Source organism: Lycium barbarum, chromosome 11 (assembly GCF_019175385.1).
Source record: "Lycium barbarum isolate Lr01 chromosome 11, ASM1917538v2, whole genome shotgun sequence".
In the NCBI taxonomy this organism is placed as follows: domain Eukaryota; kingdom Viridiplantae; phylum Streptophyta; class Magnoliopsida; order Solanales; family Solanaceae; genus Lycium; species Lycium barbarum.
In genome coordinates, this window is record NC_083347.1 from 98,239,247 (window position 1) to 98,311,335 (window position 72,089).

The following is a 72,089-nucleotide window of genomic DNA, read 5'->3' on the forward strand; positions in this document are numbered from 1 at the left end:
CTTCGCATGTAAATTAATTTGAAGTGAGGCTGAAACTCTAGCATGACTGCCTGATATTGGTATTCATTTAAGTTTGATGTAGAAACTGTTTTGAGTTGTTTTGTGCTGAATCATGTGTCTTAATCCTTTAATAGATATTCCTTGCTTGTTTTTCTTATACCAATTTGAAGAGATGCTTAGATAAAAGCTTAACCCCAAAGTGATCCTAAATTGTTAAGAGGGTGCTAGTGAACTCACGTTGGAATATATGGTAGTCTGTAATGCATTGGTACTGGGCATAGTTGTTTAGTTTACATATGTGTTTGTTTGAGCATGTCTTGTAGGCCCTTCTGACCACTTATGCCCATTTGCACATCTTTCCTTTTTGCCCCCCCCTTAAGTGTAGAAAGCATATCTCCAGTTCCAGTGATAACATTAAGTTATGCGAAATCAGATGACTGCTAGGATTGAGCCTCGATTCAGAATTTCTATGTTTGTTGCTCTCTAACAAGATTGAGAAAGTTTTGTTTACCTTGCTCAAATATAAGAGTTCTACATAATGTTTGGCACTAGCATAAGCTCATCCCTCATGCCTGTCCCCAGCATGCCATCCTCAAATCACCAACATGTACTCAATATGCATGAACTTCGATTGCTAGTATGTGCCTTCACGTAATTGTATATGCTTGCATATTCTTTTTTTTTCCTTTTAAAATGACTTGCTGTTTGAATGCTTGTTCGAATATCTAAGGGTGATGTAAACCCTTTTTTCTGTGAATTGTGAACGGGTTTCAGTTCTCTTTTTTTTCCTTTTGTTGAGAACCTGCTTGGGGGTTGTTTGGTCGTCTCTTTATGCATTCAAACACATGCAGAAATCTCAAACCTGTTTTCCATAGTTTGATATCTTCTTTTCTGGGTGTACTTAAGTGTACATTTTTAGCTTTTGGTTGTTTTGCTCAAGATAAAACAAAAATCTGGAAAACAGTCCTCATCCCACTCATATGTCAAAAAATGGAATAACTTCTCATCTTATGAATAACATGTTTGAAATTGCTACTTATGAACTTGAGAGTGAGATCCGACAAGGAATCTCGTGCATATCGGCATAGCTAGTTGAAATATTTCAGAACATGAGTTGATTCTGTGTTTCGCATTGGCTGTTGTATGGTGATTGTTTGGGAATATCCTCAATATACTTATAAGCATTTCAATTTTATTAAGGCAAGGGGCATACACTTGATATACATGTGATATGTGCATCCAGGTGTACATATCTTAGGAATATCATGTATACGACTAAGATTGGCAGAATACATAAGGCCCATATTTTCCTCAGTTTAGAAAACTGAAGCCAGCGAAATTGCTATTGAGTTAGATATTAAATTTTCAAGTATCATTCACTATCATGCCGTCATATCAGTAAAATATGTATTTGTGCAAGAAATAATATGTTGCAAATATTGGTTTGTTTTTTGAGAACTTACAATATATATATATATATATATATATATATATATATATATATGTTTAGCCTCCGTTGATTACATGCTAATCCTTTTCTTTTCATTTTTGCATGATCACCACATACGAGTCCGAGTGACTCGTTCTTCGTCCATATTCGGTGTTGGGCTAAAAGCCCAACAGAATCTTCTACGTGTTCAAGGCCCAACAGTAGCAGATCAGTCATCCCTCAAAATGGGCTGAGCCCATGTCCGACTGCAGCAGCCCCTTTCTTACAAAAAATGGGCTGAATCCATCTGAATTATTTCCCCCTTTATTTATTTATGCATTTAATTTGTATTATGCAACTAACTCTTTGTTTGTTTTGTTTTCTTAGTTTAGATAAATCCTAATAAATTAGGAGGTTAGTTTTAGTGATGGGTAGTTAGTTTAAGGAATACTAACAATTAATTTCATAAGTTAATACTATTCTTTTCATGCTTCATTTTATTTGGGATAATTAATTTGCAAAATGGCATGACTATATATTTTAAGTAAAGGGAATCATGTTTTCATTATAGATGTTTCAAAAACGTCACTAATATGCAAGTATAAATTCAATTATATTTTATAGATAACTCTTCAAGTTTGAATCAATCATGCATATTTTTAACTAAGCATAATTAATAAGCAAATTCACTTCCCTTTGAATTCTATTTATAAGCTTAGATTTTCTACATTGCTACATTCACAGAAAGTTCAAAATTGCTAAATCTCTTTCTTGAAAGCTATTATTTACAGGCAAAAAATTGTTATATTTCCTACAAGTTTTATCTTAAAATGCATTTATTATATTTCATATAAAGTCTTAGCAACATTTTAAGCCTTGTTTAAATGGCATCTAAAATCCTCTTTTATGCAAATCATCTTTTTATAAGTTTTATTGTTAAATTGCATTTGATTTAAAGCCTTAGTTATATTTATTAGTTTTATTTAAAATGACATCCAAAGTCCCTTTTTTTTATATGAATTTTCATCTTAATTAATTAACCTAAGTTTGGCCGGACAACCGTAGTTAACGGATTCTAAAGGATGCCTAACCCCTTCCCTTTAGGATAATATAGAACCCTTACCCAGAATCATACTGATTAAGCAGACTATTAACGGAGGTTTAGCTAGATTTACCTTAGTTAATATCTAGGTGTCCTAATTCACCGTTAAATTAATTAGGTGGCGACTCCTTAAAACAAACAAAGAGGAATCACCAATATGTTGTACTCCGCTTCAACCCGATTAAAAGGGGGTATAATATAGACCACCTGTTAGCATGAAAAACTACAAGCAGCAATCTTCCTTAGGAATTGAAATAGTTAACTGATTTCATACAAACACATGAAGGCAACATCATGCATGAAAACCATGACAAGTAAGTTTCATTCGAATCAGAGGAGTGACAAAAATCCTGGTAAGAAGACAACAACCTCAACAATTTGGAACTTCTTTCTTTTAAATATAGAATCCAGACAAAAGGGACAGAACTGAGTTTAAATACTTGTATCCCTTTAAAGAAACATATTCCGAGATATTCAGATACTAAACCCAATAGTGAATTAACAATACAGACTACTGATACTGGCTAGACTGAAATCATCCAAAACAAGCTTTTAATAAACCTGAATGACCTAGACAGGTTCATATTGGTTTAAGTTGGACTCAATTAAACAAACATAGACAATTGGGAAACAACAAATGATTATACATGCTTCTGATCCTTAGCCAAGTTAACTAGGAATAAAAACCTAGAATGAACCCATAAATAACTTCTAGCCTGATTTCCACATATAAACCAGATGCAACAGATTCACAATTCATACAGATTTTAAATGAATATCTCCTAAGGATGTTTACTCATATGATTCACACAATGTTCATAAGTGAACTCAAGCAGATTAAACTCAGCAGGATTAGTAAGTGAATAGCAATGAATACAATGAACAGAACACTTTCAAACAGGACAGATTCATACAGATTCAGATTCCAGGAAACACAAGTGTTTTACAGTCATGATTGAGAAAAGAGGGAAAAAAAAGTTGACACACACACACACTGATTCAGAAAGAATAAAACTGGACAATTCCAATTTCAGTTTCAAGAAAAACAAACCTTCGCACACAACTTAGACCAAACATCACTATTGTAATAATACATTTAATCATCTTCCTAGGGAAATGAATCTCTAAACATAGGCCTGGACTGCAAACAGACTCATTTTCATATTATCACATTTATAAGCATAGACGCAATCAGACATAATATACTTTAATCCTACCTGTGAATCATCAAGTGTACTGCAAACAAGATTTAGACCATATTTTCCAGTCACACCTTATAATCATGGAAGAAGACTACTTAGCATGTTATTTACAATAACTAACTAATTTGAATTAACTAACACAAGGACAGATTAATAAATGGGTCGTTCATACCCTTAAGCTAACTACACGATTGTTTAACTGATTCATAACAGATTGACTAGGTCATATTGGATTAGCTTTAACTCAATTAAACTAGCATGAACCACTATAAACAACAAATGACCATACTTACTTAACACATAAACCTTTATCAAACTGCTAAGAATTGTAATCAAACTAACTAGAGAAAAGTTGTTATCTGTTTAAATAAACTAAACTAAGTTACCATACCTGAACATGCTTAACCACATAAATAGACTGACACTGAAACATGCAAACAGACTTATCTATCCAACTAAATTAATTTAACTAAATTAACATGCTTTAATCACATAATAACAAACTAAAATAACACAGAGCAGCTAAGAAAAAAAAATGAAGAATTACCTTCTTCGGGTGCAGCGAAGTGAGGCGAAGGTCTCGATATCCACTCGAACACTATCGAATCCGAGCTTGCGATGCTCGGATTCACAGTGATACCAAAACCAATGAAAATAGAATAAAATTGATGTAGTATTCTGATTTGATAAATAAACAAGATCAAAGTGCTAATAGAACTCGGAATTTAGGTGATTAAAAGACTCATATTTTAGAGCTTTTTTGGGGTTTCAAAACTCGTTTCAGAACTTTGATTTTCAGAACATTTTTTGCGACTCGAAATCCCTATTTTTGTAGGGGATTTATGGCGATTCAAGAACTCATTTTTTGAAAGGGGATTTCAGGTTCACCTCTGGTTTTGCAAGGCAATTTTTGGGGGGGTTTTCCCCACCTCCAATTTCGGATTCAACGCCGACCATTTATAGGGTTTTGGCACATTTGAGTTCGAGAAAAAAAAAAGGAGAGAGGAGCGGGGGAGACAAAACGAGCTGGGGGTGATGGTGAGGGTAGCGTGGGTGTGACAGGGGTAACGTGGGTGTTAGAGGAGTGGGTGTGTCAGGGTATGGGTGTGTCAGGTGGTGGCGACAGACGAAGGTGGTGAGGTCAGACGCGTGGGGGTAAAGGTGCGGTGGAGATGACAGAGGGGTGCGTGTGCGTCAGAGATGTCGGGTGAGTGGAGGTGTCGGACGGTGGTGGAGTGGGGATCACGTGGTGAAGTGGGGGTATGGGGTAGTGATGGAGGATAGATGGTTGCTGGTGATGGAGGTGGGTGGCGACGAGAGAGGGAGGCGAAGGAAGGTGGTGATGGACGAGGATGGTGGAGACGGTGGTGGATAAAGGAAGGGAGGCGGAGAAGAGGCGATGATGAAAATGAGAGGAAACCTAAGGGTTTCCCCCTTTTGGACGAAATGGGTCGGACCCAGTCCATAAATGGACTGGGTCAATTTTTTTAGATCGGGTATTAAGAGAATAGGCTCATAAATTAAAACACGAATTATTCTAAAAATTGAGATAAGAGATATGGACTAGTCCAAAAAATATTAGGGGTTAATCGGACTTTGATTTGGGGTCCGATAAGTCAAAATACGGACCGAGTGCAAAGAATAGTTTGGCTTCTAAATTTAAATAAAAGACCTGTCTAAATAACTTGTGTTAAATATTTCTCAATACAAAATATGCAATCTTCAATGCTCGGATAAAAGTGGCGTTGTGCTAGCCGTGCAATAATATTCCGACAATTCGCACTGAAATAAATACTATTGTTTAATTATGCAAAGATAAATGCGATGTGTGTGCGTAAGCTGGTAAAATGCTAAAAATGATAAAAATTGTGAATTGTAATAATAATAATAATAATAATAATAATAATAATAATTAGTAACTGTAATATAATAATGAAACCCCGGCTTTGATAAAAGGCTAATAATCATAGTAAAATATAATATATATATTTTAATTTTTCACAAAATGTTAGGAGCATAAATAGGTATTTTGGAAGAGAGGCGGGACAAAATTGGGTGTCAACAGGGATAACTGGGCAGATAGCTAAAGGATCAGGTACATCTCGAAGCGTGATATATGAGGTAAGTTTCGACATCTTTGTGCTTTTACGTGAAAGTGGAAGCCCTGTATATATATATATATATATAGAGAGAGAGAGAGAGAGAGAGAAAGTAAATAGGAAGGGATAACTGGGCAGATAGCTAAAGGATCAGGTACATCTCGAAGCGTGATATATGAGGTAAGTTTCGACATCTTTGTGCTTTTACGTGAAAGTGGAAGCCCTGTATATATATATATATATAATATAAATATTGGCCCTGTGAGGCATTGTTGGTATTTACTGCATGCAGGTTTTGGGATAGTAAGAAATATAGAGCGAACTCTACCGAAATTTTCCTAGAATCTAAAGGAAATAAGATATAAGCTTGCAATATGTCCTAACAAGAAAAGAGGATGTACAAAAAAAAAAGTAATGGCAGGACGAGATTTAATTAGGAGTATCGTTAATAACTACGAGGTGAGTTAACACTATTGAATTGATAGTAATGGCAGTTATAAGAGCGACATTGATACGGTAAAGAGAAATGCTAGAGTAAATTTAGGATATTGGTAGCACTAAAGCATGACATAGAAGAGAAAGGGTAACTCCAATAGAGTGTGATACTGAAGTATTGATTGGAGGGATAAGCACGAGAAAGATACGATATGATTATTAGCAAAATAAAGCAGCAATGTCACGGAGACAGAGGTACGAATATGAAGGGTTATAATGAATGTGAATACATTGGTGAGATGACTTATGTGGTAAGTGAAATAGGGATAATCAGAAAGAGTACCAGGTTGAGTATGCTTACTTCGTAAGGTTTATTTTATTTTATTTTATGAGCAGGCTTGCAAACAAGGTAAAGAAGTATCACTCTATAGCGTTCATTACGATTAAGATATGAGGAGAGCGTAGCAAGAACTGTGATATAAAGTGTAGCGAGGAAACGACTAAAGAAGTGATATGTTCTATATGAATAAGGAGTGAATGCAAGTGTGAAACCAACGAGCGAGCCATGGGGCAGTAGATGAGAAAGCTTATAAGACCTTGTTTGGGGAAAGTCCAGCATAGGGGTTCTTCAATGACAAGAAATGATAGCAAGAAATAACAAAAAGGGAAGTCAACTTGAAAAAGAAATTAGAGAAAAGTGATATGGCAAAGTAGTAGTAGTTTGTGATTGGTATAATCAAGAGTATAAGTAATATCTTTAGCGGGATGTAAAAGACCAAGACTACAGAAAGATGAATAACGAAATAGGACGCTTGTTAGAAAAAGGATCAACGCAATAAAGATGAGAGGGGACGATCAGAATGAACAGAATAAGTTTTGATGCAAAGAATGGATTGTACAAAGGTGGTATATTCTAAAGGACAAGCGGTACTAAGTTAAGAATAGGGTTCCTCGTGCGAAGAATAAAGGGTTGATTATAAAACGGGAGGAAATAAGATAAATTGAGAAGGAAGGAATGTAAAAGAATAAGAATGGAATCAGAAAGAGAAGGAAAAATGCGCCGCGAAGTACGCGCGCTTAAGAAGTAGTCGTGTTATGACTAAAGGAAGATGCATCTCCTACGAACATCCTATACCAATTTAGAACGAGTAAAGTATATGAAGTAATGAGTTGAAAAGAAAAGATGATCATGAGTTATGAAGTTTACCGTACGAAGATAAAACAATAGAATAAAGCTATCACCAACGACAAACGCAATATGATTATGGTTGGTTTTGAAACCAATGTTGAGTGCAAAACAAGAGTAAAAGAGTATGAGGCCTAAGGAGTATTAGTTGCACATAAGACTTAGGTCCTAGAAAACAAAGATGACGTTACAAGTGAACTTTGAGCACCGAAGAAGAGAGCAAGTGACATTATATGGATGGTATGGATAACCAGACCTACTACTATTGTGAGCATCCCTATGGGGCAAAAGATTGTTGATTGGAGCGGATTTAGACATTGACTTATAACTACCAGATGAGCTAAGTAAAATACATTCTTGTTCGGATGGCTATATCGGTTGTGTTACTTGATTATAAACTGCAAGGTGAGTATGTTAAGACTTCACACATGAATTATCGTAGCTATACATTACGAGAAACGGCATGAATAAGATGTAGTATAGTGAGAGATCTATGAATTAAAGATTTGAAGGTGAGGCAACAGATTTGAGAATGATACAAGTAAAACCCTTAAAAGGGAGGAAGCGAGTAAAGAGAATACGAGTGTAGAGATCGAAATGATGGACTCTAAAATGTGACAGATATAGACTCTAAAACAAAGAATGAGAGTTACGTAGAAATGAGTCTAATAACGAGTAAATAAACGAACATGAATTGAGCAAGCATATGAGACTGTACAGGGAATCATTCATGAAGATTTTGAACCACGTGACATGGAGAGCAAATAACTCAAGGGGTATTGCAAAGGATGGCGATGTGATACTAGAATGGAGGCAATGGCACTAACGGTAGAGTCGTTGTTAATGATATTGCTATTTATAAGTGACAATGAAGAAAGTGTCACGACCCGTCTAGGGGGGGGGGGCGCGACGAGCACCCGATGCTATCCCACCCGGGCACCCCTTATCATACACTTACACTTACATCTGGGTGAGCCACATAATGAAACACATATTTCTATTTATCCGTCATGCTAATCCCATTGGACGACAACATCTTTTATAACATCATTGGCATCTATGCCATACCAATGTACATAAGCCGACAAGGCTACAAAATGATATACAAAATATAGGCCGACAAGGCCAAACACATCTAACCATATATACATGTCTACGAGCCTCTAAGGAGAGTATAACATATCATATAGGCGGGACAGGACCCCGCTATGCCCATAGTTATGTACACAAAAGAATAAGTACCCAAAAGCTGTACCTCCGAATGAAATGGAGCTCCACTATGTAGTCCCTGAAAATGTAGCTACGGACCAAGTCTGTCTCCCTGTGCACCTACGGGCATGACACAGCGTCCACAAACAAAAGGACGTCAGTACGAAGAATGTACTGAGTATGTAAAACATGATCAATATCAATGTAGAAGCATAATAAGCAACATGAAAAATAGCACAGGATGGGAGATAGTAATATCATCGTCATAGGCACTTACTTGCCTTTCATAGGGACTTTCCATTTCTAATGCGTATTTGTGTACATACATCCATATCCGTATCCATAATCGTGTTCGTTCCATATTTGTACTCGCATTCGTATACATATCCTTATTCACATTCATATCGTATTCGTATTCATACTCGTATCTATATCTTATACATAATCATATCATATACATAGCATTTACATAGCATACCCGGCTATGCAGGATCGGTGTTTCATAGATACTTGGCCAACCAAGGCTCAAGGTTACACATACCTGGCCCTACCAAGGCTTCAGGGTTACATCTACCTGGCCCTACCAAGGCGTCAGGGTTATCCGTACCATCTGCAGAGGTGTGCGTGCATTACATGATCATATACATACTTACTTACATATCCTACCCGGCCTCATAAGCTCGGGGTTCATAATAGCCATACATAGATACATATACATAATAGCCCATAGGCATCTCTACTACTAACATCATTATCAACATCGTCATTACAATCGTCATCGATATCATTATCACTATTATCGTCATTCATCACATCTACCTTTATAGGCTTACTCGTCATACGAGGAGTTTAGTACAATCGTAGCGTATTAAGAATCATGAGCTTACTAGCTTGGAAGATTAAATCCTTTGAAGGATATCATAGTCTTATAGAAGATTTAGATGATTGGCCAAAGAACCATGCCTTATGAAAGAAAGGTTAGCCTTACATACTTTTCCGTTCAACTATTTTACCACTTGCGCGTTCTCCTCCCGCGCTCACGTTTTTACCTTCATTAAAGTCATACTATCATTAGAAATCGATAGCTAGCATTCATGACTAAAACTAGAGAAAATCGGACAGCATCTCCTTTATTTATACGACATTCCTCCATAGCGTATATCAACTCCCAAACGTCAATAATACATTCACAATACTATAACGATAGTCATTAAGCATCCACATTATCCATATCTCTCAATTCACTTTCATTCACCCATATTCATGGTCATAATACACGACTACATTCATTCACATACATTTCCTATCCCATGTTCTCAACATCATTCATAACACATTTACATCATAACACATCAAGAATCATGACTCAATTCAAGCTATTACTCACAATGGCACTATTCCACATTCATGACCCATTTTTTCTACACCCTTCTACAATCCAAGTATTTCAACTTCTCAAATACCTTAAACAACATAGAAATATCACAAATCTTACCTTAGATGTTGTAGGAACAAGCCTTGGTTGATAATACTCCACTTGAGCAAAAACCCTAGTTCATCTCCGATGAGATTTCTTGACTTGAATGATCTTTAATGGGTTTCCTTACACTTGATTCGCTTGGTTTATGTTGTTGATCACTAATAATCCTTGAACTCTTGTGGAATAAATGTAGAGAGATGTTTTAGAGAGAAGGGTTGTGATGTAGAAGTGAAATGAAATAAACCTTGGTCCCTTTATTTAATGAACCATTTCAGTCCCGACCGTATATACGGACCAACATACGGTCCGTATAATTTGTACGGGCCGTATGTTTGGCCGTATATTTCGTCCAGAAAGTTGGGCCAATTTGGGCTGATTATACGGTCCCAAACATACGGACCGTATAATTTATACGGCCAGTATGTTTGGCCGTATAATCCCCAGTGGTTCTGAAGTTCGTTTCGTCGACTCGTTTGATCTCCAATCCTCATGGAACCTTCTTAACACTTGTTCAACACCTCAATACCAATCTAAGGGACGTCATCGCTCTTCTCCAAGACATCATTAAGGCCTCCCTAACTCATTACTCGTATTTCCTTTCCGAAACCTATCGTATGCCTTGCCTTCTCTTGGCTAACTTTCTTGTCTAACATCGGATGTCTTTGAAACCTCACTTAGGGTCATCAAATGTCATTGCGTACTTATGGAAATATCGTATGCTAATCAAGGGAAAAAAATAAAGGAAGGAAGAAAGCATGACGAGACGAGTTACTACAGATAGACAAAAAAGTTTAGGTATACATGATCGCCGACCCTAGCCATGGTCGGGCACGCGAAACACCGAACCTTCGTGGTCGGGCATGCTATGTAAATGATATGCATATGAATATGACTATGGGTACGACGGGTAAATGAGTACGATTACCAATACAGATACGGATATAAATACATGTATATGTATAAGTGTGTATGTACACGAATCACGCAAGAACGATTATGTAACTTGCAAGTATTTATACGTCGCTGATGAAACCAAGTGGGTACTTAAAAGGAGGAGTAAGAGGTAACCAAGAATAGTGTGGTCATGATACTCCGGGTCAGCTGACGGAAAAATTCATGGCGAAATTTTCGTCGAACCCTGGATAGTTTAACATTCGAGGACGAATGTTCCCAATGGGGGAAGAATGTTACGCCTCGGAAAATTTTTCGTTCATGCACAGTGAATAGACTGACGAAGGGCGTGACGTATGTGATGTTTTGATGAGTAAGAAATAACATTCGATGATTCTAAATGAGATTTCAACGACATTCGAAGTAAGAGAAGAAAGTTGCCAAGAGGAGGCAAGACATACGAGATGTATCGGAAAGGATTTACGAATAACGAATTAACGATGACTTAATGATGCTTTGGAGAAGAGTTATAACGTCCCCTAGATTGTTAATGAAGTGATAACCAAGTGTCAAGAAGGTTCCATAAGGATTGGAGATCAAACGAGTCGACGAAAATTATTTTCGGAAAACTGTGGATTGTACGGTCCATTATACGGACCGTACAAAAGATACAGACCGTATATCTGGCCGTATAACCTGTCCAGAGAAGAGACTCCACTGAAACCATTATACGGTCACACATACGGACCGTATAAATTGTACGGACCGTATGTGTGTCCGTATAAATGTGTCGGGACAGATTGTGTATTAAATAAGGGTTCAAGTTTCATTTCATTTCATTTTCCCTTCACACCCCTTCTCTCTAAAACATCTCTCTACACTTCTCCAACAAGAATTCAAGGGGTATTTGTGATCAATTACATCAAACCAAGGAAATCAAGTGTAAGAAATCCATTAAAGTTCATCCAAGGCAAGGAATCCAAGTGAAGGTGAAACTAGAGTTTTGCTCAAGTGAAGTGTTTGCACTCAAGGTTCATTCCTACACCATCCAAGGTAAGTTTTATGGTATTTACATGTTGTTTAAAGGTGTTTGAAAGTTGAAAACACTTGGATTGTAGAAGGATATAGGAAATGGGTCATAAATATGAGAATAATGAGATTTTGAGTAGTAGTGTGGAATGAGTTATGAATTTTGATATGTTATGATTATAAGTATGTTATAAATGATATTGAGGACACGGGATAGGTATTATATGCAAGAAAACGTACTAGTTTACTATGACCATGATTATGGATGAATTAAGGTGGAATTGTGAAACGAGGGTAATGTAGATGAATGAAGATTGTTGGTTACGATATTGTGAACGTTATTATAAATGTTTGGGAGTTGATATACAATATTGGAAGAGTTGTATAAACAAAGGAAATGCTGCCCAATTTTCTCTAGCTTTAGTAAGCACGTTCATGTAATCGATTAGCTAATGTGAATGTGAATTCTCTTGAAGGTAGAAACGTGAGCCTTGAAGGAGAACAACCAAGCGATGGAAATTGTTAAACGAAAGAGGTATGTAAGGCTAGTCCTTTCTTTCTAAGGCATGAATCTTATGGTATGAATCCTCCTATCTCTCCATGATTTTCCTACATATTGGGATTTATGAATCTACGAGTATAAAGAACTTCATATGAGAAAAAGAAAAGAGATACGTTACGAACATGACAATACCGATGATGAATCTAAGTCTAGAAGTCATAAAGCTCATGATATGATATTCCTACGAAGCTAATGATCCTTATATGATTCCTATGATAGTATTTTCCTTACCCCTCCATGACTTTCCTACCTCCCGGAAAACTAAGAGCCTATGTTCATGAATAGCCATGTGGGATAAGATAAGAGGTATGTTACGAATGCGATAATGATGATGATGAGTCTAAGTCTAAAGAATCTAAGGCCTATAATATTATGGTTCTACAAGGCTAATGATCCATATTACGATCCATTGATGTTGTTCATTGACTACACTCACCTCATATGCTAATTCCTTCAAGTGAGGCATAATGCTTATGAATGCTCCATAATGGAATCGGGGGCTCTCGACCTTATGTCACCCCGACATTGTTATAGATTGTCTATAAGCTCAAATACATGTCCTATGACCAATGTTCCGAAGAGTTACGAGCCTATGTTCATAAGGGGTTCCATATGAGATTATGGTAGGAGATGTGTCATAGATATGATGATGGTAATGATGAGCCTTAGTTAGAGATTATAAAGTCTATCATGCGATATTATTACGAAGTTCATGCTACGAATACGATCCGATTCTCATAGATTGTCTTTAAATCCAAATGTATGCTCTATGAAAGGTTATGATCAGTTTATGAGATATATGTGATGATGATGATGACGATGTTGATAGTGATGATGATAATGATGACGATGATACTAGTGATGACGCTAAAGATATTTATGGGCTTTTATGTATATATATGTGCCTATGTATGACTATTATGAAACCTCGAGCTATATGGCCGGGTAGAATGTATATGAATATGTATATATTTATGTAACGCACGCGCGCACCTCTGCAGTTGGGTACGAATAACCTTGAAGCCTTGGTAGGGCCAGGTAGAGATAACCCTGAAGCCTTGGTAGGGCCAGGTATATGTAACCCTGAAGCCTTGGTTGGCCAGGTATGTATATGGTATAAATATGTATATGATATATGAATATGTATACGATATGGATATGTACATGATGTAGATAGGTACATGATATATGTAGGAAAAGCCCGGGAAATATGTATGTGATATTGTCGAGCCACTATGTGGCCGAATGCGGATAGCGTTAATGTGTACGAACAGATACGGTATTATGATACATGTATGATACGATGATGTACACGCTATGATGATACATGTACCGTGATAATATATGATATAGGCATGAAAGGTATTCTCCATTAAAAGTTACGCAGGTTATGTCTTCATCTCGTGTCTATGATTCTCTATTATGTTCATTTCATTCATGCTTTACATACTCAGTACAATATTCGTAATGACGTCCGTTTTCTTTGGACGTTGTGTTCATGCCCACAGGTAAGCAGGAGGAGACCCAGATTTGTAGAAGTCGATAAGCAGAGTTTTGAAAGCACTCCATTATTCCGGAGGTGCCTTTGAGTTACTATTTTATGTACATTTATGTTTTGGGCACGACGGGGTCATGCCCCGTCCATATGTCTAGTACTCTAGTAGAGGCTCGTAGATACGTATGTGTGGGTAGTATGGTCTCACGACTTTGATAAGCGTATATATGTACATATGTATTGTGTGTATTATAAAGATAGTCGAAGGGCTTATGTATATAAAGATAATTATGTTTCCAAATGAAAAAGAAAAATGATTTTTCTATGATTTGATGAATGAACGCTTAATGAGTATGACAAGTAGCAGAATGAGCGGTGCTCGGTGGTTAGCCCCGGGTACCCGTCATAACCCCTAATTGGGTCGTGGCATAATGGACTATCGGAGACGTCCCATGAAGTTTTGAAGGTACAAGCCATGGGGGGTACATAACAATGAAGTAAAGGATGAATTACGATCTCGTAAGTCATAAGCGGGAAGGACAACCTCAGAGCCAAAGGACATGACCACTATCAAGTATGATTAATGATAAATATCATGTATGGAGAGTTTCAGAAGATTCTGGGACCAAGCAAATCGAAGAAAAAAAGTTTGACGAAAATTTGGAAAAAGTTGACAGAATTTTGGCTCAAATTTGGAGGGGTATATCTCTGGGTATATCAGGAGTTTTAAGGTTTTTCAAAAGCCTAAAATGAAATTCGTCGAGTTTAATTTCCAACGCAACAAATCGTTCGTCAATACGACATCGGAATAGGGAGTTATGGGCATTTCAAAACGGACAGTCAGAGAAACCCGAACCTGGGCGGAAAATCCGAAAAGTTCACTTAAAAGCCCATTTATGTTTTGACCTGGCCCAATCCGAGTTTGGAACCTATAAAAGGGCCTCTACATTTCATTTTAGTCATTTTTCTTCAACTTCACAACCATCTAGAAACCTTCAAACATGTAATAACCCAATTTTTTTTAAATAAGGGTTTAATTGGTAATTTTAGCTAAAAAGGAATTTAAAAGAAAAAGAAAAAGAAATTATAATTAAAAAGAAAATTTGAAAAGAAGGAATTTAGTGGGCCAAGCCCAAAAAGGAAAAGGAAAAGGAAAAAAAAAAGGTTAAAGACTTCAAAAGTCCGATGGTCATCAGATGTGAAGGTTTAATTGTGGACAGCTGAAAGGAAATAAAAGAGACCAAGCAACAGAGGGAGAAAAACCAGTGGAAAAAAAAAGGAGAAAAAGAAAGGAAAAGAGGGGATAAAAATAAGAACTTTCATCCCAAATCATCAAGGTAATTATTCTAATCTTTTATTTAAGTTTGTTACATAATTATGGGTGAATCTTTAGGGTGAAATCATGGGGATATTTTGAGGAATTGAGAAAGTTTAGCTCTAGGGTTCTTCAACCAAAATCATTGATATGAAAGGGAAAATAGCGTCGGATTTTAGACTTCTATATATCGTTGGAATCCTCTCGTTAAGGCCTTTCCGAAAACATAAGTCTTGTCGGGTTTTGAACACATTGACAAGAGGACGTTTTCGGCCTTTAAAATTTGACTTTAACCGTTTAAGCCTCTAAAAATATAGAAGTGGCTTACCCTAAGGGTTTTGACCATTCTAAATCCGTTTTTGTGTAGTTTGAGGCAATCCGGAGACTCGAGAACGCAGTTTTGATTTATTGGGAAGTGTGCCTGAATTGTGAATTTAAGGTAAGTGAGACTTTAAGCTTTGGGTACTTGCTTTTCAAAACCCGTTTTTAAAATATGTTTTGTCTGCCTGGTCCATGTGTTGGGGCGAACGTGTGCTTGGCAAAATCGGTGGTCCTTAAGGCCAACCGCATATACTTTATTTTCAAATAATCCAAAACTCTCTTTATAAATTATTTGGTGATGTGATATAGCCGTGAGCCATGATATTGGGGCATTGTGTATGCTTCCCTTAGCATTGTGTATGGTTCTTGATTATATTGAGGCATTGTGCATGCTTCCATTAGCATTGTGTATGCTTCTTGATTATATTGGGGCATTGTGCATGCTTCCCTTAGCATTGTGTATGCTTCCAGACATATTTGGCACATTGTGTATGTTGCCGTGGATTCATAGTGTTGACTAATTCTTTAACTGCCACTTATGACGGTTCGTAGTGTAAATTGTGTTGAGATATATAATATATTTGATAAACAATGGTTTGGACCTTGGTTGCTATTATATAATGATATATTCATGTGCATAATATTTTTATGCTTGTTGTGTGTTTGTATTTTCTAACACTTGTTCCAGGGGTATTTGAAGTGGCGGGTCGAGGATCTTACTGGGTTATATTTATGTATAACCCACTCCTTACCTGCATGTCCATGCAGATACTGTCGTTGAGAACGAGGCTGGTAATTGAAGACTTCGTTAGTGGATTCTGTTGCTGAGGTGAGCCACCGCATTGTTCGTGGAGGCAGCCATTTCAGCTTTATCTAGTTTATTTTTAGTTATTTCTTTTATTTTGGGTTTACATGCCCGACACTCAAACTCATGTAACTCTGTTAGATGCTCCATGGTCTTAGCGTGGGATGTGGGCTAGAGATTCTTTTTATCTTAGCGTTGGTTGGTTTTCATAAATCGATTATGGATTTGGTTGGCTACTATTTCGCATTTTTATCATTAATAACGTTGTTGGACCTGCACTTATTTTATTTTAGTGCTATTATAAATGATTAAGATATGATATATAGTTCGCCTGGCGGGTGGTGTTTGCTGGGTGCCAATCACGTCTAGCGGGTATTTTGGGACGGGACAAAACATCTCCACACCTCTCTAGAATCTCCCATACTTCTCTCTCCATTATAAGAGTGTTCTTAAAGGTTCTCCACCATTCCAAAACATTCTATACCATCACAAAAGAGGATCAAACTCCAAAACCCCAAGCTAATTCATGGAGAAGGATTGTTCTTATCTCTACTTAATATTGTGATGAATTTGGTCTTGGAAGAAGTGGAGTAAGGTGAAGTTCTTCTAGTGTAAGTTATGTTCTCCATTCTATTTCGCATGATTAAGTTGATTTGAAGGTTTAGCAAGTCCTATAAAAGAAGAGAATCATAGTAGAGAAGTTGCAAAGTATTAAAGTGAAGATGATGACTATGGAATGAATTTGAAAGGAGATTTTGGATTAATTTGAGATTAAATTGAATATAATTCTTTGATCATGGTATTGTGGATATTGTTATGATTGGTTGAGAAATTGGGAAAAACATTGTGTGGGATGTTTTATGGAGTATATTGGTGTTGATGATGATGTTGTTGATATTAGTATTGCTATTGTTGTTGTTTTGTTGGTATTGTGATTTCGGGCTAGGGATATAAATAGAGGAGATGTTGTCCGAATTTGGGCATATTTTAAAAGGAATTAATTTGAAGGCTTAAGATAGGCATATGACGATAAGCCTAACAGTGGTATGGATTCTCTTGAATGTAGATTTACGAGCTTGGAAGGATAAACGTTAAGTAGTAGGAGACTAAAAAGGTATGTTAAGGCTGTTCTTTCTTTTCTTTGGCATGATTTCTACTATTGAGCCACCTTTGACTATTCGCACCAAGATGTGCTATTCATGAAGATCATACTCAGGTTACCATAACCCTATTGTAATAATTTTCTCCAGTTAAGGACGGGTATAAGAATAGTTAGGTTATATAAGATGATAGAATGACAAAAGGAATAACTAGTGTACATGTTGTTTACAGGCTATAACGTTGCCTTTAAGTTATCATTATATGTTTGTGTATGCCTAGCCTATGAGCCATGGAGTTGTTACCTGCCTATGAGTCATGGAGTTGATTATACTTGACCTACGGGTCATGGAGTTGCTTATACCTGACCTACAGGTCATAGAGTTGATTATACCTGGCCTATGAGTCATCGAGTTATCTATGCCTGACCTTCGAGTCACGGAGTTATATCTATAGAATTATGTTATCTTGCCTTAGGTGAGAGGCAACCCAGGTAGAGTACCTCCAGATGCTTTCTTGAGATATCAAAAGTACAGTTTGTTATTTCATTTCAGTTGTTATCTTGTCTTACATACTCGGTACATTATTGTCACGTCTCAAAATACCCGCTAGACGTGATTGGCACCCAACAAACATCACCCGCCAGGCGAACCATATATCATACTCTTAATCATTTATAAAAGCACTAAAAGACAATAAGTGCAGGTCCAACAACGTTATTAATGATAAAAAAAAACGTGAAATAGTCGCCAACCAAATCCATAATCGATTTATGAAAATCAATCAACGCTTAAGATAAAAGAATCTCTAGCCCACATCCCACGCTAAAACCATGGAGCATCTAACAGAGTTACATGAGTTTGACTGTTGGGCATGTAAACCCAAAATAAAAGAAATAACTAGAAATAAATTAGATAAAGCTGAAATGGCTGCCTCCACGAACAATGCGGTGGCTCACCTCAGCAACAGAATCCACTCACGAAATCTTCGATTACCAGCCTCGTTCTCAACGACAGTATCTGCATGGACATGCAGGTAAGGAGTGAGTTATACATAAATATAACCCAGTAAGATCCTCGACCCGCCACTTCAAATACCCCTGGAATAAGTGTTAGAAAATACAAACACACAACAAGCACAAAAATATTATGCACATGAATATATCATTATATAGTAGCAACCAAGGTCCAAACCACTGTTTATCAAATATATTATATGTCTCAACACAATTTACACTACGAACCGTCATAACAACATTTAAAGAATTAGTCAACACTATGAATCCATGGCAACATACACAATGTGCCAAATATGTCAGGAAGCATACACAATGCTAAGGGAAGCATACACAATGCCCAAATATCATCAAGAAGCATACACAATGCTAAGGGAAGCATACACAATGCCCCAATATAATCAAGAAGCATACACAATGCTAAGGGAAGCATACACAACGCCCCAATAAAATCAAGAAGCATACACAATGCTAAGGAAAGCATACACAATGCCCCAATATAATCAAGAAGCATACACAATGCTAAGGGAAACATACACAATGCCCCAATATCATGGCTCACAGCTATATCACATCACCAAATAATTTATAAAGAGAGTTTTGGATTATTTGAAAATAAAGTATATGCGGTTGGCCTAAAGGACCACCGATTCTGCCAAGCACACGCTCGCCCCAACATATGGACCAGGCAGACAAAACATATTTTTTAAAACGGGTTTTGAAAAGCAAGTACTCAAAGCTTAAAGTCTCACTTACCTCAAATTCACAATTCAAGCACACTTCCCAATAAATCAAAACTGCGTTCTCGAGTCTCCGTATTGCCTCAAACTACACAAAAACGGATTTAGAATGGTCAAAACCCTTAGGGTAAACCACTTCTATATTTTTAGAGGCTTAAACGGTTAAAGTCAAATTTTAAAGGACGAAAACGCCCTTTGGTCAATATGTTCAAAACCCGACAAGACTTGTGTTTTCGGAAAGGTCTTAACGATAGGATTCCAACGATATATAGAAGTCTAAAATCTGACACTATTTGCCCTTTCAAATCAATGATTTGGTTGAAGAACCCTAGAGCTAAACTTTCTCAATTCCTCAAAATATCCCCATGTTTTCACCATAAAGATTCACCCATAATTATGTAATAAACTTAAATAAAAGATTAGAGTCATTACCTTGATGATTTGGGAGGAAAAGCTTTATTTTTTTCTCCTCTCCCTTCTTCTCTTTTTCTCCCTTTCTTCTACTGCATTTTGTTTTTCCTTGTTTCTGCTTCTATCGTTTCTGGTTTTCTATTCTAGTCTAATGCTCATCAGACTCTTATTCCTTTTTCTCTTTATTTTCTTTTTCTCTTTTTTGTGGGCTTGGCCCACATCTCTTTTTTCCTTTTTTTTTCCCCTAAAGGACCCTTTAATCCTCCTTTTCTTTTATTTTGTACCACTTAATTCTTCTATATATATATTTTTTATTTCCTTCTTTTATTTAAATTACCAACTAAGACTAAAAAAAAATATGGGTTATTACAATAATTTCGTACTAACGTCCCTTTTGCTTGGAGGTGCTGCGTTCATGCCCGCAGGTTCAGGTAATCGGACAGACGATCCAGCTCGGTAGGCCTTCCACTCAGCCGCAGTCAGTGCACTCCACTTGGTCCGGAGCTGCAGTCCCTTTGTGGTATGCTATTTTGACATGTATTTATGGGTATGACGGAGCCATGTCCTGTCCTTTCTACAGCTCGTGTTCCCTAGAGGTCTGTAGACAGTTGTACGTAGTTGGGATGTTATGTAGCCTTGTTGGCTCTCAGTTTTGTTGTTCAACCTACGTAGTAGCCTCGTCGGCTTGCTCAGTTGTGTATATACATTTTGGGTGTGTGTGTGCCCAGTTCAGACGAGATAGTCAACATTTATATAGATTACTCTATATAATAAGAGGCAATCCAAATATTTTGTCGTCCTTGGTTGGATTCCAACCAGGCTTTTCAACCAAAAGGCTCCCTCCTATTAATTTGCCCCTAAATTTGTCCTTTATTGCTTGAGCTACTATAGGGTATGATGCAAAAACAAGGCACTTTCAAGCCTTTTCTAGGCATCTTTTGATCAGTGATGTGATATGTACTTCATATGCCTCATTTTTACTTTTACTATATTTCTTTAATGCTGCTCTTTTTGTTTCAATTTATGTGCACAATTAAGATTTCGAGAGTCAAATAAGTTTAATTTTGATTGTGAATTAAGCATGAAATCTTTAAATCTTTTGAAATAATATTTACATACTAGGAAATTACGTAAAAAGTACTATAAGTCACAATACTTGATAATTTAAAATATTTAAAAGATATATGAAAATATCCGTCAAAGAAAGACTTATTTGAATCTCGAAATTCAAAAAGTGCCACATAAATTGAGAAAGAGTGAGTACTTAGGCAGCCACATCCACTTTGGTAAATTTAGAACGTTTCAAGGTCCTTTTTAAAACGTTTAAGAAATTTTATACTGTGATAATATCAACTATTTTCATCGTCCACTTTTACTTGTCCACTATACTAAAAATTAATGTCGAGTTTAATAAATCAAGACATTGATAATTTACCCTTATTATTAACTATAGTCATTTCCAATGCATTTCCCAATATAATAAATTCAATGTCTCTGGGAAATGCATTTGTGTCATGTATTTGCTTGAAGGTAAAAAAAGAAAAAAAAAAAACCTAAAGTAACGACAAAATAGTCTTTGTTCAATTTTCGAATACTTTTGCACAATTTAAATGTTTAAAAGTATTTGGTTTTTAAAAGTTTGCACAAACATCGAATTAATTTTTCAATAATTTATTGTCACAAAGAGCTGTAAAAAAATAAAAAATAATTATAAATATAATTTTTAATCTTAATTTTGGGCCCGGGTTCTATATTACTCTATGTTTTTACTACTTAATATAAGTGAGGATCCAAGTTTTTTGTAGTCCTCACAAAAAATTTGATCCTCTAATATTGTGACATGTAGCTTTCCTTTTGACTTTTCTTACCCAATTCTCATTTTCCACTCATTTTTTTAATCCATTTCTATTGGTTCCTAAAATTATGGTATATTGCTATTTATAGTACTTTTTGTGAATCTTTTTTTTTCCGTGGTACTTTTAGCTTTCATATTTAGTCCAAATAAATATTTTGTTATATAATTAAGAAGATATTAAGTCTTATATACCAAATTTATCATTTTTTAGATAAGTGAATTTTTACACAATCAAAAAATCATATTAAATGGACACTCTTTAATTAAGGTGATTTAAGTGAGGATCCATGAGTTTTATAGTCCTCACAACCTCAAAACTTTCATTTTTACCCCTATTTTGGCCTTTATTTACATAGCTACCTATATGTAACTTGGTAAATTTTAAAAAGTTTGATAACAATTATACTCCAAAAACACATTTCACTAGCATAAAGCCCTGACACGTAGAATTATGAGTGAAAAATTAATAAATATCAAAAGAAATCTATTTCTATCTAAAATAACAATCGCGTGCTCACAAATTTATAAAAATAATTTTCAATTTATCACGTTAGTTTATAGGATATCAAATTACTTGTGCCCTTTTTTGTATTTGCTAATTTTCCTACCAAACTTATTTTCTCATAAATATTTTTCTTAAGAAAACTATCTAATTATATGACGAATAAACTTTAATAATTATGAAAATTTATAAACAAAATATGATTAACATGCAATTACATTAAATTAATTATGTACTAAAAAGGTGACACAATTTATTCTTATTTAATAAGAATTACGCATTATATTTATATTGTGAGTTTGGGCCCGAGCTTAACACGGGCCTCCAATAACTAGTGTATATATATATATATATATATATATCCATCCAGATTACGGCCTCGCTGGCTTGTTGGTATTGTCTGTGTGCAGGTAGACCTTAGCAAAGTTTCAGATTTAGAGTGGTTCACTTGGGCCTAGTTCGGCACCGAGTGCCGGTCACGCCGCTCCAGATTTGGGGCGTGACATTTATGTACCATGATAGTATCACGGAAGACTGAGGAGTGTCTCATTGAAGAACTGAAGCAGCTCTCCATGATAGCATCACAACATATGTATATAACATGATGGTATCATAAAAGTTTTTTTGAGAAAAGTGTTTCTTTTGAATAAATGAACATAATACCATCTCAGTATATTTATATACCATGTTAATATTATAATTTTGGGGGCATTTTTGGTAAATAGTTTTAGGGTCATCAAAGTAAGAGGAACGAGGAACGAGTAAGTATTTTGTTTTCAGGGACAATGCGTTCTTTTTCAAGAATTTATGTCCCGCCAAGCATAAGTTAAAGATTGACAAATTCTAAAGACCAGCCCATTTGAAGGCCAAACCGTACAATTTCTTCGTACTTTTACAATAGGTACTTCCCCATATGGGCCCAAAGCTGATGGGCCCAGAAAATATCAAAAGCCGAATTCGACAAAGTAATCAGGAATTCATGATGCGAACCAACACACTCACATTTCTCTGGTTCTTCCTCTTTGATTGCTTTTTGTCTCGATTCGAATATTTTCTTATTCAACTATATCATTAATCCACAGGTATATTCTAATTAATTCTGTATACGAATAGAGAATATACATATTGTACTAAGTGATGGCGTGGAGGTTGAGTTCGGGTGATATAGCCGGATTCAAAGTACTGTTTAGTATGTTGATTATGTATGGATTGATATCAGTACTTGTATACTCAATCATTCACATGAAATTCATCACACCTCTTGCTATTGACGCTCCTCCTCATCGCTTCTCTGAAGCCAGAGCTATTGAGCATATTCGCGTCTTATCTAAAGATATTGGTGGTCGTCAGGAAGGACGTCAAGGTTTGAGATTAGCTGCACAGTATATTAAGAAACAGTTGGACATGATTAAGGAAAGAGCTCAACCTGGTATTAGGTTGGATAACTTCTTTTAACTTTGGATTAATACATAGACACTTGCCACCAATTCTGTTTGGACACTCCAACTAAGGATTGAGCCAGGGGCGAATTTATATATTAATTTTTGGGCAGTTCATGGTCTCTCCGTAAAATTAGGTATTTTATGTATATATTTTTTAAAATTGGTATAATTTATCCGCTGGCCACCCGTGTTACGAAAACGCTAACTGGTGCACTTGGTTGAATCTTGAGTTATTAACCTAGAGGAACGTGTTCAACCTGGTATTAGGTTGGATAACTTGCTTTAACTTTAGCTTAATACATCCATTTAGACAAACACCTGAACACATGATAAAGTGTCACTATTAAACACTTAGGGGTTGTTTGATAGCTGGTTTGGGAGGTGAGTTATGTAGGTATTAAATTTTGCATAAGTAAATATCATATAAAATTAATACGGTGTTTGGTTTGCAATTTAGAAATCCGCATTACTAATACACGTATAAATTAGGAGAATTTATTTATTATTTTAGGCATGGCATAAGGTGGAATAACTAATACATGAATAACTTTTATATGAATAATTAAACACAGCATAACAAATCCTTACATAAAAGATACATAGATTCCCTCAGAATTACTAATCCTTGTATTACTAATATCTGCATAACTCTATCTAGCTACCAAACGACCCCTTACAGTTCAAATTTTGAAAAAACTTTTGTGTGTATTCTCAAATCTCAAGTGTCTATTAGGTAGCTAAGTTTATCACATAAAATTTATCATAATCTTTAAGTATACACATCAGTCTCAATTGGAATAGGCCTGAGGTTTTATGGGTTATTGAGGCAAATTAGGAACACCATATTATGTGTTCAGGGGCTCAATTAGAATAATCCTTAGTTTTAGTGTCTAAATGAAATTTGCTGGCAAGTTTAAGGGGCTGTCTATGTGTTAAGTCTTTTAACTTGGTAAACTCATCTTTTCTTCACTTAATTCCTCAACTGACAATTACACATTCATTATTCTTGCAGAATAGAGATAGAGGAGACTATTGTTAATGGCTCCTTCAACATGTTCTTTTTACACCATAGCATCTCTCTCACTTATAGGAATCATACAAATATTATTATGAGGTATAGTTGCTCATTATCCACCAACACTTTTTGTTCTTTTTCTTAAACCATAAAGATAAGTGAGTGTTATTACCTGAATTCATCAATTAAAGGAATTTGCTCATTCACACCATCTTTTGTTTTTGAAAAAAGTTCCTTACACTGTCCTTGATAATGAAAAACCTGAACAAGTTAAAGATATCTTTTGGACAAATATATTTGATTGGCAACCTCACATAGGGGTTTTAACTTTTTCATTCAAATATGCAACAACTTGAAACTGAAAGTAGGACAAATTAATTTCAGAATGTCATCAGTGGATTCAGGAGAAAATGATTCTGCAGTTTTGGTGAATGGCCATTTTGATACTCCACCTGGTTCTCCAGGAGCTGGTGATTGTGGTTCATGTGTTGGTATGTATATCTTATTTTCCGGATGAATGATGATGTCTTAGTTGGTTATATCTATCTTGACTGCACTATGCCTTACTCAAACAGCATCAATACTCGAGCTAGCAAGACTTTTTGTTCATTCCGGCTGGATTCCACCTAGACCAGTTATATTTCTATTTAATGGAGCTGAAGAACTGTTTATGCTGGTAAGAAGATCCTTATTTGGGACCCATGACAATTTCTTTTGATATTTCCTTTTTTAAATGGTTACAATTTGGATTTTCTCATGTATGACGCATGATTTTGGGCTTTGATATTTTCTCTCATCTTTTATTAAGAATAATGGACTTAAAGAATCATGAGCTATGCTTGTTGTATTGAAGTTCTAGGAAGTAGGTGCCACTTTTCCATGACTTCCTAGTGCACGTTTCTTAGAAAATTATGCGATTCGGCAGTATTTCAGCTTTCCTTAAATTTTTATTCTCCTATCTCTGTCCTTTGTGCTTCTTAGTCTAATAGTGAAAGATGTGATGACTATACATTGTCAGAAACACATATTTATTTTATCAAATAGTTTTCTGAAATATCTGGAATGAAATTTGGTACTATTCATTTCAAACTTTAAAAGCTTTCATAGTGCGGGATATTTATTATATTTGTTGGACAGGGTGCTAAAAGATTGGTTGCATGATGTTGATGATAGATACTTCTGTCAATTCTGAGTCATATTAGATTTGAGGCATTATCTTTCTCGGGTGATTGATAAAGGGGGCTCTTTAAGATCTTCTACTACCCCATCTTTACCTCCAGGATAGGTTTTCATACCGCTTACTATAGGCCCTCTGGTTATCTTTAAGTGTATTGATCAACAGTTTTAAAAATCAGAGAACAATGATAAGGTTCTGCCTCCTTCAATTTCTTAGTTCTTCCTTCTGTTCCTTGCTAACTGTGATCTTGTTTGCATATCTTTTCTGATCAATAGTATCCGCTTACAATCTCGGGTTGTAGTTCAATGGAGACACTCACATTCATTCGAGCATCCATATATATACATTGTCTTTAATGACTAATGTCTCATGGCTTTGAACTTGGATATCTAAAGCTGTGTGAATCTCTTCCACGAGCTCAAGGAATTGTAGTTATCTCAATTGTCATTGTCGGTGTTCAGAATGCTTTATGTAGATCAGTAGTTGATTAAAAAAACAAGCAATTTAAGCACAAGAGTTTGCTGATGATTTTTCCAGGGTTCGCACGGTTTCATAACTACACATAGATGGAATCAGACGATTGGAGCATTTATAGATGTTGAAGCTTCTGGGACCGGAGGCCTTGGTAAGTACATGCATTCATACTATTGTGCCATGTTTATGCTTGCTGGTGCGATGTTGTAATTGTGACAATGATTTGAACATGACCTTTTTCATTATACGAGCTGCCAGCTATTGCAAGCTTGTAAAGAGGGATACATGTAAAGCATAGGGATGAACGTAAAGCATAATTTTTGCTGTTGGCAAATGCTAAAGTAATTGATATTTCTTACATCGGTTAAACTTAAGGTTGTAATTTTCTTATATGGTCTTGGACAATCATCGCCACTTGAATTAGCTTTTGGGTTAAGTTAAGGGCCACGATTCATTTTTTCAACATGATAGCCAAACCCATCTCTGATGTTAGGCTATCCAATGCTGGACCACCCATGTTATGTTACTCTAAGCTCTAGGTATTAAGCCCTGCAGGTGCTAGAACTCACATCGGTCAAGTGTATAGGTTATAATCTCTTTATATAATCTTGAGCAATCCTTGCCACTTCTGCTGCCTTTTGGAGTTGAGTTGGTCCAAGTTCCATTTTCTCAAAAAAACTGTATTTAATTATCTATAAATCAAGAATATCATCCTACGAACAATAAATTGAAAGTGAATTTGACCTTTATGGGGCATCTATCCATCACTATCTCTACTAGGGTGTCATGCTCAATTTATACTTTCCATTTTAGTCTGTTTAAAAGGGGATGTCACTTTACACTTAATAAATTATCAAAGAGAAAAACTCTCTCTTGAAAGCTGTCCCAATGTCCAAACTTCCTATGTTTTCCTTTCAGGCACCTTTCTAGCTCCAATGGAAAGGAAAACTTTCTTCATCGCCGGTGATAAGTCCTTTGAACTAAAAGACGTCATTGAGTCTCACAGCAGTTGGTTCGTTGTCATCGAGTGAGATTGTCGTTTCAACCCTAGCTCATGAGGTTCAATCAAGAATGAACAAAATTCCATATTCAAACGATGATTCTAGCTCAATATATACCCCAAACAATTGCCTCAAACTCGTATTAAAAAATGGGGTAGAAACATTACCTTTTTAGTTTTGAGCCCTAGGTTGAATCTGGTGGAGATACTTGGAGGTTAGATGGATTCCTACGGATTTGAATCCGTCAATTTGCTAGAACTTACGCAAAATAACTGTTAAATTCAAAATCGCATCAAGAACACTTACCTAGGGTGTACTGATCAGAGAGAGGCTGTTCCTTCTCTCTAGAATCCCAAGAAGACCCAAAAGTTTTCTGGTGTTTCTGTCTCCCCGCAATGCCTATATTTGTAGACAGATTTCTCTTGCTTCATTTCTTGCTTCACGGGACAGGCTGCGAGCTACAGAGCCCTTGCTCGCTGGGGATTTCGCTGGATCCAAGATTTTATTGCTTACAGGCCACAATACTTCGCGAACGGGGCTGCGAGCGAACTGGACAGCTCTGCTACCCTTAGGTAAGACAGTGATAACTTTCTCGACAAAGCTCGGATCGACGAACGGTTTAATCCATTGGAAACTGGACTCGAAGGGCTACAATTTTAATTTGAACACCTTGGCCAAATTCTTAATAGGTTTTGAGATATACCCTGTCAAAGTCGGGTCATATGTTAGTTCTTTCCTACTAACATTTTCAACTTTGCTTTTTAGCTTCCTTTGGCCACTTTACCACCTCAACTACTTCCAATAACTCCCATTGATATGTTAACATATTCTTATGATGATACCGCTCTCGTGTAGGGCCTGGTTCACCACTGGTTCACCTTGAATATGCCGGTAAAATTTAATTGGCCAAAAGGCCTTTCATAGACGTTAAGTCACTTCCATAAAATTTTGTTATCCTTGTCCCGTGTTCCTACCACTCATATGCCCTCGTGTGGGTCCCACACCTTGGCTTTATCGGCCACTGGGTCTTTTCTCCCCTATGAGAGGGATCAGACAAGGGGAATCTTTCTCTCTCCTTTTCTCTTGTCTGAAAAGAAACATAAGATGTTTTGATGGATTTTCAACTCAAATATGCTTTCTTGAGGCTAGTTGTCTAGTTAACCAATATAGCTGGGCTAATCTTTCCCCTCTAAATTATTTAGATGTCTTTTTGGAAATTTGTCAGCTTAGCGCTTTATAAGTTGTTTTGTATCTCTTGAGCTGACAGGTCTTTAGCTTTCTGGAATTTGTCAGCTCTTTAGCTTTATAATCTTTTTTTATCTGTTAAGCTGAAAAGTTCTCTTTTGTAATCTTTGCATCCTCTGGATGCTTTTAATGATATCTCATTTACTTCATCAAAAAATTGTTCAAGTTATGGTATTCTTTTTTTTTTTTTTTTTTTTTTTTTTTTGACAAGGTAACAAACAGTGTATATTAATCATCAGCACAAAGTGCTGGCATCCAAAAATTTACAGCATTGAATCTACATCCAAAAGAGTAAAAACAAAGACTATCTCTAATTCCTATTTCATCTTATAAGGATCCTAGGATGTCTACAATAGAAACAGGGTCATCTATATACTCAGAAGTCAGAACTGAACCAATAACAAAAACTTAGAATGCAATTCATTTTGATCCTTTGCAACGAGTTCAAGTTATGATATTCTACTAATTGGTGCACCATCCTTAAGACTACACATTCTGAATGACATGTTAAATTGACCAAATTATCTACTCCATGAGGAGAGTTGAGCATTCAATTCTTAAATCTTTCCATCTCTATGCCATTGATATTGTTAAAATTTTCACCTGCTGTGCATTGTTGGATTTACAGATTTAGTTTGCCAATCTGGACCTGGGTCCTGGCCTTCACATGTTTATGCTCAATCAGCACTATATCCTATGGCAAATAGTGCGGCTCAGGTTCACAGAATATTGTCTACTACTTAAATCAGTTTCTTGATATCTATCTATCTATCTATCAGTTTCTTTCAGCGATGGGTGATTGATATGGCGTTAAAATTTTCTATTTTCCTATGTGTTTGTAGGATCTTTTTGGTATAATTCCTGGTGATACAGACTACAGAATGTTTGCCCAAGATTTTGGCGATATTCCTGGCCTGGATATTATCTTTCTCCTCGGGGGTTATTTTTATCATACCGCATCTGATACTGTTGAAAGACTATTGTATGCATCACAATTGCTGTTTTGGTATAGTTCACCAAATTGAAATTTTAAGACCGTTGTGTCTTTTTGGGAACTTGCTCTGATACATTAGAATTTTTTCCGACTAGACCTGGAAGCATCCAAGCACGTGGAGACAATTTATTAAGAATAATCAAAGCCTTCGCCAACTCGTCTTACCTGCAAAATGCACATGAAAGGAGATTAAAATCTGCTGTCAATAGATCTGACAATGAACGTGCAGTGTTCTTTGATTACTTGTCGTGGTTCTTGGTAAGCCAACACTTCTCAAGATGAAGAGCGATTCTATTTATTTTCTTATATATGAAGTGGAATTAAATTGCAAATTAACTATGAGTACCTATTGTCGTCCTCATTGTAGATATACTATTCGCGAGAGCAAGCTATGTTACTTCATAGTTTACCTCTTGTCATCTTTTTTCTCATGCCACTTCTGTTACGCTTTCCAACTTGGGGACTGACCTCTTCTTTTGCAACCTTTTATGATTTTCTTAAAGGTAGGTAATGTGCATACTTCAATTCTCTCTCGTTGGAATATTGCTCTTAAAAGCCTCGTTTCTCTGTCCTGCTAGTTTAAAATGGTTATTGGCTGTTATGCAGGAGTGTTATATCATACTTCTGCAATTTTGCTAGCAATTGTTTTTCCAGCTGCCTTTGCTGTCATAAGACTGCTGTTTTCTGGTCAGTCAATGAACTGGTATGCGTTTGCTTATTCTTGAGATTGCATTCTCCGAGTTTATTGGAGAATTATTATTTTTCAATTTTGTTTGAGTGTCTGGTAAAAGTTTCGGTCATGAGTTCAAGCAGCGGAACAGCCTCTGGCAAAAATGCCAGCTAAGGCTGCATACAATAGACTTAATGTGGTCTGCTTCTTCGAGGGCCACTTACATATCGGGAGCTTAGTGCACCAAGCTTTCCTTCTAACATTTGACTGTCTGGTCTTCTACTCCATGACAGCAATATTCCAATACTTTTAAACTTAGTATCCTGATATAGTTAATGAAAATTTGGGTGCTACCTTAAAAGAAAAATTTTGTGGAAGCTGTGACTATTAGTTCGCTTATGCCCATTTCACTACTTTAAATCTTTGTATTAAAATATGAACGTCTTAGTTAAGTAACATAATGAGACCAGGCAAAGAAATGTTGCATAAGTGGAATGCCTCAAGTTGCTTTTAATTGTTTGGCCTTCAAATTTTCACCTGTCAAATTACTAGCATATTTTTGCTTTATAATGGACTTTGGTGTGCCACATCCTCATCAAGCTGCTTGCACTTTGACACCAATAAACAGAAATTTTCACTTGACTTTGAGAAACTTTTTGCTAAATTGTTTTCATGAATAGGTTTTCTACACCATATTTGGCATTCATGATGTTCGTACCCTGTTCACTTGCTGGGATGTTGATTCCAAGAATGCTCTGGAAAAGCTTCCCTCTGAGTCAAGATGATTCTGTCCTGAAGTTGTCAAAAGAGGTACAACTTTATATCTTTTTAATATTGTTTTGGTAAAGATGTCTACTTTTCATATGTATGTTTTCTTGTTCCATATGTTTTCTTGTTCCATCTCTTCCTTTCTTATATCTTACAAATATGTACGAGGTCAAAGATCTATCTTTTTCTTTATTCACGCATTACACTGCAGACTGATTTCGATATATTTTATTTGTAATTCCATTGTACTTTCTGACAGCCATTAGAGAGAATTTTAGATTTCAAATTAGTAATAGGAAGGAAGGAAGAAGAAATAAAGCTGATATCATCTGCTTGTTTTAGGACTTCTTAGGTACATTGTCCGGTGATTTTTTATTGGGGTTTAAACAACTGATTGTTTTTTATCATTTGGTTATTCAATCTACTTTGTGTCACGACCCAAAATTCTGGGACTTGTCACCGGCACTCGACAACCTCCTTGTCGAGCGAACCAACCTTACTCAATTCATTCATTTAGTGATTAATGAAACAAACAAAAACGGGGAATAAATCCAATTGAAATGGTAAAATAGATAATGCAAGGCTAATTCAAATGTAACACTGAGCTAGAAATAGGTCTAACGCTGAGTCAAGAGCATCTAAGATTTTGGGAGTACATAACAATGTCCGAAACGGAAATAAACTGATAAAGAAGTATTAGCTACCATAAAACTAGAGTGGTTGGCTCACCACTGATAACTGCAACTCGTAAACTCAACCACGAGGTTTGCTAGAGCTTAGATCAGTATCTGCAATAAATGCAGGATGGAAGAGGGGTGAGTACGGTTACTCAGTAAGTATCATTAACCGTCCCCAATAAGGTTGCGGCGAGAGTCGTGATACGAAAATAAACCTTTTAAATAAAACCCTTACATATATCATCATCAAGAATAATAATATGCACATACCTGCAACAACTTTGCAACCGCATAAAATCGATGCACAGAAAAAAACATATGAGAATATGCACAAAGTCAAGCATATAACAGTAAGAAAGTATATGTCGATATGCACAAATAAGCTCACAACTTTCAATAATCAACCGACGTGCCCATTATCATGCACACTGCCATAGGGTCTACTAAGGCAAATGACCTGTGAGGGAGGGCCCAATCCACTTGCAAACCAAGACGTGAATCCACACGCTCGCAATTGAATCCCACATATTCAATGTAAACCAAATACGTAAATCAACATACATAAGAACGTTGTAAGGCAAGTCTATAGGCCACTGCTTCGATCTTCATCAAGATATCAAGGGAGCAGCCTTCAAAAGAACATGGTATGTAGGTCTCACGAGGTTTTTTTTTTCTAAGACTTAAGATTCCGAAGGAACCTTCAAGACTGGGAGATGGAAGAGTTTCATAATTTGATTGAGTTTTGGTATGGGCTAGTCACTCCAAACGACTTGCCGGATGTATGGAGATGGTAGGAGAGTGGAGATGGGATTTTCAGGTTTAGCTCTTATTATAAGAAGCTACCTGTGAGAGAGGAATGTACTCTCCCCCATGACTCTATATGGATTCCTAAAGCACCGAGGAAGGTGTGTTTCTTTGTCTGGTAGGCGGCTAGGGGCGTGATCTTAACGACAGAGAATCTGAGAAAGAGAAGGATCAACTATGTTAGTTGGTGCTTTATGTGCAAGAGTATAGGTGAAAATGTTGATCATCTTCTTTTGCATTGTAAGGTGGCTAATCGGTTATGGAGGGTGCCCTCAATTGGTTTTAGATGCAATGGGTGATGCCGGGTAAGGTCTGCGTACACTCTACCCTCCCCAGATCCCACATTGTGGGAATTTACTGGGTATGTTGTTGTTGTTGCTGTTGGGTGATGCCGGGTACAATGAAGGAGGCTTTGCAAAGTTGGACTCATAGGACTGGAAAGAGAAGCCTAAGAGCATGGAGTGTTGTCCCCTTAGCAATCATGTGGGGTCATTTGGAAAGAAAGAAATAGGAGGGCATTCGATGGGGTGGAACAAGATTTTGTAAAATTGCATAGGAGTGTTTTGTCTCTAGTTACTTTTTGGTGTACTCAGGAGGTCCCTATTTGTATAAAGGATTGGATCTCTTTTGTTGAGAACCATATTTTGATGTAGGTTCTCTTCTTTTGGTATATGGCTTGTATACGGAGTTTCCCCAATTGTCAATAAAATTATTTACCTTATCAAAAAAAAAAAAAAAAAAAAGAACTCTAGTCACGTCTCCTTTTTTCCGGGTAGAAATTTTGCCTGATCTAAGTTGTCTGAAGCTGTTCTTCTATTACTTTGACCTCATCAAAGCACTTCTGAACCAAATATTGACCCAATAGCCTTATTTCACCCTGTTCAAACTGTCCAACTGGAGAATGATACTGTTGCCCATACAATGCCTTACACAGGGCTATCAGAATGCTAGACTGGTAGCTTTTATTGTACGCTAATTCAGCTAAAGGTAACTGGTCATTCATTTGACCTCCAAAGTCGATGACACATTCTGTCAACATATCCTCTGAGGATCTGAATAGCTCGCTTGGACTGATCATCAGTCTGTGGGCGAAACATTGTGCTAAGCTCAACTTCAGTACCCAAAGCCTTTTCCACTGATTGCCAAAACTGAGCTGTAACCGATGTCCCTCCATCAGTTATGATAGAAATGGAGACCCTGACTATCTCTCGAATGTAATTCTGCGCAAGTTTTTCTCCTTAGTAGATAGTCTAACCAGTAGAAAGTGCGCAAACTTAGTTCATCCTGTAGCTTAGTTCTAAAAAGGGAAAGAACTGTTGAAAAAGACTGTTGTATCTGTCACTGATGACCTCCGCGATCACTGCAATTGCGCGAAACTCCCTACCCAACCCCATCGCAAAAGCGGCTCATCATATGCAAAGGCGGACATAACCACAAACCTACATTCTTTGCAAAAGCGGACCAAATGACCCAAATCGGAAAGGTGATCACCCTCAGCTAGTCAACTTGCGTTGCAATCGCAGTTCCCCTGGCGGCAAAAGGCGTCGCACCCACCAACAGTTCTTCCAAGGTTTTCATGATCTAAAATACATCCTGACCCCGAAACTCAACCCAAGTCATACCAACAAGTCATAAAATATAATATGAAATCATAAACATGCTCGAAACATAAATTAGAATGCAAATACTCAAAACGAGGGGTTGGATGGTTACATTTTGTGACGAGTATTAGGAATAGGAATGAAAATGAGGGAGGGGAGAAATGGGCAGTCTAGGTTAGGTAACACCCTTGTCAGTTAATGCTAGATGAGGACTTTTTTGCCTGTGCCGGGGGGTGGGGTGTGGGGGTGGGTTGGGGAAATTTAAGTGTCAAGTGCTGCTTTCATCTCCAAATTCTGTTCCATAATAATTATTAACTATGCATTGGGTGGTTCAGTTATCCTCTTCCTGAATTATATAGAAATTTTATCGTCAAAATGCCATGTATGTGGACTGTGGAGTTTAAAAGATTTATTATTTTATTGCAAAGATCGTTCAATGTTACAAGTTCTTTCTTCTTTTTCTTTTTGACATTTTACAGGAACTAGTTTTTGAAGCTAGATTTTGGGGAGCATTTGGGTTCTATTCCATTTTAACATTGGTGAGTAATTTTTTCTCTATAAGTTAATCTGCATTTCATTTTCTTCTTTTGCGGTAGATTGACTTTGTCACTTCAGTTTTGTGGAACTTGGTGAAGTATGTGTGTTTTCTATTTGATTAAAAATTGAAATGGCTAAATGGCTTCCTCCAAGCAGGCTTACCTTGTTGCTGGGCTGAGCGGAGGTTTCTTGACATTTGTAATGTCAGCATTCATGCTTCTTGCTTGGATTTCCTTTCGCCTGTCTATGAAGTCCTTTGTTGTCAGATCATTTAGGTATATCTGTTTCACTGCTTACTACTTTTTGTTTGCACAACTCCAGAAAAATGTATGTCTTCTTGTTAAGTTTATGCCTCTGAAGTTCAAGCCTCATTAGTTAACATACTTTGTTGATCAAAAGTTTTTTTTTTGTCAGGTCAACTGCATGTTATGTGATCCCTCTCATTCCTTGCCTATTGTACGCGGTGTATTTTGGCGGATTGCTTGTTGCTTTTGTGATTGAAAAAATGGGCATGACAGGCTCACTCCCCCCTCCTTTTGGTTAGTATGTCTGACTTTCTTTCTAGAGTAGATATTGTTTGAGCATACATGTCAAACATTTGATCCCTCTCATTCCTTGCCTTAATGTACGTGTTGTATTTTGGTGGATTTCTTGTCGCCTTTGTGATTGAAAAAATGGGTGTGGCAGGCTCACTTCCCCCTTCTTTTGGTCAGTGTTTCTGACCTTGTTTCTAGAGTAGATATTGTTTGAGCATGATTAATTGATAAATCTGTACTCTTTTCTAGAGTTGGCGTTGCCAATGAGGGTTATGTAATACTTCACTATGTGCTAGCCTTGTGTTCCACGTAGATATATCGGCACATAGGTTGAACTAGATAATAGTGGCCTTGAGTAACATTGTGCAACCAATTAGACAACGAAATGAAAGGTTGACTTACTGAAACCATGTCAAAATCTTTCAGTCAAATTGGCATTTTAGATCATGCTGCAATAATTGTAGTTGAATTCCTTAAGATAAATAGTGCAGATTGCTTATTACTTCATGCTGAAATGCCTCATTTATGCACTGAATCTCGATTAGTCTAGCTTTTCTTCATGTCCTGCTATCATGCTTTAGAAATTTATCATTCTCTTAGCGGTGGCCAAATTTGAGCAACAACATACCAATGTAATCCCACAAGTGGGGTATGGGGAAGGTAGAGTGTACGCAGACCTTACCCCTATCTCGTGGAGGTAGAGAGGCTGTTTTCGAAAGACCGCTCTAGTAACGCGTATCAAAGCATTTTTTTAAAGATAAAATACAGAAGTAAAGCAGACATAGCAAATAATAGAGAAATCATTACATAGCATTCAGAAAAGGGACAGTAACCACAACAAAATAATGTGATAACCGAAGCAAAAATATAACAGGTAGTAATGGAAATCGAAGGCAAGAGACTAAAGACTAGTACTAATGCTACTGGTAAGCAAGGAGACAACACTCAACTACCTATTAACCTTTTACCGTAATCCTCGACGTCCATATCCTCCTATGTAAGTTCATATCTTCGATAGGCTGAAGATGCACCATGTCATGTCCAATCACCTCTCCCCAATGCTTCGTCGGCCGACCTCTACCTCTCCTTAAACCCACCATTGTCAACCTCTCACACCTCTTCACTGGGGCATCTGCGCATCTCCTTTTCACATGCCCGAACCATCTCAGCCTCGCTTCCCTCATCTTGTTCACCACGGAGGCCATTCTCACCTTATCCCGGTTAGTCTCCTAATCTTATCTCTCCTAGTATGCCTACACATCCACCTCAGCATCCTCATTTCCGTAATTCTCATCTTCTGAACATGAGAGTTTTTAACTGGCTAACACTCCACCCCATACAACAAAGTCGGCCAGTGGGCAAATTAGAGCATGTGATAAAATTCTTTTAATTTTGAAATATGAGTTTTAGTTATTTTTGACTTCTTGAGACTTGTCGATCGCCATATTCCAGAATTATCTTCCTCTGGTACCAGAACATTCTTAATGCCTGCTCCTCTCGAACATAATGCTCAGAAGGCACGGAAGTCACATCTGACAAAATGGAATACCTCCCATTTGTTTTCCTTGAGGCTAAGGCTAATTAGTCAAAACATATATGCAACTTTTTTTTTTGATAACCGTGGTTTACGGGCTAGGTTTCGTGCACGTCGACAAAAAAAACATGTATGCAAAATAGAGGTTTAAATACCGAAAAATAAGTCAACAACAAAATGATTTTTCAAGGATCTATGACTGGCTCCCGACAATCCATTAAGCATATTATCACACTTTCCGAGTATATATAATAACAATAAAAAAGTTCTTAATAACATATCCCAAAAGATAGTCGATTCAAAGTACACAGCTAATCCTTAAGTTTAAGTCTAAACGTGACAATAATGTCAAAGGAGTATCTAAGAGTCAATTGGGACGTATCCGGAAAATGCTGAGTAGAAGCAAACAAACTAAAAACATCTACCCACCACAGGATTGGAGTGGTTGGCTCAGTATTGGATGGCAAATGCTGATCTACTCACAAACTCAGTTTGCGAGTACTAGCTAGGAACTGTATCTGCAAGGACGCAGGTGGGAAATGAGCGGTAATTGGTGAGTACGGGGAATACTCAGTAAGTCTCATCAGCTTACTGCCAAAAGGGTCGTGGAAAGACTTACCAACATAATCAATATAAATTGCCAAGTAATCCGCAAAACAATTTTTTATCAATATGAAATGAAAAATCATAATATAACCAATCATGACAAATATATCTGACATTGTTATAGCAGTTAACATCGTTCAGAACAAGCATATACCAATATGCAACAAATGGATGTTAATAAAGGACGTATCAAGATCTTTACAATGCACTATCACATTCATTCTTTAACTGAGGTATACACTTCCTATGGGGCCCACCATAGGTCGTGACTTATGAGGGAGGATCTTCTCCACACATTATAGAGTTAGGTGCTGAAACATTCTCAAACGAATCTTAAGCCGTGCATAGATCATCCTCAAAATTAGGGGTGTCAATGGTACGATTCGATTAATTTTTGGTATTCTTTTTAAAACGTCATGTAAGATTCACAACTAGAAGTTAGAAAAAGATATCATGCATACTTTCGTAGGGCTTTGGCAACAACTCTGACCGCTTAAAAGGTGGTGAATCAAGGGAACATGAAAGACGACAAGAATAGAGATCCATCCCACTATTTTGCAGTAGTGTAAAACAGAGTTAAGCAAAGACAAAAAATCTAGATCACAGGAGTGGAAAGAAATTAATCAAGATGAGACTCAAGAAGTGAGTCTACTAAGATTAAGTGCACGTTTGGTGATAGGATTTGGAAGCCTGATTTCATACTTTGATTTCAAATCAGCATTTGCTTATGAAATTTGCACAAAATTTCAACTTCATATCATGATTTCAAATTCCCCAAAAAGTAGGATTTGAGATTTCATTTTTTTTTTTAAAAGCAAAAATTTGACCCATAAATTTATATTTTGTAAAAAAAGATTCATAAGTTTGTAGATATATTTTTTAAATGTAAAACCTGACTCAAAGTAACAATGTTGGTTCATCTTCTCGGTCATCTGATCGGGAAGTGCATGCTCGACGTGAAGAGATTGTCCATGTCATGTGGGAAGATTATATTAAAGAGTAGTTACACTACAACTCATGTTCAATTTTTCTTTTTATTGAACTAAAGTTTGATCAATAGATGTTGTATTTTTTAAAAAGGTCTTCTGGTAGCGTATTAACTTTGTTATGAACTATGATTTGCTCATTTGGTAAGATTGTATAAGAATTGGGGAAGTTTTGATAGTTTTCACAACTTGTGGGGTTTTCATGTTTATGAGAAAAAAATACAACTTAAGAAATCCAAGTTACATGTCTAAACAAAACTTCAACTTCAAATCAACCTGATTTCAAATCACGTCCAAACGAGGCCTAACTATCCAATAATTTTGATCATACAATAGGAGAGATATCTAATACCTTATAGGTGGCTACAAATCTCAAAACACTATATGAACCTATTGGAAGTCTCAAATCAAGGACCGGGATGGAAATACTCAAAAATAGTGGTTGGGATGTTACATTTCCTTTATGTGAAGACCTTGATATGTGATGAAATTGCACTTGGATTTCAGCATGTATGTATTCAGAATATAATAAATATGTAGCTCATTTGCTTTGCAGGGTACTTCATTCCTGATGTTATAGTGGCAGCAATAATTGGAGTGGTGACTAGTTGGTCTGTTGGGCCTATTTTGCCTATTGTGAGCCACTGGTTAGCCAGGTCATCTATACTGCATTTTTTGCTACACAGCAGTGTTCTTGCTTTGGCCCTTTCATCACAATTCTTTCCGTACAGTGCCGATGCACCTAAAAGAGTTATATTCCAGCATACTATCCGGAATGCAGGTATCAAAGAAGTAGCAATTCACTTGACCTAAATAAAGGAAGAAAAATAAAGAAAATAAGGGAAGAGATTAAAGAGTAAATTCTTGTTTACAATTCAATTCAGGTGTATCTTTCAGTTTTTGGTTGTATTTTAGATGCTATGGATCCCTTTTATAGACATAAAGCTCTCTCATTTCTGGAGTTGTAAAACTAAATGGGCAGAAGTTGTCAAGATACACCCCATCATATCATGTCCTGCTTAATATGTATTACTGCATATTTGGTTCCATGAAGGGGCCATGAACAGTGAATCAGGAAAAAACTCATTGGTTTATCTCTCTCGGGTATAATAATGATCACTTATCACCAGTTGTCTGATTTGATTGGAACAGAACAAGATATAGTTTCTCCTTTCAGATTTTTTCCAATTTTGGAGGGGCTTAAGGAGCTGACATGGTATTTGCAACCCCCTCTCTTTTACTTCCCTCCTTCCCTTCCTCTTTTAATTCTAACCAAACATAGCTCAAGTATGGAATCCAATAGTACGAGTATGCAACTTAATTTTCAAAGTTAATCTGTAGTTTGCATGCACTTCCAGATAAATTCTGTTGTTTCTTACTAATAAGTTAATGCTGGCTTTACAGGTGCCAGTCAAATTATGGAAACTACCTATGATTTTGCTGTAGTTGACTCCAACACTTTGCCTTTTGTTTTCAAACATGCCCCTGAAGTGGCCAATGCACTGCACATTAATACCATATTATCCTTTGATGCTGTCGAGCAGTCTCATCGAGAGGATTGGATGGTAGCTACTTTGAAGCTTTGGCCATGACTAGCCAACCATATTTTCATATGATATTTGTGTGCTTTTTCATCAAGAAGGAACAGGACGTAAGCCTGTTGTGTTTTATAAAGGTCTTGAAGTGGTTAGATGTGGTCCTATATATTTCATCTTGTATCTCGTCCTGGCTTCCCTTAAGTAGTAACATGCTTATGTACAGATTTTGCAGTACTTCCTTATTTCTGTATTAAAAAAAAAAAAAGAGATAGAAAAGACGGAACTACTCATCCTGAATCCTCTAGCTGGTGCTTTTGAGATCGTGTTTACTCAAGAACTATTATCATGTGATGCGTGCTTGTTTATGAAAGATGTTGTAAGATCTGATGGAGGAGTAAACTGGGTTACAACAGAGCATCGTGAGGAAATGCAACTTTTTCTAAAGCTTTGCTGTTGTACTGAAGTGGCACTCTGATATTTTAGTACTTTCGGTCCTACTGGAAATTCAAATAATATTTTGCTTCATGAGATTTTCTTGGCACGTGACCTAATCTTTTCCCTTTTGCAGGGGATCTTTCCAATATCTTCGCTGTTTTCAAGATGCATGAAGTTCCCTGCGAAAAAATCGGATGTCTTGCGTGAATACAATCATCTCCCACATCTAACGACTAATAAGCCACAAGAGAGTTTGAGTGGGGGTTCCCGTAGGATCTACTTGGAGTTCTCCCTCGGGTAATATGGATAAGTACAATTAATGTCTCTACTTCATATTGACATTTTCCAAAGTGAATCTTACTAATGAGTTCAGGAGTCCTCAGTCCTCGGTTAAATAGAATGTATTTGTAATGTGTCAAAGATGAATATGGCCCAAGTCTAAGGGATCTGCACTTATTTAATATGTTTAAATAAGTGGAGATCCATTTGCTTAAAGGTTACCAACTTTCTATGTTTTATGTCACTTTATGTGATCTCGTGGTGCCCTGAATGTTCTTCAAGTGCTGATATAGATATAAATTATGTGCTGGATGTATCAAAACTTTTTAGTAGTCATATTTAAGAAAGATCCGCTGAAATATGCAGTTCATGGCATGATGATGTTTGTTTTTTGTTGTTAAATAAGATTGTCCATCATTTTCACAGTATTTCTAAACTTTAATAGAGTATAACACTGTGGAATCATAGATTTGAAGTTTTACCTTGTTTTGAACTCTGCAAATAGTGTTGTCCACACAATTTTTTCTATCGTTTTTGCTTGAAATTGACACAAAAAATGGAGCAGAACTACGTACAAGATAAATTTTAAAGTTAATCTACTTCATCGTGGCATTTTTAAAAGTTAAATCTTAAGAATGAGTTCAGGGGTCCATAGTCCTTAGTTATAAATAGAACATATTTATAATGTATCAAAGACGAACATGGCTCTCACCTCTGAGGATGACACTTATTTAACCTGTTTAAGTTAATGAATACAGGTTACCAATATCTGTGATGGCACTTATGTGATATTATGGTGCCATGAATGTTCAAATCATGTTCTGATGTAGATTATTTGCAGGCTGTATCAGATTTAGTAATCTGATTGCGGAAAGATCCCTCTGAAATGTGCAGTTCATGTCAAGATGATGCTATTATTCATTGCTGGATATGATTCTTGCCATTTTGTCAACATTTTATGGTTTAATAGAGTATCGCACTGTGTAATTATAAAAATTGAGTTTTTACTTGTTTTGAACTCTGGAGATATTGGTGCAGATACGATTTAATCTTCATTGCTTGAAATTAACGCCAAAAATGGATCGGACTACAAACACGATGAAGTTTAAGTTAATTTTTGTAATTCAGATATGATAAGCTTTCCTATACTATTGAGTCGTAGGTAGGTTCTCTGTCCTTTTAAATCAATCATCTGCTTCATAGTTTCTCTCTTGTCTGCTTTCAGTTCCTTGAAGGAAGTCTGGGTTGCAGTCCTTAATATTACTGGTTCGCTATCAAGCTGGTCATTTGCAGATAACGTTCTTCCAGGTAGTCTATATTTTTATAGCTTTGAGAATGGGCCTTTTTTTGTACTGCAACATTGTTAATATCACTAGAGTTGTTATACAGCTCCTGAGAAGACTGGTAATGGTCCGCCATCATATATATGTAGATTAAGTGGTGCAGGCGATAAAAAGTGGAGCTTTTGGTTGGAGGTATGACCTTATACCAGATGCTTTATTCAATCAATTGGTTGAACTTCCGCAAAATATGTATGCTCGCGTATTGTTGTGCGTTTAATCTGCCTACTATATGTTACTGTGAAAATTCAGTAGATTGTTGAAGACACTTTGGTGGCTAGTTTTGATATCATGCCCAGACGAGCAATTGATCAGGACTTGCAAAGAATTAGACTTTGCCTCAAGCTGTTTTTGAAGAATTAAAAATAAACGTAGGGTTCATCATATTTCTTTAATTCCATGTGATAGGGGGAGGCATTGAGAGTTTCTGATGCTAAATCAAGGTTCTTTTGTTTGTCCAAGCCAATGTTGAAATTCTGATGCGTACTCCTCTCTATCACCCACTCATCATCTAAATGATTCCTCACTCTTAGAATTTTCGGTCCTGCTTCCAATTATGCGACCGAGTGCCTACTCAATCCAACAATTGCAATGTTCATTATTATTCAGATGAGCATATCTAGAAATTCTTCAACATTACCTTCTTGGTTGTCATGCTCCAAATCCATAGGGTCGTGTGATCGGCACTCAATGCCTTAAACCAGCATCAAATGGACTATCTTTAACACACCATATCCAAACTTAACATTTGTACGCAATGCATATTGCAGTTCATAACTCATTCTATTAAACATAAACATTGGTGCTCTCAGCCACATAACATATATTAAAAATAAGAAAATTAAAGCTAGTTTCATTCATACATGCCATATGAGTGACCATATCAACTATAAACCATACCCAACATTCATCTATGAAGTCATTACAACAAATTGAATGAGAATGAATACACGGGACACAGCCCGACTATGCAAAATAATACAAACTAGACACCATTGGATATTTACTGAGGCTCACTAAAAATATAGTTAAGAGGGTTGGAGATCTGCCCGTACGATTTTCACGTGTACTACTCTGTAAAACGAAAACCACGTGGCCAAAGTGTGAGTTATGAAGGTAAAGTTTTATAGACCTCCCCCTCCAAAAGGTGGAACAAGTCTTCTGATAAAAACATTAATATGCATATGAGAGAACTTATAAACATTTATCAAACCACATGAAGTTGTCTTTTGTGATTGTTAGAATAAGAATAGGAATATGATTTGTATATAGTATCCTACATGGAAAGGGCTCAAGGTAATAATGTAGATACACAATTCAATAATAATATTTTCTCCCATATTTTCTCACATGGTATCAGAGCCATAATAGAATATCATCACAGGAACAATTTTTCCGATGTGAACAGTACACGTGAAGAGTGTTTCCGGCAGTTCAGCACTATTTTTTCCGGTGATGCAGCACTGTTTTCCAATCCATTTTTCTTCGGTTGAGGTTGCCCAGATCTTCCGAGCACTTTATATCAGTTTGCAGAGCACTGTTTTCGGCAAATTTGCATTTTTTCGGCCACTTTTTATGACTTTTTTTTTCCCAGCCTGGTGTGTCAGCAATTCCGCACCTACCCCAGCAGTTATTTCCGACTTCCGATCACTTTTAGTTTTCCGGCAACATTTTCCGGCGGCTGATTTCTGGCAGCTTCTGGATCTCTGTTTTCTTAGCACCATCAGCTATGTTTTGTCCCTGTTTTGTATGTCTTTCTTGAAGTTTTGAGCCATGTCTCTCGGATATGATATTTTTGGCTCCAAAAGCACGGGATCGGAACTTCAAGCCCTAGGATTACTTCTGAACCGTTAATGGGAAGTTCAAACTATTTAGCTTGGGCTTGCTCGGTTGAGTTGTGGTGCAAGGGTCAAGGTGTTCAGGATCACTTAACGCAAAAGGCTATTGTGGTTGACGAAAAGGAAAAGGTTAGTGACAAAGCACAGTGGGTGAAGGTTGACGCTCAATTATGTAGCCTTCCGTGGCGATCTATTGATCCCAAGTTGATGCCCTTGTTTCGTTGCTTCCAGACATGTTATTCAGTTTGGGAAAAGGCTCGCGCTTTATACACTAATGACATATCTCGATTTTATGATGTGATATCTTGGATGACCAACTTAAAGAAACATGAATCAGATATGTCTACTTACTTGGGACAGGTACAGGCAGTCTTGGAGGAATTTGAGCAGTTGATGCCAGTCACTACGAACGTCAAAGAACAACAGGAGCAAAGACAGATGTTGTTTCTAGTTCTTACAGTTATTGGACTTCCTATTGACCTTGATTCGGTGCGTGATTAGATTTTGGCTAGTCCTACGCTTCCTACAATTGATGAATTATTTTCTCGTTTGCTGCGTTTTGCTGCGCCTTCTAATCACATGATGGTTTCATCACCAACCGTTGACTTCTCTATTCTCACATCTCAAACCATAGAGAGTCAAACATCTCAGTCTGGATAATCGACGAGGAGGAGGTTGTTTTTGGAAAATCTCGAACTAAGTGTAGTTATTGTCATAAGTTTGGACCGTTGGACACACTCGCGACGTATGCCGTGCTCTACATGGTCCATTACCCAATGATGTTTAGAGCCCGTTTGGATTGGCTTATAAGTTGCTGAAAACAACTTATAAGTTGTTTTCAGCTTTTTTGAGTATTTGGTTGGCCAGCTTAAAGTCATTGTGTTTAAAATAAGCCCCAAAAAATAATTGGGTCAGTTTGGCTTAGCTTATCTAAAGTAGCTTATAAGCTGAAAACAGCTTATAACCCCAAAAAAATAAGTTGGGGAGTTGGCCTACCCCAACTTATTTTTTTTTGACTTATAAGCTGTTTTCAGCTTATAAGCTTCTTTTTTTAAGCCCATCCAAACAGGCTCTTAGTGTAGTTATAGTCATAAGCTTGGACACACTCGTGATGTATATTGTGCTCTGCATGGTCAACCACCCAACAATGCTCATGTTGCTCAGACTGACACTACAAGAAATCCGAGGCTTTTATTTGAAGTTGAATATAATGAGTACCTTCAGTATCGAGCAAGTAAGCAGACATCTCCACAAGTAGCCACACATTCTTAGCCTAATACTTCTGTTGCTGGTAATTCCTTCGCTTATGTTTCACAGTCTAGTATCCCTCCATCGTGGGTCGTTGACTCAGTCGCTTTTGATCATATCTCTGGTGACAAATCACTTTTGTCAAATATTACTTATTCACAGTCTCTTCCTCCGGTTACTTTAGCTAATGGGATCCAAACAAAACCAAAAGTGGTTGGACAAGCTAATCCCCTATCTTCTGTCACTCTAAACTCTGTTCTTTATGTCCCTGGTTGTCCTTTTAATCTTGAATCTGTCAGTCGTTTGACACATGCCCTAAATTGTGTCATAATATTTCTTGATGATTCTTTTGTTATGCAGGACCGCAGTATGGGACAGGTGATTGGTGCAGGATATGAATCACAAGGCCTCTACTATCTAACACTTACCTCTCCTAATTCCTCCATAGCATGCTCCGTTATAGATCCTCCAGACTTAATCCATAAACGATTAGGACATCCGAGTCTGTTCAAGCTACAAAAGGTGGTGCCTAGTTTGTCTAGTCTGTCTAAATTAGATTGTGAGTCATGTCAACTTGGGAAACACACTCACTATCTTTCCACGCAGTGCTGAGAGTCGTGCAGAGTCTATTTTTCCAATAGTTCATTATGATATTTGGGGTCCTAGTGGAGTCGGTTCACCTTTAGGATTTCATTATTTTGTTAGTTTCATTGATGATTTTTTCAGATGTACTTGGCTATTCTTAATGAAAGATCGTCCTGAGTTAATTCTCTATATTCAAGAGTTTTTGTGCTGAAATACAAAAACAATTTGGTGTTTCTATTCGTACTTTTCGGTGTGATAATGCCTTAGAATACAAATCCTCCCAGTTTCAGCAGTTTATGACTCACCAAGGAATTATTAATCAAACATCTTGTCCTTTCACCCCTCAGCAGAATGGGGTAGCAGAAAGGAAGAATAGGCATCTCATTGAGACTGCTCGCACTCTTCACATTGAATCCCATGTTCCGCTGCGTTTTTGGGGCGATTCAGTCCTCACGTCTTGCCATTTAATTAATCGAATGTCTTCATCTTCTATTCAGAATCAGATTTCATATTCCATAGTATACCTCAATCATCTCTATACTCTCTTCCTCCTCGTGTTTTTGGGAGCACATGTTTTGTGCATAACCTAGCTCCGGGGACAGATAAATTAGCTCCTCGCTCTCTTAAATGTGCCTTTCTTGGTTATTCTCGGGTTCAAAAGGGGTATCGTTGCTTCTCACCTGATCTCCGTCAATATCTTAAGTCTATCGATGTCACATTTTTTGAGTCTCAACCTTACTTTAGGTCTCCTTCTGATCATCCTGATATCTCTGAGGTCTTACCTATATCTTGGGTTTTACCTATACCGACCTTTGAGGAATCTACAGTTACTTCTACTTCTCCAGTCACAGTGCCACCACTTTTGACTTATCATCGTCGGCCACGTCCAGCATCAGACCCAACATCAGGTCCAGATGATTCATGTCATGCGTCAGACCCTGCACCTACTACAGACTTGTCTCCTCCTGATCTGCCGATTGTACTTCGGAAAGGTAAACGGTCCACTCGTAATACTAATTCACATTATACCCTTTTAGGTTATCATCGTCTATCGTCATCCCATTATGCCTTTGTATCATCATTGTCCTCTGTCCCCATTCCTAAGTCTACAGGTGAAGTCCTTTCTCATCCCTGATTGCGACAAGCTATGATTGACGAGATGTCTGCTTTACACACAAGTGGTACTTGGAAGCTTGTTCCTCTTCCTACAGGTAAATCTACTGTTGGCAGTCTTTGGGTTTATGCAGTCAAAGTTGGTCCGGATGGCCAAGTTGATCGGCTCAAGGCTCGCCTTGTTGTGAAGGGGTATACACAGATATTTGGGCTTGATTACGGTGATACTTTCTCTCTCGTGGCTAAAATAGTATCTGTCCATCTTTTTCTATTCATGGCTGCTGTCCGCCATTGGTCTCTTTATCAGTTGGACATTAAGAATGTTCTTCTCCATGGTGATCTTGAGGAGGAAGTTTATATGGAGCAACCACCTGGTTTTGTTGCTCAGGGGGAGTCTAATCTGGTGTGTCGATTGCGTCGGTCACTTTATGGTTTGAAACAGTCTCCTCGAGCTTGGTTTGGTAAATTCAGCACAGTAATTCAGGAGTTTGGCATGACTCGTAGTGAAGCAGATCATTCTGTGTTTTATCGACATTCTGCTCCAGATTTGAGTATTTATTTAGTGGTTTATGTTGACGATATCGTTATAACTGGCAATGATCAAGATGGTATCACTAATTTAAAGCAACATTTTCAGCATTTCCAGACTAAAGATCTTAGCAGACTAAAGTATTTTCTAAGTATTGGGGTTGCACAATCCACGTCAGGTATTGTTATTTCGCAACGCAAGTATGCCTTGGACATTGTTGAGGAGACAGGAATGATGGGATGTAGACCCATTGACACTCCTATGGATTCGAATGCTAAACTCCTGCCAAGACAGAGGGAGCCACTCAGTGATCCTGGAAGATATAGGTGGCTGGTTGGTAAGCTGAATTATCTCACAGTGACTAGGCCTGACATTTCGTTTCCTGTGAGTGTTGTACGTCAGTTTATGGATTCTCCCTGTGATAGTCATTGGGATGCAGTTGTCCGCATTCTGCGATAGATTAAGTCAGCTCCAGAGTCCTTTACAAATGCTAATTATGCAGGATCACCCTCTGATAGACTTTCTACATTTGGATATCGTGTGTTAATAGGAGGTAATTTGGTGTCTTGGAAGAGTAAGAAACAGAGTGTCATTGCACAATCTAGTGCTGAATCAGAATATCGAGCAATGGTTGTAGCAACTTGTGAGCTAGTTTGGATTAAGCAGTTTCTCAGAGAACTAAAATTTGGAGAATTCAGTCAAATGGAACTTGTGTGTGATAACAAAGCGCCCCTTCATATCGCATCAAATCCAGTATTTCATGAGAGGAATAAGCACATTGAGATTGACTGTCACTTTGTCCGGAAAAAGATACTCTCCGGAGATATTGTTACTAAATTTGTGAAGTCAAGTGATCAGCTTGCGGATATTTTCACCAAGTCACTCAGTCGTCGTCGTATTAGATACATCTGTAACAAGCTCGGTACATATGACTTGTATGCACCAGCTTGAGGGGGAGTGTTAGAATAGGAATAGGATTTGGATTTGTATATAGTATCCTACATGGAAAAGGATTAGGATGTAGTGTCTAGAAATAGGACTCAATGTAATAATGTAGATACACATTTCAATAATAATATTTTCTCCCATATTTTCTCACAATGATGAAGTCATTGTTGGGGCAAAGAGCAAGTTTGTCACACCCCAAATCTGGAGTGGCATGACCGGCACTCGATGCCAAACTAGGCCCGAGCGAACCACTCTAAATCTGAAGCTCTGGGGAGTAACTCCCAACTTAAGCCGATAAGGCCTACCTGCACACAGACAATACCGACAAGCCGGCGTGGCCGAAATCTGGATATATATGTAAATACTGACTATATCGTCTGAACTGGGCACTCACACATCCCAAAATACATATACACAACTGAGTAAGCCGACGAGGCTGCTGTGATCGTACAAAGCCAACAGTATCCAAGCAGACATATACAAGCCGACAAGGCTATCACACAGACACTCTGTTTACAGGACTCGTCTACAAGCCTCTAGGGAAAGTGTGACTGTACCAAACAATCTGTAATAAAAAAAGGAGAGACTCCAAGGACCTGGCAACTCCGAACAAAAAGGAAGCTCACCACTCAGCGGATATCAGATTCTGCCTACTGGGGAGGTCTATCAATCTGTCGATCTGTACCTACAGGCATGAATGCAGTGCTCCCGGCAAAAGGGACGTCAGTACGAAACAATGTACCGAGTATGTATGGCAAACGATAACTGAAACTGAACTGAAAACAATACAATTTGGAGGCCAAAGGATGCCTTGAATATCTCGCCTGACCTGTCTCATATGAAATGCAATATAATACTATTATATATCTCACTGACCAAGTGGCCAGGCAACTGTAAAATCTTACTGACCAAGTGGCCAGGCATTCTGTCTCACTGACCCGTAGGCCAAGCATGTCTGTCTCACTGACCAAGTGGTCAGGCTAAAGAAAATGTCTGACCCGTAGGCCAGGCTAAGTACATCATGCATATGCTGAAAATACAGATACTGTAACATGCCCCTTCTGTCTCTCTATAAACTCAAGGACATAAGGAGGGGATATGGCCCCTCGGAAAGAATAACATAACACTCGGAAACTATGCGATAATATGACAAGCGCTACTTTGATAAATCTTTAGTCACAAGGTTTATTACGCGCTTACTATATATGGAATCATGCCAAGAAAAGAAGGAACAACCTTAAAATATCTGAAGCTTACTTCTCGACTTTCCAACCTACTTCGTGTCTTCCAATCTACATAAGATCATTCGTAGTCTCATAATCTACATATAAAACCATCGGACGGGTTCCAGTGGTGGACGGGTGAGTAACGCGTAAGAACCTGCCCTTGGGAGGGGAACAACAGCTGGAAACGGCTGCTAATACCCCGTAGGCTGAGGAGCAAAAGGAGCAATCCGCCTGAGGAGAGGCTCGCGTCTGATTAGATAGTTGGTGAGGCAATAGCTTACCAAGGCGATGATCAGTAGCTAGTCCGAGAGGATGATCCGTCATATGCCTGTCTGTCTTTAAGCCTTCAAATTATTTCCCAAAAAGCTCAGCTCATATATAGGGGTGTGAGTGACATAAAAATTGAGGGATTAGAGTGATTTTGAGTGGCGGAGTATTAATCGAGGCTCGGGTGACGTATAGCGGTGACTATAGTATCGTTTTGCGGTGGATCTGGGCTTGAATATACTTATTTCTTGAAATCACAGTCGTTTATATCATTCATTCATAGCCCTACTTTATTGTCGACAATAATATTTTTATGTCTGTCATAATTTCACCATTCGTTTTCAATGGCAGTCAATTCAATCTCATAACCGACGCGACTTAAATCCATACGCCATATCTCTCTAGGACGGGTAAGCCAACCTCTTGCTCACTAGGTCCTATGATAAATTTCACCATGCTTTATTCATTGCGGACAAGCCAACCTCTCGCTTTCCAGGGTTCATATGAATCCATTTTGTTTATAGAACCCATGGCAACAATTGTATTCAACATGTGGAAGTCATAACCTCAACTATTATCTATACCTGTGTTCTCATACAAAGGTCTCTAAACATGTCATATAAGTCACTCCTTTTGTTCTAATTTATGTGATACAACAACAACAACATACCCAGTGAAATCTCACAGTGTGGGGTCTGGAGAGGGTAAAATGTACGCAGACCTTACCTCCATCTCGGAAGATAGAGAGGCTGTTTTCGGAAGACCCTCGGCTCAAGAGAAAACATGATGAGAAAAGGTCAGATAATTTATGTGATACTCTTTCATTTTTAGTCAGTTCAAAAAAGAATGTTACCTTTCTTTATTTAAAAGCAATTTAACTTTAAACTTCCCATTTACTCTTAAGAAGACGATTTATAGCCATAAAGATATCAATGGCTTGTTTAAAACACAATTCTTAAACTCCGTGCCCAGCTAAACACAATCATATAAAAATGTCACAAGCTTTTGCGAGTCTTATGGAAATTAGGTGTTGGTTCTTTTGTGTAACTTATAATTCAAATTCATATAAAACTATCAACACATTTCGTACTCCATTCCAAATCAAAGCATACGTGTAGTTAAGTAGCTCATTCAACAATCTATGGTGCGATGCACACCCTCTCGTCCCCACGATGCATGTGTGCACGTTTCAAACAACATTTTTGAGACATCAGTGAAAAACCTTAAGAAAAGTTCCAAACTTACCTCAACATGTGCTCACAAAGACCTTCCTAAGATCAGACATCACCAACCAATGTCACTCTTAACATTAACCAAGACCCAACCGTTTGTTTTAGAGGCCATTCAACCATTACAAGTCCTGGTATTAGCCTTAGGCCACCTAATTTCCATAATTCTAAGTTTGGAGTGAAGTCTTGGTTACCCATAGCATTTCCATTAGTTCGATAGATTGTAAATGTTGTTTTAGTGTCCCCAAGACTCATTTAATACACCCAAGCCTTATTCATTATCTTCTTCAACCACCCAACTACCACCACTAATGGTGCACCACTTAGGATTCATCCATTATTCAATCCAATCATAAATACTCTGCCTATTTATATTTATTCACAGCAAATTAGCGACCAGTGGTGGAATTACCGCTTTGATGTCCAACACCAACTTTTACCTTCTTGGAAAATTCTGGGGTGAAATGCAATTTCTGTGGACATCAAGAACTCTGAGGTTATGGCTAGCATTCTTGACTTTAAATTGCTGCAAATAGTCCTAATTAACATCCCTCATTTAGTGGGGTTGATTCTTGGCCAAAATCACTTTCAGACCCAGGCCCAACTCCTTTATTTCTTTTCCACCCTCTCGCCTGACTCTTCTGATATTCATACTGAGGAGCTCCTCGTGGTAGTCGTGTGATGTGAGTCATGCAAGGGCCTGGTCAGATCCCCCTCATGACACGAGGTCATTGACCGACATCTAATATCTTAAAGTTACCATCGAGCGATCCTCATTCTATACTTAATAATAATTATGCATGGACAGGAAAATGTAAACATCTTAATAAGAATCTATTTCATAAAACTCGGCACCAATGGCCTATCAAGTGAAATTTCATAATACATAGTATTTATAAAACTAGTCATTCATGGCATGTGAGACCTCAATACTAGTGACAGAATATAAACTAGCACATAGCATATATTCCGTCCATGACATGACAAATGAAAAGAATGTTGGGATAAGACCCCGACTGTACCCAAAAGAATAACCATAAATACATGCCACCATGGAAATAAGTGGGGCGCAACAAAAGCAGCTGAGAAAGTGAGGGAGAGAACCTAGCGAGTAGAAACATCATCCGGAGTGTCACCACGTGCGACCACAACATATAACTCGCCGTCGATAAGGGACGTGAGTACAATTATAAGAATTGCACTCCATGGATATCACTGATTCTCACAAAAGGACAAACGACACTTACGAAAAGCATAGGAAACATAATCATAAAGAATCAACTCGTACCAACCTCATTGGGCACTAATGGCTTGCACCAAACCTCATTGGGAGTTTTGCACCAAACCCCATTAGGTGCTAACAAATTGTACCAGCCTAATTGGTTGCTACACATTATGCCAAGCCTCATTGGGCGTTAAACACAATTACACTCGCACCTAATCTTGGGTGTTTGAATATCAATTTCATTAATCTATGGCAACTCCCAATCAAACATCAGTTTTGGAGGAAGAATCACTCTGATAAATTCAGTTTGGACTCTTCACCAACATATGTAATGTCACTCTTTCCCTTACCCTCTAGAGTGGAAAAAAGATTAGACAAGTTGAGTAGGGATTTCTTGTGGATGGGCAACAAAGAAGGCAAAGGAATGCACCTGGTGAGCTGGTATACTTCCAAGCTGAGCAGGCAAGCGGGAGGCCTGGGTATCAGAAACTTGAAGATTCCGAACAACTGCTTACTGATGAAGTGGTTATGGAGATTTGTTGACGAAGATCAGACATTGTGAAGGGAAGTAATTCACAGCAAGTATGGGCAAGAATCTCAATGGTGTACAAGCTCAGTGTCCAACACTTATGGGGTTGCAGTGTGGAGAACTATCAGGAATCTCTGGCCTATGCTGGCTAGGAATATTCATTACTAGCTGGGAAACGGCACCAAGATCCTCTTCTGGAAAGAAAAATGGATTGGTCAAGAGATCCTTATGGACTCTTATCCATACCTCTTTTCCTTATGTAACAACCCAGAGGCAACAATTGCTGATAGTAGCAAAGCTATTGCAAGACTTAAAGTGAGTTTAATGGAACTTCCTTAGAATCTAATTCTATAAAAGAGAAACATGACAGTGATGGTAGATTCACTATCAATAGACTGTATAAGAGGGCAATGAAGGACCAGCCAGGTGGCAAGCCAAGTTCCTGGAAACAGTTTTGGAAAAGTTTGGCTCCAAACAAGGTGAGGTGTTTTACATGGTTGGTAGCTAGGAGAGCTTGTCTTACCCAGGAAAGGCTACAAAGGAGAAAATTCCATTTGACATCTAGGTGTTTACTTTGCGATCAAACTGAGGAAACTAATAACCATTTGTTTTTACGCTGCAAAGTCACCCCTCAGATTTGGAATTTGTTTCTTAGTCTTACTGAAACTAAGTAGATAATGCCAGAACATACAACAGATCTTCTCAGCTGCTGGATCAGGAGAGGAGGAAGCAAAAGTAGAAGAAATGGTGGGTGGGGGGTGGGGGGTTGTTAATTCCACCGTGCATATGGGGGACAATGTGGAAAGAAAGGAACAATAAATGTTTTGAAGATAGGTTTACTTCCATTCAGAAGATTAAAGAGAAATTCATCATAATTTTTTATTTTTGGTGTAAAGAAGAAAATATAGAGGAAGCTGAACAGTTAGTAGATCATTTAGGATCCTTGTAATTGGTTGGTTTTGGTTTTGGTTTAGATCAATAGATCATTTAGGATCCTTGTAATTTGTTGGTTTGGTTTAGATCAACTTTTTGGAGGTCTCCAGCATGTCCTTAATGCTGAGGATTCACAATATTTGTAGCATACAACACAATCAAATGCTTTCGTATCATAGTCTTGCAATCTCATAAGAAACATACATCATATTTAAACATATATTTTAAACAGTCAATGTTAATGCATGTTCACTCATCCCTACAGATTAGCATTATCAACTAAGTCATTTCATCAAATGTTTAGAATTCATGAGTTTTGGAAATTAGCTTTAGATGAGGGTATATCTTAGCTTACCTCAATTACGCCATCCGAATAGCTCAAGGATGCCCAACAGGTCCAATAATGTTAATCTATATCAATAACAATCAATTGACTTCCATTAACATTCATCCAAACTTAATATTACCCATTTAGGGGGCTTAGGCTTCTATTAAGAGCCCATCTACATCCATTCGTGAATTTAAGCCCTAATATATATCTAATAATGCAACAACTCAATCTTTATTAAGTTATTGAAGTTATTAGAATCACCAACAGTTCAACCAAAATCACCATTTCACTATTTCTCATGTTCCTCCTCAAGAACCTTAATTTCATAACTTTCAAATTCTAGGTTTTCATCTCAAGTTTAAATAATGTTTCCAACATCCAATTATACCCCGTAAGCTAATTGAATCGTCAATCTTGAAGATGAAGTAAAGATATTACATCTTTCGAAGAAAACCCTAACTTTGTAGAAAATGAAGTTCTTGGTAATTTTTCTTTGAAATTCCTATGAATTTGATTCATAATAATCTTAATACTAACGTTAAATGATGTCGATTTACCATAAATGCATCAAAATTCATACCTTGAGGTGCATTTAGTGTGGGGACCAAGTTCTTTCTCTCTCAAGAACATAATGCTAAAAAATGTGAACTTCTCCCTTATTTTCTTATCTATTCCATCTAAGAGGGGCTGCGGGCTTGCACGCCATTCATGTTCCTGCTCCTAGGCTTGGGCAGCTCACACACAATATGAGCTTCTTTGTGTGCATGCCTCCACATATTTCTCCTATGCTTGCGGCGGGCCTCGCGGTGCCTTGACTTCATTGCCTCAGCTCGTAGAATTATGGGCCTCCTCATATGCTATTTAACGCTACATGTCCCTTCTTCCTTCCTTGCCCTCAACCTTGGGTGCTATGGGCGACATTTCACTGCCTCCCCCTCATTTTTCAGCCTACCTCGCTCACGCTAGGGACGCATAGCATGCCCCGCAACGTGCAAGGTCTAGGACTGGGCTATTTTCTGACTTTTTTCCTTTGTTTTCCTCAAGTTTTCCTATATTTCAATCACTTCCACCACTCCATATACCATCCAACTTTTATCATAGAGCTGGTACAATGTTTGAAATATTTTTCAACTCAGGTATGGGTCCACACTGCACACACACTTCGAGGCTAATAATTACATCATTAGCTTCGAATTAGCCCAAATTGACTATGAAATTTTATCGGAAGTTACATCGTGAGGCAGGGTTGACATGCCTGTGCCCTCCTCGCGGTGTTTCACTTGGGGCTTGACCACCTGGTGCCTTCTCGCAATGAGCTTGCGACATGAGCTCAGTTGTCTTGCCAAGGACTAGCTCCTCACGGTCCTCTCGGATGGAGCAGACTTTCCTGTCTCAATTCCTCTTGGGAGCGTCCAATCCCAACTCTCACGCAACTCGAGGCCATTGCGAGGCTGGATGGCCAGCCTAAGCGTAGCTTGTGTGGTGGTCTCGCGATGGTCCAAACATTCCTGCCTCACCTAGCCTACTGCACTTGACTAAATTAGTGCCTCTCCTGAGAACATTGTGATGACCTCTCTTTCTAACCTCCATTTTGACATCTTTTAGATATTTTGGCACTGCAACTTTTTTCTTAACTTATCCCAAGCACTTGGTATCATATCTCAAACACTTCACTTGCGTCATGTGGCTTCATTAACAAACTGAGGATACTTTAAACACGTTTATATGCTCAAAACTTAAAATTATGGGCTTTACATTAATTCTTTCATGTGTATGCTACTTTCCTTTTCATGCAGGCGAACAGTTCTGAGGCCATTAAGGTTGATGTGGCTGTAGTGGACCAGTATTTGACAAAGTCTGCTGCTAAATTGAAAGGCCTTTTTCCAGATTGGATCGATGTGACTGCATACTCTAGTTTTATGTCTACCTATGTTTATTAAGTAGATATTGTGTTTGTGATAAAGGTAATGAGTTTCTGCTGAAACCTTTAGGGATTGTTTTGGTTCAAAGACGAATTATGTAGCGATTGTAGTACAAAACAAATTGTTCAGAGACAAATTATGTAGTGATTTTAATACAAAGAAGAAAATTTTATATATGACGAAAAAACCCATAAATACTAGTTTTAAAGAGTCTCAAATAATTACCCGCTATACTAATATTTTGGGAATGCAAATATACCCTTCAACTTTGCGATTTAGTACAGATGTACTCGTTAAAAAAAATGGTGCATAGATATTCATGCCGTTACACAAATGGTGGTGCATATATACCCATGCCGTTACACAAATGACTTTAAAAATATTATGTCAGCGAAAAGCTTGTATTTACATCATTTGTGTAACGATAGAGGTATATGTGCACCATTTTCGCTTGTATTTACATCATTTGTGTAACGACAGAAGTATATGTGCACCATTTTTTTTAATGATATATATATTCGAATCGCAAAATTGAGGGGCATCTTGGCACCCTTTCCCTAATACTTTTAATATAACAATTTAGGGAAATAGGGGGTTGATTTTATGTGCTTATTTTGGTCTATCTCTCTAACACCTAGCCCTAATATTTTTTTCTCCCAATCACTCCAGTTGCCGTAGTAACTTCGGCATCGTCACTGCTCTCGGTTATTCTCCTACTTTATCTCCCAGCTTTGCTTTCTTGAACCGAACTGTTGTTGTTGGATCTGCTGTTGTAGCTGTCTTTACTGTTGTTTTGACGCTTTGAATCTCTAATCTATGAGATACTTTGTTTTTTCATGGGTCGGGGCTTCTAATGGGCAATTCGCAGATTTGCCCTTTTTTTGGGTGGTATTTAAATTTTGCCCCTCATATTTGTGGTCTTTAAATTTTACCCTTCGGCTAAAACCCATAGGTTCCGGGTTCGAACTCCCGCTTAGTCAAAAATTTTAAAAAAATTTGCAAAGCAGAGTTTAAATTTCGCTATGCCTCCTCCGGCAGACTTTTAGTCATGTTTAACTAAAAGTCTGCCGGAGGGGGCAGACTTTGCCTTGAAGCATATATACGTATTTTTTTTTAAACTTTTCAAGGTAAACTTTTAGTAATGCCTTAACTAAAAGTGTGCCCCATAAAACATAACTAAAAGTATGCCCCATAAGGCGTAAGTTTTTCTTAAGGCATAACTAAAAGTTTGCCTTATAAGACAAAGTTTAAATTTTGCTATGCTCTCTCCGGCAGACTTTTAGTTGTGTTTAACTAGAAGTCTGCCGGAGGGGGCAGACTTTTAGTTGTGTTTAACTAAAAGTCTGCCCCCTACGGCAGACTTTGCCTTGAAGCATATATATATATATATATATTTTACTTTTCAAGGTAAACTTTTAGTTATGCCTTAACTAAAAAGTGTGCCCCAAAGACATAACTAAAAGTATGCCCATAAGGCGAAATTTTTCCTTAAAGCATAACTTAAACTTTGCCTTATAAGGCAAAGTCTATGCCTTAAGAAAAGTTCTTGCCTTATGGGGCATAATTTTGTTATGCCTTAACTAAAATTCTGCCCCATAAGGCATAACTAAACTATGTCTTAGGAAAAATTCTGCTTTATGGGACAGACTTTTAGTTATGCCGGATCCGGCATAACTTTAGCTTTTCCTTAAAGATTGTATGCTGGATCCGGCATACACTCTCCCAGTCCTGCCTGGCGAAATTATTTTTTTATTTTATGCCTGAGCGAGGGTTCGAACCCAGAATTTCATGTATTCGCCCACCTTTCCAAGCAAGGGCAAAACTTAAAGACCACAAGTATGAGGGGCAAAATTTAAAGACCACAAATTTGAAGGGCAAAATTTAGAGACCACCTCAAAAGAAGGGCAATCCGCGCAAAAAAATGGCTTCTAATAGATCTCATCTGCAGCAATTCCTTTGCCAGAGAATAGATATTTCCAGATTTAGAATGATGGTCTGTTCTTTTTTCTTTTTGTGGAAGTATTATAATGGTGGAATAGGTGGAAATGAATGTATGTTTGGTGTATCTCACTGGATGTATGATGTTTATGTGGTGTATATGTGGTATATGTTACTTTATGTTGTATGTATCTTTGTCATACACATGACATACAAGTTTGTGTATCATTGTATATGTGTGTCACGTGAATGTGTTGTGTATCTAGTCGTATATTATAATATGTCATGCGTAGTGAAGTGTATCTATTGATATATTGATAACATACTCGTCGTATATTATTGTATGTCATGCTCAGTGAAGTGTATATATTGACATGCAGATAACATACTCGGCGTATATTATTGTATGTCATGCATAGTGAAGTGTATATATTGACATACATATAACATACAAGTGTACAAGGAGAGAGAAAATGTGAAAGCTATGTAAGAAACTTGGCGGGAAAAAAACTTCAGTGAAGTAAAAAGCAACATATAGAGTCGGTGGCTGGTGTTGATACCCAATTTTGACCCTTCATATTTTCAATTAACGAGTCAGACTTCTTCAAATCCAAATCGAGTAGAATAGTTATTTTTCCATAATTAAAAAACATTTTATAATTGCCTGAGGATATTTTACCATTTCATTTGGCAAAATATCTTAATTTTTTAATAATATATTATAGGTATGATTTTAGTATTACTTTTGATAATGAAAAATCAGTTTAAAATATAAATGTTTTTATTGGAAAATGTTGTAAGTGTTAAAATTATTTATAATTATTATTATAGTTAAGAATTATTTTTGCTCTGTTAAGTTAAGAAGTTTAATTAAGTTAATTGGATTTTAGTTCATTTCAATTTTATTTAAATTAGTTCAACCTGAAAAAAACTGTTTTAGTTAAATGATCTTGATTACTCTGTAAACACAATTTGATCGTAATTTAAATATTTTGGTCATTTGTTGTTGGTAAAGGCAAAAACGTAGGCACACATTGCTTTTCCTGGTCGTGTTTATCCATTTCGGGCAATGGCAATTAATGCTTTTGCCGTCTCTCTCCTTCACGCCACAGTACCACCACCCTAAGGTATGGTTTATGTCTCGACCCAAATAACCATGAGTGGCACCCACACTAAATCTCTTAGTGGGCGAACCATCCCCTTAACCAATTACTAAATCATTTAAATAATTATAAATCAATAATCAGAATTAAATTATAAATTTGTCTAATCATGCCATAAATAAATAAAAGGTACGAAAATTCTAACTATTACAATCCCAAAATTCGAAAGTCATCGTACAAAGACTCTAAACATAACTGTCTAAAGAATGAACAACTGTTTATAAATGTAAATAATGTCTGGAATGAAAGTAGACATCAAATAAGAAAGATCTTCAGGCGGCATGGCATGGATAGGAGCTCACCCTCGGATCTGATCAGGAACTGGCCTCAAGCTAAATATGAGGTCTGGAAGATGTCTCTGGCACACAATCTGCACTCAAATAAAAAGTGCAACAATGTAGTATCAATACAAACACTATGTATCGGTAGATATCATAGGCCGACTAAGATTAGTATAGTGCATACGTTCATAAAATTAATGTCACGACCCGACTCGGGGCCGCGACGAGCACCCGGTGCTAACCCACCCGAGCACCCTCTTAGCTTACTCTTATACTTACATTTAGGTGAGCCACATAATTATACATGCATTTCCATCCATTCGTCAACTAGTCCCATATGGACAACCGCACATTTATATCATCATAGGCATTTATGCCACATCAATATACATGGGCCAACGTGGCCGACAAAATGATATACAAAACATAGGCCGACAAGGCCAAACACATCTACCCACACACACACATGTCTATGAGCCTCTAAGAGTATAACATATCACATTAGCGGGACAGGACCCCGCTACGCCCATAATTATATACACAAAAGAATGAGTACCCAAAAGATATGGCTCCGAAGGAAATGAAGCTCTCTATGTAATCTCCGAATAGGCAGCTAAGGATCAAATCTGTCTCCCTGTGCACCTGCGGGCATGACGCAGCGTCCACAAACAAAAGGACGTCAGTACGAAGAATGTACTGAGTATGTAAAGCATCTTCAACATCAATATAGAAGCATAATAGATATCATATGAAGATAGCATAGGAGGGGAGACAGTAATATCATCATCATCATGTCGCTTACTTGCATACGTCGTCGTTCGTATCCCATAATAATACTCGTACCATACTTGTGCTCATATTCGTATACATGTCCTTATTCGTATTCTTATACATAGTCTTATCACATTCATATTCATATTATATACATAACCATACACTTATATACATACATAACATTTACATAGCATACCCGACCTCATAGGATCGGTGTTTCATACATACTTAGCCAACCAAGGCTCAAGATCATACATACCTGGCCCTACCAAGGCATCAGGGTTATCCGTACCTTCTGCAGAAGTGCGCGCGCGTTACGTAATCATATACATACTTTATACATAGTTATATACATATAGTCTTACCCGGCATCATAAGCTCGGGGTCTTATCATAGCCCTTCATAGGCACACATATACATATATCATAGCTCGTAAGCATCTCTAGTCTCATTTTACTCTCATCATCATTACTATCCTCATCATTATCGTTACATTTACATTATAGACTTACTCGTCATACGAGGAACGTAGTATAATCATAGTACATATCAAGGGTCGTGAGCTTATGAGCTCGGAATGTCAACCATGTGAAGACAACATACTCATATAGAGGAATTTAGGAATTTGGCCAAGAACCATGCCTTATGAAAGAAGGGTTAGCCTTACATACCTTTCCGTCGAACTATTCTACACTTGCACGTTCCCTTCCAATGCTAGCGTTTATACCTTCATTAATATCATAACAATGGCCATTAGTCATTCACATTATCCACATTATCTAGATTCCTCAATTTGCCTCTAATCCACCCACATTCATGGTCATAACACCCATCTTCGTCCATTCGTCTAAAGTGTTTAGTTCATGATCTTAATACCATTTATAACACATTCATATCACAACACAACAACATTCATATCTCAATTCAAACTATTTCTCAAAATGTCACTATTCATCATTCATGACCTAGTTGACCACATTTTCTACAATCCATGTATTTTAATTCTCCAATACCTTAAACATCTTGTAAAAATCATGAATCTTACCTTAGAAGTTGTAGGAACAAGCTTTGGTTGGTAATACTCTTCTTTGAGCAAAACCCTAGTTTTTCTCCATTTGGATTCCTTGACTTGGATGATCCTTGATGATTCCCTTATCCTTGATTCACTTGTCTTAATGTTATTGATGACTTATAATCCTTGAAAACTCATATAATAAATGTAGAGAGAAGTTCTAGAGAGGAGTGGTGTAATGTTATAATGAAATAAAATAAGTCTTGATCCTCATATTTAATGAATTGGAAAATCTGTGCTGGGTGAACAGTGGTCGTCCATGGAGGTTTACGGTCCGTATTCCACTTTACGGACCGTCCTTCGTGGTCGTCTTTAAGCTTAAGCAGGACCAGAGACTTTGGCCTGCATGCATGGGATTTACGACCATGGTTTACGGGCCGTAAATTACTTTACGGTCCATCCACCAGGTCGTATTATACCTTTTCCTCAGCTGGCAGAAAGTTGAAGTTGGGCATGCCAGTTTACGACTTTAAGTTTACGGACCATATTGCACTTTACGGTCCATATTTTTCACTATACGACCACTAGGCAGTTTTGCCAACTTTCAATTTTTTTCTCATTTCTCGACTTTTCATTCTAATCATCCACATCCCTTCACATACATTTCCCATGAAACATTATACACTCGCACTCCTCGCACACATCATTAGTCCATTTACTTGCGTACCAACGGAAAAATTCCGAGGTGTAACAATTAATAAGATAGGTAGATAGGCAGAACAACACATAACCAAATAAGGTCATCAACAGAAATCAGCCAACACAGGAATAAGATGAGTCCAGTCACAACCATCAACAGGAATAATACAAGTCCGATGCAATGCAATGCATCAATAATAGTATCTCAACCGTGTACACACATGCTAGCTAGTAATGTTTGCCTAATTAGCCATGACCTGCAGGGACCCATGGTGTCTGATATACTCAAATTACACCTATTAAATGATATAAAGCGGACGATGTAAAATATAGTAACTGTTATATCCCGTATTTTATACGTTCAGATATTCCAAGGTAGTCGTGACGAAGTTAAGGGAATGGCCATTTTCAAAATTTATTCTAATATATATGTTGTTGTGAATATTATTTACGAACATTGGTAGTATGGAAATAGTGAGAAAGACTAAGGGCAAAAAGGGAAATTCGCAAAATGGCTTATGAAAATATTGCGGAGAGAATAGGGGCAAAATGGGAATTTTGCAAAGCTCAAGAAAGTTCATGAAATGGCCATGTTGGCCGTGTGACATGCATGGTGCATGTCCACATTTTTTTTATTAATTAATAAGGGCTAATGGTAAATTATAACAACATAAGGGGCAAAGCTTGCTAAAGAAGACATTAGTCTTCTTTGTTAAAATTCAAGAAAATTCAAGAAAAAGGAGGAGGTTTCTAGAGAAAGGGAGAAGGGAGCCATGTGATCATATTTTTATACAAGAGGGGCTTAAAAATAAATATAAGAAAATTGTGGAGAGAAAGGAATAAATAAGGCTAAGTCATCATTTTCCTCTAGAGAATTCAAGAGAGATGGAGAGGAAAAAGAAAGAAGGAGAACGGCCAAAGAGGGGCTGGCCGAACCAGCCCCATGAACTTGATCATGGAAAATTATTCTTTTCATGTTTTCCTACTAATTGGAAGGCCCTCGTCGGCGTGGAGTAGTCGTTGGGACAAGAAAACCGTTCGTTATCGCAATCCTTCAAGCTAGCCGAGAATGAAGTTGAATGGAAAAGGTAAGATTCAATCCTCCCTTGCATATTTATGGATGTATTGGATGTGTTATGGTATATGAAAATGGATGAAAACCATGAAAGGTTGTATGTTGAAAGTTGAGGCCGTGTGTATGTCTCTTTGGTGTGAGCATGATGAACAAATTTTATTTAATGTTATTTGATTGTTGTATATGTTGTGGAGTGTGAAATGAATGAAATTTATGGCAATATGGGTGTTGGAGTGTTGGCCGAAAATGTGCTGCCTTGTATGTCAAGGTAATGAACTAATTTTATTTAGTGTTGGACGATGTGGTTATAAGCGTTTTGAACATGTCGTAATGTGTAGAAATGGATGAAATGCATGAAGTCGTGTGTGTTGCTATGTTGGCCGAATGGTGGTCTTTGGTGTTGATGAAAATAATGTTGCTAATATGTAGATTGTTAGTATGGTTTATGAGTTTGGAGGAAAAGAAATGTGTTGTTGATATTTCCTTGGACTTGGAATATTTCGGGTTGCCTTATGTCTTGGGTCGGGTTGTTTTGGAAAATTTTGTGGATTGTTGGAAATGTTATGGAAGCATGTTTGAATGGCTTTGGATTGATTATATATATCTTGATTTGAACGTAATTGGAATACCGTCGCATTATGCGAAAGAAGGTCATTGATGTTAAAGTGCGTTTACATTAATGGTCGATGTTGTTGGAATGTTTGTTGTCATTGTTGTTGATATTGTGGCCGGGTTAAATTCCCGGATTGTTGTTGTTGATTTGGGGCCGAGCCGTATTCTCGGGGATGGTGTATTTACAGGGGAAATGCTGCCGAAATTTCGGCAGACAAAGTGTTACCTTAAAGAATCAATTTCTAAGGGCTCTAATCGAGTTTTGGTAAACATGACCAATTTGTAGATTTTGGCGGATTTGGAACGCGAATTTGGAGTAGCACAAGGAGCGGGAAAAGGTATGTAAGGCTTCACCCTTCTTTCTATGGCATGTCTTAGACGAAATATGTTGGATGTGAGCCACGGGAATAACCCTACACTCCGGAATCCGCGCCTAAAGTTTTCTTTTTTTCCTTCAGTAGAATTGAACTAGAAAGTGCGCGAAACGTTGGACAGACCTCCTAAACCCTAGAACTTGTATAAATGGGACCCGACTACCCTAAAACCCTCACAAGTAACGCCATGACATGTAACATATGCAAATCGTATACGCTACCTCATTCGGGCCGAGGTGGGCCCGTTGCTCTCGGATTTTCCTTATAGCTCTGTTTGACTTACTTGAGGTTGAATCCAAAGGGGACCTTTGATCCCGATTTCGTACTAAATGATAAGTACTATAACTACTCTAACGAGAACACTTCTATGATGACAATGATAACGACGATGTTAGACAAGAGAATATGCCTATGATAAGTACGACCGGAACGATGCTACGGCTAAGATTTCTAGGCTAAGGATTCAATGTGAGCATGAAAGTAATAAGCTAGTTCTTGAACCTTATTTCTACTTCCTAGCTATGACACTATTTCCTAAGGATTCCCAAGCCTATGAGTTGACGCCTATGGTGCCATGATTCCATTCTATGTTTACTTTTGATACTATTCTCCGTTGGTAGTCTCGCCTTAAAATACTTGTTCCTTCAAGGAGAGACAAGGCGACCACGATTGTTCCATAATATAATCGGAGGTCACCGACCTTACGTCACTCCGATGGCTACCTGATTCTTCTTTGGGCTCTCCTGCGTGCCTATGTGACATATGTATATAAGATATGTAAATGCATATGAGACATGTAAATGTATGTAAGATATGTATATATATTTATAAAATATGTACATGACACACATATATGTATATGATAAAAGATCCAGAGCGCTATAGACGCTGATATATGCACATGATACACGTATATGTATATGATGAAAGAGCCAGAGCGCTATAGACGCTGATATACGTACATGATATATGCATATGTATACGGGGAAGATGGAGATAAGGGCAGAGCGTTATATACGCATATCCACCTGATCAGTTGGCATTACATGACATGACATCGTCCCGGACGCGGGATGCCCGGACGCGGGATGTGTATATTTATGGTTAAATGGATCGGCTGCCGACGCCTCAGCAATATGACAAGTTCTATTTATATATATATATATATATATATATATATATATATATATATATATATATATATATACGAACAGGAAAAGATTTCCAAAGGGAAGCTAAGAATACATGGTATCCGCCAAAGGGCATTTATATGTACAGGTTAACTTTCCACCTCATGACATGCGCTATGTTTCTTTTATGTTATTATCCTTGTTCTACATCTTCCGTATGTTATTATTAGTGCCTTGCATACTCAGTACATTACTCGTACTGACCCCTCTTCTTCGGGGGGGGGGGGGGGGGGGCTGCGTTTCATGCCGCGCAGGTACTCCCAGATGATTAGAAGACCTTACTGAAGATGTTCCAGCGGAGATGGCGAACTCCATTTGTCCCGGAGAATTGCCAAGTCCAAGTATATGCTATGATGTTTTGTTCTATGTTAGAGACTTTGCGGACAAAGCAATGGGTATTGGGTTGTCAGTCTGTAAGCGGCTCCAGCAGCCGATATCTTATTATGTTTCATGTCACGAGCCTTATATGATGTCAGATTTTACTTATGAAGAAAAAAAAAATAATAATAGTTGGGAGAGCTTACTATGTATTTCTTTCTTAAGTGGTTCAAGAGTTTCTATATGTAACAAGAGTCAGCGGGTTAGCTTGGCTCCAGATATGGGGTTGGGTGCCCATCACACCCTAGTAAATTCGGGGTGTGACAGTAACCCAACTAGGTTGGGGTCGAATCCCACAGGGAATATGGTCTGAAAAGGTTACTAAAGTTGTAGAGTACTTTCTTAAGGTCTAATTTCTCATTCCGTTGATTTTTGTAGAAGATTGGTTGTTTATGACTAATTGCTAACTAATTGCTTTGGATTGTAATATATGGTAAAACAAAACCAAGGTTGTGTCCCCCTTTAGATAAAGTGTATGCTATGGTGATTGATCATGATATACTTCTAATGGATCATTATAAGAATGCACTTAACCTCTAATTGAATTCCTAATGTTTCCCAACAGTTAAAGATTATTTCTCTTTATGCTTTTCCCAAATATAAAAGAGCGTATATGTAGAACGGTTAAGTCGTGCCAGGTGAATTCCTTCTAATCCTAAGTGAATTAATTAAACAAAGGTTAATTCCTTGAGTTCTTGTTATTTATTCCTACCAAACCCTACTCACTTTCCCAAGTTAAGCAAAGTTTATGGCTTTAATCAATGTTTGCAACCATCAATTATGAACGAAGAACGAAGAATAAATAAACCCTAACAATTCATTATGTGTATATCAATCCCAATCCCCAATCACAAAACACTCATCCTAGGGTTCACAACCTTAGTAGAGAAATTAGCTACTCACAGCAGAAGAAGAACGATAAGAGATAATAGAAATCATAATGCTTACTTTTGGTTGATTGGAATTGAAAGAAAGTAATTGCAATTGTTTATTCTCCAAAAAGACTTCAAAAACTATGCGTATCCAATGCTAGGGAATAATAGTCTAAAACTGGCAACTCCTCATAAATAAAACCCTACAAGGCACTATTTATAAGGTCTCAAAAACATAAAATTACAAAATTGCACTTAAGTCCCTGACGACATTTGTTACGGTCCGTATAATAAAATATGGACCGTATAAAGTTATACGGTTGAAGTTCTTCAAGTCTTCAGTGAATATTCACGATCATGTTATACGGCTGGTATTTTGAGATACGGTCCGTAACACTTGGGCGTATTTCTTCATCTTCAAAACTTTACTTTTTGCCTCACTTGACATATGCTAAAATACGTATTGAAATACAGCCCGTATCATAAGACACAGTCCGTAAAAGTTGTCAGTATTTTACCATCTTTCTTCTTTAACATTTTGTTTCACATCTTCTTATTTACGATGGGAGTTATGGTCCGTATAAGATTATACGACCCATAAAACTTCATCATCAATGTTGAATAATGCAATTTCAGTGCTTTTGTCCTTTAACTCCTCAATTACCTGCCAAACAATAAAAACACATCAAAACGACACATACTTGCTTAAAAATAAGTAAAACTTCTCGTAAAAAGGTATTGGATGTGCTATAATTTCAAGGCACATCAACACCCCCAACTTAAAGTCTTTGCTTGTCCTCAAGCAAGTAATACACAAAAACGACTCAGCTAAACATAGATACAATAGAATAACCATGTCTACAATGGTTTTGACTCCGAATTAGAGGCATGCAAGTTTTCCATAGATAACCACCTCATTTTCATAATCGACGATACAACACAAACTCAAGAATGCTAAGACTAACAATGACGCTTCAGTCTATGACATCACATTACCAGAACTATCAATGGACCCACAAACATCTCCTCGGATGGTTGTTTCATATTTCACATGTTAGTCCTTATGCCCTCACATAAACCAAAGAATGTCCCGCACACATATATACAACGAACTGGGACAAAGACTAAAGAGAAGAGAAAACACTCACACTCACAAAGACGTTCATACACTACAAAACCAAATACCATATGCTTGCCCTTATTTTCAGTGCCTTCAATCTTCTGATGGTTCAGTTGTGATCACACTAGGACTTGTTCTTGGCTTGTAATGTAGGCTTAGGTACGGGTAGGATAATTATTTAGGTATTAGTGAATCACCCTCCTTGAATACTACACTTTTCTTCACTTTATTAGCCTTTTCTTTTTCTCCCTGTTTTCACTTCTTCAATCTCGATGTGGTTTGCACCTAATGTAACCTGACTTTATTTTTTTTGTGCCACGATTTTCTTATTTTTTTTTCTTTATGCTTTTTTTTTCATAAATATTTACAGCAACCACATCGATTCTCAACTTTGTTACTCACGCGACCCCCAAATTAGGCTTTAGCCTCTACTTTACACTTGTATCACCCCTAGCTTAGGCGTTTAGCCTCTTTTCTCTAATAGTGTCAAGGAGGGAATGGGTGCAAAGATGGAATTAGTGCAAAAAGGGTACGAGTTTGTTAAGGGCTAGCCAAGAAAAAGATCAAAGGCTCAAAAGGGAAAAACTAGGGATTATTTACATACTGGGTAAGGCTCATAAGGAAAAGTGACTACTTTATACAAAGAAAGCCTAAGATCATTTCAATAATCAAACTATTATAAGCCTTCAAGCATGAAAAACCGGGCAAGTTCTAGATTGCAAAAATAGAGTATGAACATAACTAACAACTCACACGCACAATGGCATAAGGACCTTTCGTTAATGCAAATACAACTCCTAGCGATCATTCATCATCCATAATACCCTAATAATTACGATATCAGAGAATGAACCAATCACGTCAATACTAGCAATTCCTCACTATGCATCAGTCAAATTGTTTGAGGGGTTCATAATTTCAACTGAATATACAAACATGCCATAAGTTCAAAGCCACTACCATATAAGTCATAACTACTCTATTCTACCTAACAACCTAAACATGCCAGTTTCAACCAAAATAAACCCCTCGGGAAAAGAATTCTAGCAAAGAAAAGCCGAGGGAGTCCTAAACAGATATCTACATAGACACAAACAATACACAGACCCCACCTCCAACTTAAACTATGCACTATCCCCAGTGCATTAATGTCAACATAAGCAAATGGTAAGGGGTACTTAGGTGCACTAGGCACTGTGAGCATCTCGGGCTGGTGCCGCCTCCACAGATAGAGCTGTAACATCAGCCTCAGTAGTAACAGCCTCCCCAGTATTCGAAACATTCGGTGGTGTGATACTAGTCGAAGCACCAACAAGATCAGGGTAATTCTTCTTCAGAGAATTATGCACAACAATCTTGAACCCCTCCTCCTCCTGGTGGCACAATCTCTGAGTCACCTCTGCTGGGTCTTTAAGGGATAGGTCCACAGCATCCCATTTCCTCTTGCCCTTCAGGACCGTGGACTCATCCTCCACCTCATCATCATCAAACAAATTTTTGACCTGGATCAGTGCGTTCAAGTCAACATCCGTAGCTGGAGCGGGATCCTCCAACACCACCTGCTCTCGCGCTTTTAGTGCCTTAACTTCCCTCGTAGCTTGGAAAGCTCTCCCCGAGAGCTGCCCTCTCCGCCACAACCAATCTTATCTCAAAACCATCAAGCCTAGTGCAGAGGACGGTAGGAGACTGCTTAGTCTTAGCCAGGATCGATTCAGTGGAAAGCTTGATCTGTTTCTCTACGTAAGGTCTGAACTGTGCCATAATTATACCAACTTGCTTATCAACCTTTCTAGCTTGAATGGCGACTTCCCTAAAGTTTTCTCTGGTCAATGCCAAGGGATCAGTCCCTTGTTGTGCTGCCGGTGGAGGTCTAGCTGCAACAGTGACACCCGCTGAAGAAACAGGTGTAGATGTGGTCGGTTGTGCTTTAGCAACAACAGTACTAGCAGTGGTAGTAGTGGTGGCAGCAGGAGCAGAGACAAATACTGAGGCAGGAACAGTAGCATCAACAGAAGCGGATACTTAAGCAGTGTCAGTAGCTACCGGCATAAAAATGGCAGGTCCCTTAGTGGCATCTCCCGTGGCCCTAAGACCCGACTCAGGCTGAGTCTCATCATAATCAGTATGTGGCTCTAGATCTTCAGCCGCATCATTCTTACTACATCTTCAGCCCCATCATTCTTACTCTTTCGTCAATCACCAAATTGGGTGGCCTTAAAACAATGATCCCTGTCGGGAATGCCCGTCACATGGGCTCTCCGACATAACTATATATTGAGGCATAGAAAAATGAGAGAGGTTTTTGGCTGCGGTGCTCGCGTTCTAATCTCTTCCATAATCAGACACCTCACATTCATCGTGTACTGAGACATCATCGCTGCAACTGTCACAGCCTGGGCACTCGTGAGGGTGTTGTCATTCTGCATTGAGAGCACCCTGTATCGGATCAAACTCTACCAAAACTTGGCTTGCAATGTGAGAGAATTTTTGATTTGGCTTCTTTGCCCAAGGTGGAGTACTACGTGCTATTACAGCAGCCGCCCACTGTAGCACCGATCTCTCACCCTTCCTTTCTCATTTGTCGATAAATTCTGCCTCATTGTCTGGCTCCACAAAGTCATTACCAAAATAGACCCTGTTAATGGCCTTGCTGGAAATGTCAACCTTGGCATTGCGGAATGTGACAGTCTCTCGGAGTGGCAATGTGTGTATGGGCACGCTAGGTCGTTTCATCAAATGCAATGTGGCCCCATAATTGGCATAAAATTCTAGACAAGCACTGGAAATACTCACCTGGAGAGTCACCAAAGGCTGCAAGTCGATATAGCCAGAGGGCCTCAGTAGTGTCAGAAAAGGCTTCTAAGCCATCAAAGGTCAATCACCTCTCTTTCTGGATGCTTCTCTTCGGCCTACCCTATTTTTTTGTTGGAGCGATCCCTGCGCATATAGTTCTTTGGCTCCCGTGAGTAGGAACCGCAATTTATCCTCATGCAGTTGCTTAGTCAGAATCTCCAACCTTCGGCCCTCATTTTCACTATTTGGTACTACAGGACTAGAGGGGGCAGAGGTAGCCTTGCCTGAGCCACTCACTCGTTCAGTGCCCTCGGTTTTCGCCTCCCCTAAAGAAGATGCTGAGGACCCTTCCTGTTACACCCCTCGTTTTCGTAGTGGTAGAACTTATGATTTCCTAGTTGGGTATGCCTTGGGAATTGAGACTCGAGCCCGAGTTTTGGAGATAGAAAATGTCTTACCCCGTGTACAAGGGTACCAACAGATATTCCTGGCAATTTATAGAGTTAGAAGCTGAACGAGTCGAATCAATGTGATCTGAACTGAACCAGAAAACTTGCAGGACACCAGTCATGATCCACGGGTCGTCAAACCTGTCGACGGACCGTTATTGTTGTCACACCCTAATCTCGCTAGGGTGTGATGGGCACCCGACCCTTACTTAGGGTCGAGCGAACCCTCTAACTCTTAGTACACACATAGTGTCTTCAGACTTTTAAATCAAATAAGAATGAAATACATAATAAAGGCTTTCAAAAACTTTCTTTTCATCGTGCTTAAATCAAGTAGAATCTGTAATCATAAGGAATCTGTAACATAATACATAATGGCACATCGGCTGGTGGAGCCGCTTACAAGACTGACATCCTATACCCACGACTCTGTCTGCAAAGTCTCTAACTTCAACCAAGACATCATAGCTTAATACTCTGACCCGGCAACACTCCAGGGGCAGATGGAGCTTGCCAACTCCGCTGGCAAATCTTCTATAATGGCCTCTACTCATCTGGGTATACCTGCGCGGCATGAATCGCAGCCCCCGAAGAAAGGGGGTCAGTACGGAATATGTACTGAGCATGTAAGGCATGAAATACAATAAAGCGGATCACAGCTGAAACAAAAATTTACCAAAACAAGTATGACTTTTAAAAATATCGATACACTTGCCTTTTGAAATGCAAATCATGCTTGTCAACATCATATGCCATGTATACATATAACGTACCCCGGCCCTCTAGTGAGGGACGCGGTGAGTAAAATCATATAATCATTATGCATGCATGTAACGTGCCCCGACCCTCTAGTGAGGGACGCGGTAAATAGGATCATCATATGCCATCCTGGCCACCACCCCCATATCATCATATCATCACATATATAACGTGCCCCGGCCCTCTAGTGAGGGACGCGGTATAACATGCCCCGGCCCTTTAATGAGGGACGCGGTGAACAATGCAGTGGAGTGTGCACGAGAACATGCCTTGGCCCGGGACGCAGTGAAGGATACATCGAGGCATGCACGAGCAGAGTAGTGAGAAACTATATGCACATAAATCAATTTTAAGACTCGATGGATAAGCACACAAAATGACACTTGAGGGATCACAAACACGTTTCGGGTCAATCCGAGTTAGTATAAGAAAGTTATGAACATTTTAGTACAGAAACCTCTACGAACGCTTCAGAAGATATCTTTGGAAAATCAAAGCAATAATCATATCAAGTACCTTTCAAATATCGCTATGGATCAAATCAAAATAGAACTTTCGGAACCATACACATGTATCAAAGCTTAGCAAAACAGTTCTCAGAAGTCAAGAACATTAGCCATCCTAGTGGCTCTAAGAATAGGAGTTTCTTTGAAATCATACGTATACATTGTCCGTTTGTTTCACAAGGATCATGCCAAAAGGAAGAAAGGGTAAGCCTTACATACCTGCTCCACGTCCTATTAGCTACGCTTAATTGTCCAAGCTCGCTATCGCTAGTCTACATGCAAGAAGATTTACACAATCATCAAACACATCGTCACACACTTGTCTTATTCT

General features: G+C 37.8%; 2 protein-coding genes and 1 long non-coding RNA gene across 6 annotated transcripts in view; all 3 read left to right on the plus strand.

Moving 5' to 3' along the window:
• The window catches only part of LOC132616527 (uncharacterized), a 16,663-nt gene extending 14,739 nt beyond the window's left edge, over positions 1-1,924 (plus strand). The window contains exon 2 of the long non-coding RNA XR_009573240.1: positions 1-1,924. This exon is cut by the window's left edge and continues 444 nt beyond it. This is a non-coding gene — a long non-coding RNA (uncharacterized LOC132616527).
• Positions 1,925-23,063: 21,139 nt separating this feature from the next.
• Positions 23,064-55,939, plus strand: LOC132618157 (uncharacterized). Of its 4 annotated transcripts, XR_009574004.1 has the most exons (21): positions 23,064-23,617; positions 24,636-24,737; positions 25,023-25,129; positions 25,214-25,314; positions 26,353-26,440; positions 29,164-29,252; positions 29,378-29,517; positions 29,625-29,787; positions 29,897-30,032; positions 30,136-30,232; positions 30,880-31,009; positions 34,529-34,588; positions 34,740-34,861; positions 35,001-35,125; positions 38,805-39,029; positions 39,653-39,813; positions 40,355-40,518; positions 41,726-41,808; positions 41,890-41,975; positions 45,287-50,390; positions 55,638-55,709. XR_009574004.1 is itself a non-coding variant. In XM_060333219.1 (20 exons), the coding sequence occupies exons 1-20, from the start codon at positions 23,319-23,321 to the stop codon at positions 55,779-55,781; spliced, it is 2,622 nt and encodes an 873-aa protein (XP_060189202.1). In that variant the 5' UTR covers positions 23,077-23,318; the 3' UTR covers positions 55,782-55,939. The 4 variants fall into 4 exon arrangements, 2 of the variants coding, with proteins under 2 accessions (XP_060189202.1, XP_060189203.1); XM_060333219.1 differs by lacking the exon at positions 45,287-50,390 and having other exon boundaries at positions 23,077-23,617; positions 55,638-55,939; XM_060333220.1 differs by lacking the exon at positions 45,287-50,390 and having other exon boundaries at positions 23,080-23,617; positions 34,743-34,861; positions 55,638-55,939.
• On the plus strand, positions 41,983-44,630 carry LOC132618158 (uncharacterized). Its single transcript, XM_060333221.1, has one exon. It carries the CDS (start codon positions 43,694-43,696, stop codon positions 44,177-44,179), a length of 486 nt encoding a protein of 161 aa, XP_060189204.1. The 5' UTR covers positions 41,983-43,693; the 3' UTR covers positions 44,180-44,630.
• Positions 55,940-72,089: the final 16,150 nt, after the last annotated feature.

Bases quoted from the DNA above. Each gene is read 5' to 3' on its own strand.
- LOC132618157 (XM_060333219.1), top strand. From the start codon at position 23,319: ATGGCGTGGAGGTTGAGTTCGGGTGATATAGCCGGATTCAAAGTACTG. The intron at 23,618-24,635 runs GTTGGATAACTT...TTATTCTTGCAG, and splicing joins AGAGCTCAACCTGGTATTAG to AATAGAGATAGAGGAGACTA. The intron at 29,518-29,624 runs GTATGCATCACA...TTTTCCGACTAG, and splicing joins GATACTGTTGAAAGACTATT to ACCTGGAAGCATCCAAGCAC.
- LOC132618158 (XM_060333221.1), top strand. From the start codon at position 43,694: ATGGGAAGTTCAAACTATTTAGCTTGGGCTTGCTCGGTTGAGTTGTGG.